The sequence below is a fragment of the Pogona vitticeps genome, chromosome 1 (genome assembly GCF_051106095.1).
Source record: "Pogona vitticeps strain Pit_001003342236 chromosome 1, PviZW2.1, whole genome shotgun sequence".
In the NCBI taxonomy this organism is placed as follows: Eukaryota; Metazoa; Chordata; class Lepidosauria; order Squamata; family Agamidae; genus Pogona; species Pogona vitticeps.
The window spans coordinates 59,934,634-60,006,722 of record NC_135783.1 but is presented as its reverse complement, the minus strand read 5'-3'; the positions used below and the strand labels follow the sequence as shown (position 1 = coordinate 60,006,722).

Sequence of the window (72,089 nt, the reverse complement as noted above, 5' to 3'; positions counted from 1 at the left end):
TAGGAATTTAATATGAAGATAACAGTACAGTTAGGAGTTCAGGCATTACTTTCTTTTGAAACTTCTTTTAAGCCCGGGCTTAAGGTTGCTGCAGGTGCAGAGGGTCTTTCTCGGCCAGGGTGGCGCGGCGGTGCCTCAGTCTCCCTGTCAAGGCTGTCAGTCTCCCTGCCAAGGCTGTCAGTCTCCCTGCCAAGGCTGGAGCTGCGAGGGGTGGAGAGAGAGACGAAGCACAGCTGATCGGCAGTGCTTTGGGATGATGGCGGGGAAGCGATCATCGCAAAGCCCCGCTGATCAGTTGTGCGAAAATGGGAGTTTTGCGATGATCGCTTCCCCGCAATCATTGCAAAGCCCCCATTTTCGCACAGCTGATCGGCAGTTACAAAATGGCGGCCGCTGTTTTGCCTCACTTTAGAGGCACCCAAAATGGCCACCGCTATGGAGGAATTTCGCTTAAGATTAGTTTCTAAGCAAATAGGAACATATTAAACGCGTTTTAATACGTTCCTATGGGCTTTTTAAAATCGCTTAGCGATTAAATCACTTAGCGACGTTTTTCCTGGAACGGATTAACGTTGCTAAGTGAGGCACCACTCTATTTCTTTGCAGCATCAAACTTTCATTTCATTTCCAGGCACGTCCTCAGCTGGGCGTCCTTCTGGCTTTGGCCCAACCACTTCATTAGCTCTGGAGCTACTTGTACTTGTCCTCTGCTCTTTCTCAGTAGCATGTTGGACGCCTTCCGACTTGAGGGGCTCATCTTCCAGCATCATATCTTTTAGCCTTTTGTTTCTGTCCATGGAGTTTTCTTGGCAAAGATACTGGAGTGGCTTGCCAGTTCCTGCTCCAGGTGGTTCATGTTTATAGTCAGAACTCTCCGCTATGACCTGTCCATCCTGGGTGTCCCTGCATGGCATAGCCCATAGCTTCTCTGAATTATTCAAGCCCCTTTGACACGACAAGGCAGCAAGTCATTAAGGGGACATCTAATTTAGTAGGATGTACATCTGAGTAAACAATTCAGAGAGCCATACCATATTCCCAGGACAAATACATGCCTAATTGGTTCTTCCAAAGGACAAGACACTTTATTGTTTGAAATCTCTATTAAATTTCTGGAAACCTCTTTCCAGAAATTTAATATTCACAACAACCATAAGTTGTTGGATACTAGGTCTGCTTTAGGGGTTGGGTAGCATACCTAAAATCCTGGCAAAACCCTGCTTGCTGGGTAATATGACAAGTCTATGATAATACTTCATTTTTATTGAAGTATTATTTGATCTTAATTTTAGTTGTGAGATAGGCAGAAGATGTTGTAAGTCTGTTTTTTCATGGCCTCTTACTATGTAACCTTGATTTAATCTAAATCCAGGATAACAAATTGCTCTAACTTTACTATACTACACAAGCACTTCATGTTTGCTAAAGCAAAATCTGATTACCACAATTCGTTCATCAACATTTTTATGGAGCACAGTACAGAAATGTATCCTAGTAAAAACACTTTTAAAAAAACCCAAAAACCTCTGGGTAAAAATTATTTTTTTATTTACTGCCTGTCTCCGTACCTGTCTGCATTATGGGAAATAATGGATAATACTGATATGGGCAGACCATTTTTTAAAGAGTCTCCCTGCTGAGGCTGTCAGTCTCCCTGCCGAGGCTGGAACTGCTAGGGGTGGAGAGAGAGAGACGAAGCACAGCTGATCGGCGGGGGGAAGCGATCATCCCAAAGCCCCGCCGATCAGCTGTGCTTCGTCTCTCTCTCCACCCCTCACAGCTCCAGCCTCAGCAGGGAGACTGAGGCACTGCCGCCGCCAACCTGGCCGAGAAAGACCCTCTGCACCTGCAGCAACCTTAAGCCTGGGCTTAAGGTTGCTTCAGGCGCAGAGGGTCTTTCTCGGCCAGGGTGGCACGGCGGTGCCTCAGTCTCCCTGCCGAGGCTGTCAGTCTCCCTGCCAAGGCTGGAGCTGCGAGGGGTGGAGAGAGAGAGAGAGAGAGAGAGAGAGAGAGAGAGACGAAGCACAGCTGATCAGCGGGGCTTTGAGATAATCGCGGGGAAGCGCTTCTCTGCGATCATCCCAAAGACCACATTTTCGCACAGCTGATTGGTGGGGGCTTTGGGATGATCGCGGGGAAGCGCTTCCCCGTGATCATCCCAAAAATCGGGGCTTTGCGATGATCGCTTCCCCGCGATCATCGCAAAGCGAATTTTCCCCATAGGGGCCATCACAAAGCGATCGCTCTTGCGATGGCAAAAAGTCCATTGCAAAGTGATTTCATCGTAAAACAGAGTGATCGCTATGAATGGCACCACTGTATACTGCATAGGAACCTGGAATATAAGATTTATGAATCTTGGTAAGCTGGATGTGGTCAAACAAGAGATGACAAGAATCAAAATTGACATCCTGGACGTCAGTGAATTAAAATGGATGGGAATGGGCAAATTCAATTCAGAAGATTATCATATCTACTATTGTGGGCAAGAATCCCACAGAAGAAATGGAATAGCCCTCATAGTCAACAAATGAGTGGGAAAAGCAGTACTGGGATATAATCTCAAAAATGACAGAATGATGTCAATACGAATCCAAGGCAGACCTTTCAACATGACAATAATCCAAGTTTATGCACCAACCACCAATGCTGAGGAGACTGAAATTGACCAATTCTATGAAGACTTACAACAACTTCTAGAACTGACACCAAAGAAAGATGTTCTTCTTGTTATAGGGGATTGGAATGCTAAAGTAGAGAGTCAAGAGATAAAAGGAACAAAAGGGAAGTTTGGCCTTGGAGTTCAAAACGAAGCAGGGTAAAGGCTAATAGTGTTTTGTCAAGAGAACAAGCTAGTCACCACAAACACTCTTTTCCAACAACACAGAGGCGACTCTACACATGGACATCACCAGATGGGCAATACCGAAATCAGATTGATTATATTCTCTGCAGCCAACGATGGAGAAGTTCTATACAGTCAGCAAAAACAAGACCTGGAGCTGATTGTGGCTCTGATCATCAACTTATAGCAAAACTCAAGCTTAAACTGAAGAGAGTAGGAAAAACCACTGGACTAGTCAGGTATAATCTAAACCAAATCCCTTATGAATACATAGTGGAAGTGAAGAACAGATTTAAGGAACTCGGTTTGGTGGACAGAGTGCCTGAAGAACTATGGATAGAGGCTCATAACATTGTACAGGAGGCAGCAACAAAAACCATCCCAAAGAAAAGGAAATACAAGAAAGCAAAGTGGCTATCCAACAAGGCCTTACAAATAGGAGAGAAGAGAAAGGAAACAAAATGCAAGGGAGATAGGGAAAGTTACAGAAAATTGAATGCAAACTTCCAAAGAATAGCAAGGAAAGACAAGAGGGCCTTCTTAAATGAACAATGCAAGGAAATAGAGAAAAATAACAGAAAAGGAAAAACCAGAGATCTGTTCAAGAAAATTGGAAATATTAAAGGAACATTTTGTGCAAAGATGGACATGATAAAGGACAAAAATAGCAGTGACCTCACAGAAGCAGAAGACATCAAGAAGAGTTGGCAAGAATATACAGAGGAATTATACCAGAAAGATCTGGATGTCCCGGACAACCCAGATAGTGTGGTTGCTGACCATGAGCCAGACATCTTGGAGAGAAAGCATGGCTAATAACAAGGCCAGTGGAGGTGATGGCATTCCAGTTGAACTATTTAAAATCTTAAAAGATGACGCTTTTAAGGTGCTACAACACTTAACGCTGTTAAGGTGCTACACTCAATATGCCAGCAAGTTTGGAAAACTCAGCGGGCTCCCTAGAAAAGACCCTGATGTTGGGAAAGTGTGAAGACAAGAGGAGAAGGGGACGACAGAGGACAAGATGGTTGAACAGTGTCACTGAAGCTACGAACATGAATTTGACCAAACTCCGGGAGGCAGTGGAAGAGAGGAGGGCCTCATGTGCTCTGGTCCATGGGGTCACAAAGAGTAAGACACGACTTAATGATTAAACAACAACAAAATTAGACGTATGGTGTAGTGATAAGTTCAAATCCCTGCTTAGCCAGAAAAACTCACTCGAGGTACCAATGGTAAAAATATTCCTTAAATATTTAACATACAGTGGTGCCTCGCAAGACTACATTAATCCGTTTCACAGTTAATGCCATTCAGCGAAAATGTCGTCTTGCACCGTTTTCCATAGGAATGCATTGAAATTTAATTAATGCATTCCTATGGGGGGAAAAGCAAGATCCAGTGTGACTTGCTGTTGCAGAGATGAACTTCAAAACCAGTAAAAGAGTTCTGAGTGGGTACAAAAGATGGGGTCTGCTAGACCAGTGGTTCTTAACCTTTGTTACTTGGATGCTTTTGAACTGCAACTCCCAGAAACCCTAGTCAAGACAGCTGGTGGTGAAGGCTTCTGGGAGTTGCAGTCCAAAACTCCTGAGTAACCCAAGGTTAAGAACCAGTGTGCTAGACCAGAAGGATCTTTTAAAACTATCATCAGAAAAATGAAAAAAAAAAGGGCTATCAATATTCATTCTATTTCTGGTGGGAAGAGAATGGCTACTGCAGAAAGCAAAAATAAATGGTGGTTTTTTTGGAAAATATTGAAGAGACCATTTTCTATTTATCCTCCCACAGATTTTGTGGGGCATTCATTTCCATTTACTCATAACGGCTGACTTATGAGATATACATATTTGACTTAATGTAAATTACAAGCAAGTTTTTAGGATCCAAAACAGTTGCACCTACTTGACAGCTAAAATTTCCCTAAACTTCCAGAATGAGTTTAGCTAGCAACAGAGTCTCAACACAATGAGTTGATCTATATAAAACAACCTTTCCTTCCGTTCATACAGCAAGCATCCTGTAAATAAACAATTTTCTATTCTTTTGACAATTGTTTTTGTTTACAGACAGGAAACACAACTGCAGACACTTTACTTCCTATCACATTGACATGTACATGCAAGCAGGCACTGCAGTGTTTGATGTTTTGTTTCAGAAGAAGCATGCTGCAAAGCACACCAGAAAAGCAAAGTAGTTAGCAGGAAAACAGAATTAGAAAGGTGTATGTTAGACCAATGATTAAAAATTCAACTTATTCAGTTTGAAAGGGGAACAAATAAAAAGGTTAAAAGATTGCACTATTATCCTGAAACTATATGCATGTAGCAAGCTGTAGTAATCATAAACTAAAGAAATTTATTTTTAAAATTATAATCTCATACAATTCTTTTCTACTTCTCATGCCATCTGCTTTTATCTATATTATTTAAGAAGTTTTGATACATTTTACTCCAGCCCTTATCCCAATAGTCCACATCCGTAAGTTTATGATCCACAGTACTGTACATCACAGGTATACATGCACTGGATGAGGAAAGAAAAGCAAAAAGCTGTGCAGCCATTTCTTAGAATTGCACAGGAGTTTTCATAATCAAACAGATCAGCCAAAGAAGGAGATCTGCCTGCTAGGCAGGAAGGAGTGTCCCAATTTCTCTTTCAAGCAGCTTATGAATACCATATAAATGGCAATCAAAATACAGAACCATTTGCTGACTCAAATAATCACCTACACCTGTCATAATCTTTACAAAGGAAAAATAATCTTACATAGGACAAACACAGAGAAAAACAAAAAAAGTGTAACTATTTTGGATCTATGGTTGATATGTATTTTTGATAGTCTGGAGTGTGCCCTTTTTGCATATGTAGCAGCCAAATCATGTGGGATTCAAATGTGCATGGTCAAGGTGTATGTGATTCTTTATGTAGCTGAAATGAGCCAAAACTGAGCTACTAATGCACAAGCAAGATGTACTGTGAGGCATTAGAGAAACCCAATGTTCTGAAAAATATAAAAAATATACATAAACAGGAAAACAAACAGTCCAGTAAGGATCAAATATTGAGAAAACTTTTTGCAATATTCTGGTGTAGCTGCCATTACATGTAGCCAAAATGGCAACATATAAGAGTAAAGTACAGTAAGACCCCTGTATCTGCAGGATCATTATACTGTACACCAGTTTCACTTAACTGTGGCTTGTTGCAGCTTTATATACAACACACAAGAGCAGTTCCTTGTGACCTCTGTCTTGTCCCCTTGTGTGTTACATATACTTGCGAATTTAATTGGTTCTGGAACTCCGGTCGTAACTCGAAATGGTTGTAAGTCAAAGCACCATTTCCCATAGAAATGTTCTGGCCGAAGGAAAAAATCACCAGAAAAACACCCCACTGCAAGACCCATTGGAAATGCGATTAATCCGTTCCAGCTGAAGGGGGGGGAAAGGAAAAACAAACAAACCATGCAAGACCCTTCGGAAATACAAAAAAAGCAAAGCAGAAAGCAAACAAACTGTGCAAGACCCATCGGAAACATGATTAATCCATTCCGGCCGAAGGGGGGGGAAAGAAAAAAAACGTACAAGACCCTTCGGAAATGCAAGAAAAGCAAAACGCAAACAAACCATGCAAGACCCTTCGGAAATGCAAAAAAAGCAAAGCAAAAAGCAAACAATCCATGCAAAACCCATCATAAACATGATTAATCCATTCCTGCCCGGGGTGGGAGAAAAAAAAGCAAGCAAAGTGTGCAAGACCTTTCAGAAATGTAAGAAAAGCAAAGCAAAACGCAAATAAATCGTGCAAGACGCTTTGGAAACGCAAAAAAACCCAAAGCAAAACGCAAACTGTGCAAGACCCTTCAGAAATGCAAAAAAAAGCAAGCAAAAAAGCAAACAAACCATGCAAGAGCCATCGGAAATTTGGGGGGGGGGGGGACCAAAAAGCAAACAAACCCTGCAAGACCCATTGGAAATGAGAAAAAAAACCCAAAAACAAAGACTGCAAGACCCATCACAGCACAGAAACATAACCCCCCCAGCCCAAAACCACACTGCAAAACCCACCCCTAACAGTTTTTAAAAAGCAGAAAACAGCACCTTACCTTACCAGGCAGTCCGAAGCCTCCTCCAATCGCACACTCTCTAACTGAAGGGGCGAAAGAGCAGTGGGGTCTTGACTTACAAACGACCCTACTTGCGAACAATTCAACTTGAGAACCCGCCTTATAGGGGAAATAAGGACTCGACATACGAACTTCCCTTGAGTTACGTACAGGAAAAAAAGTACCCCCTCCCTCCCCTTAGAGGCTTCTGGAGGGGAAAAAAGGGTCAGAAACTTAAAAATAAATTTAAAAAAGTCACTTACCAGGCCTTGGTAGCCCCCAAACAGCAGGAAAAAGATCAGGAAACAGCTAAAAGCCGACACCCAGAAGGGAGCCTGGTAGCCATTTTGTGATCCCCCCCCCGCTCCTGCACCCTCCTCTCCCTGCCTATCAGCTGATGGGCTGGCTCTGAAGAGGCTTGGGGAGGCTTGCTCAGCACCTAAAAAGCCTGCCTGTGTGTCTTTGTGCTGAAAAAAATCAGCACAACATGCTTTAAAACATGATTTAAAATTGGCTTCGTTGAAAAAAAAAGATTTCTAAAGTGCTTTGCAAACTGTTCCCTGCCTTCCTCCTCGTTTCCTGAACCTAAGGGGGAAAAAAAGAAAAAATATCCCCCTCTAGAGGCAGAAGGCGGAATAGCAGCTTCCCATTAGTTTCTATGGACGGAAAAGAGCAGATACAGATTAAATGGTTTTCAATGCATTCCTATGGGAAATGCAGATTCGACCTAAGAACTTTTCGACCTAAGAACCACCTTCCAATACGGATTAAATTCGTAAGTCGAGACCCCACTGTACAAAGAAGCAGCCTCTTCGCCACCAACAGTGAGCAATTTGAATTCCCCAGCTTTTTCCCCTGCCTTTTTCTGTCGAAGCTCCAGTCGCAAGCAGAAGCAAAATTTTGCGGACGGAGATGGTCATAACTCAAAATGGTCATATGTCAGGACATTTGTAAGTCGAGGCACCACTGTATGATTCTCTCATATCTGCGATTTTAAGCACCCATGGTAGATTTTGGAACTGATTACCCACTGATATGTGGGTCCTACTTTATTAAGAGGGCTGAGAAACCTCAAGTGTTTGGGGGGAAAAGAGAATAAAAGAAAACAGTCAAATATGGACTTTAACCAGAGTCCTATGGCAGTTACTGCTAAACAGAAAGCTCATAAATGGAATTATGTAAGAGCACGTGTTTTGAGAAGAAAGAAGGTTAGAATCTCTACACTGTCATAAAATTAGCAGCAGAGAGCCAGTCCAGAGCAAGCAGATCTGCATTGGACAACAAATCAAACTTGACAATACACAGTCAGCTTTGAGCAGCTGCTGAAAAAGAAATTTAAAATAGTTACAACTACAAAATTAAAGACTATATAAAATGTAATTAGGGAACTGCTATCTACCATGATTTTTGTCTGAATAAAGGAACATAGATTGCTGCTTAGCCCACCCTTTGCCCTTTTGGAAACTCTGAGATCTGATCATACACATTTGTATTTGTAGTTGTGTGTTTCTGCACCTCAAATTACTGATCCTCCCCCCCACAATGAAGGAGGAAAAGTGCTACTGTGAATTTGGCCAAGGACACTACTGCACTAAGCATAACAAAGAAATCAAAGAGGACAGGAAAAACAGACCCTACCACCTGAAAGTGAACCACACAAAATCCATATGGAAATACATGCATTAATCTACACATCTGAGTCTTAGTAGTGTAAGTAATGACATTTTTTACAAAAGAAAAGATGGGGGGAATTAAGAATACAAACGCGAGGAAGTAAAATATACTCACCAAGGTCTCTCACTTTTCGCCAAAGAAAGACAAAAAGAAAAGAAAAAAGCAAGTAGAGGTGGTGTCTATGAGCTAGTGATCTTATTCAGAGAGCCTTAGTAAAGGGATTCCAAGACATGAGATGGAAGGGTGATTCAACAAGCAGAGCCCTTCTGACAACTAAAAACACATCCTCATCCAAAACTATTCATTTAAAATGTCCTTTCATCATGAATACTGTTATTTTCTTCAGTTATGTGAACATTTACAATTTTTAAAAGTTCAATGTTTTTGAACTTTAAGTCTTCAGGAAAACTGATTCCTGACTCTGAACACAGCTGAGGAATAAAGTTGAGCAAGACCCAGGGAGCTCATGACCAGAGGGTGCAAACAACAAATGTTTTGCCAGGGGAGAGACAGGAAAAAAAGGTCTACTGTAGGAAGGGGAGACCTTAGACAAAGGCAGAGATGAGTATTTTTATATATATATACGTATATAGTAACACCAGGAAGGGACCTAGGAATTGCCCAAATAGAAGCACCATGTGCTCAGCTTAAGAGCCATGAGCTTAACTGGAAGGGGTGTGTCCTTAACAGGAAGAGCTGTGATTGGCCTAACAGAAGTGTCTTGATTACTGCTGAGAGGTATAAGTAGCAGCTGTGATTTGTGGCAGGGTCTTTTGATTCCTGACTCCAAATGGAGCACAGCTGATGAATAAAGCTGAGGAAGACACAGAGCGTCTGTGACCAGGGTGAACAAACAGGAGTTTCCCAGGAGAGGCCTCTGACAGTTTGTTTTTCTTTTGGATATACAGTACTTATATATTTGTAGACAATCCTAGTTACATTCAAGGTAACAAAATAAAAGGGACAGGCATCCATAAACAATCAGTTGAAAGCAAAAAGTTAGCAGGGATTATGGAGGGTGGAGACAATTCAGTTGTAGTAACCTGCAAAGTTTGTGCTATGCTTGTTTTTGTCCCTGAGTATAACACAGTGTACATGTGACAAGTGCAAACTAGTGGCACTGTTAGAAGAAGCAGTGAGAGAACTGGAGCTATGAGTAGCAATGCTTAAGGCAATAACAGAAGATGAAGCATACATTGACAGGACATTTGAGCAGAAGCAGCTATCACAGGGAGCACTGAAGATGGAAGTAAACCAAAACAAAGCAGTGGAGGAGAGTCCTGAGAAGAGTACAAACATAGTGGAGAAACCACAATGGAAAAGAGGCACACATAGGAGCAAAAGGAGACGAAACTCCTCACCAGCAGAACTGCAAAACCACTTTCAGATTCTTGAAGAGGAGTCTGCCGGACAGCATGCAGAGGAGACTCCACAGAAGGATGTGAGAAGGGCTGAAGCACAGCAAAATATAGTCACTGAACCTGTACCTGTACCCTACAAAAAGGTGCGTCCGAGAGTGCGAGCATGAGGGGCTGCTCCGCCTCCCTCAGAGGCTCAGCTGGTCCACAGTAAGAAAAATGACCTCTGAGATAACAGATGTGACAGAAGGACTGCCATAACTCATAAAACCCACAGACACATATCCAAGGCTTGAAAAATTTTAGAATGTCTCACCAGTCAGTCAAAAATTTCACCAGTCAGCATGACCAGACTATAGCCTTGCAATTTATGTTTAAACTTAAATTTAAATTTAAACTAGGCACTTTTCTAAGCACAATGCATACAAACCTAAAATAAAAATACCCTCAGACTTGGGTTGCTTTATTACCTGCATGCCTGTGGGGGCATGAAGCTTGTATTTTGAATGCTTTTCTTTTGAATGTCTCCAGCAAAAATTAAACTGAAAGCACAAAAGCACCCAGCCTCTTAAGGAGCCAGGTTTTTCAGTTGAAATTGGGAAGAGGGAATTTCCATATTCTCCAGCATGGGACTACTCTACATTCTCCTGCAGAGCTAGTATATATCTATGTGCCACTCAAACTCTCTTCTCACGAGAAGAGGGCTGTTTTTCCTTTTGCAATGGGGAGAGGGAGACTACAGGATCAGAGAGAGAGAGAGAGAGAGAGAGAGAGGGACTGAGGGTAAGGAGGCAAGGAGTGAGAGAGGGAGCTGTGGCTCATCAAGCAGCATTTTTTCACTCGTCACAGACGAGTGGATTTTTCAAGCCCTGCACATATCCCTTTCTTCTTGTCCATGTGGGAACAAGTAATACAGCCAAGAGCAGCTTTGAAGAAATTATGTCAGACTTTGAAGCTCTGGGAAGGAAACTCAAGGACTTTGGGGCCCAGATAGTTTTTTCATCCATCCTAGCAGTATAGTGGTGCCTCGACTTATGTCCATAATCCATTCCAGAAGATGGACGTGACTCAAAATGGTCTTAAGTTGAAGCACCATCTCCCATAGGAATGCACTGAAATGCAATTAATCTGTTCTGGCCAAAGGAAAAAAACACAAAGAAGCAGCCTCATCGCCACCTATAGTTAGAAATTTGAATTTCCCACCTGTTTTCCCTGCCTTTTTCTGTTCGTAAGTGGAATCTCCTGTCACAAGTAGAAGCAAAATTTTGCGGCCAGAGCTGGTCGTAACTCGAAATGGTTGTAAGTAGGGATGTTCGTAAGTTGAGGCACCATTTACTAAGAAGAGGAATAGAAAGGGAAAGGGAAATACTCCTGGTAAATGACTGGCTACGAAGCTAGTGTCGATGTGAGGGATTTGTTTTTTGGGATCATGAGCTAAGTTTCCTGGAAGAAGGACTGCTAGCAAGAGATGGCTTGCACCTAACAAGGACTGGGAAGAATATGTTTGGGCACAGCATGAAGAACTTCATCAGGAGGGCTTTACGCTGAATTTGATGGGGGAGGGAGACACAAGCATAGAGTTAAAAAAAAGATAAACCTTATTCACAATAAGAGGAGCAGACCAAACTGTTCAAATAGGGGTCAATAACAGTAATATTCATAAAAATGTACAAAGACAAATAGGCCATTAATCACACAATCTCTGATGCCTACATACGAATGCCAGGAGTATGAGAAACAAACAAGAAGAACAAGAAATTTTAGTTCAGGAGGGCAAATATGATGTGATAGGAATAACTGAAACTTTGTGGGATGACTCCCACAATTGGAATATGGCAACTGTAGGATATAAATTATTCAACAAGAACAGAGAGAACAGAAAGGGAAGTAGAGTTGCACTATATGTCAAAAATATGCATTCCTGCATAGAAATATATTAGGAACAGAATCAATATCCCATTGAGAGCATCTGGATCAATCTGGTTGGGGCAAAAAACAAATGGAACATGGTAGTAGGAGTCTCCTACCGGCCACCCAATCAAGAAGAGAAAGTGGATGAAACTTTTTGAAAAAGAAATTGCAAGGATTTCAAAGAGACACAATGTAGTAGGGATGGAAGATTTCAATTATCTTGATATAGTATGTTGAGAGGCGAATTCTACATAGTATGATCCTTCCAAGTAATTCCTGGTTTGTGTGGTTGATAATTTTCTCCTACAAAAAGTAGAGAAAGAAACTAGAGGACTAGTTATCCTTGACTTGATTCTAACCAATAGAAATGAGTAGGTGAAGTAAGTGGCAGTAAGGGGAACTCTGGGTGAGAGTGACCATGTTCTACTGGAATTCTTGATTTCAAAGGAAACCAAAGCAGAGTGTATGCTGGACAGGCAGGAGATCCTAAGAAGAAAAGGAGTCCAAGGGTGGGAATTTCTTTAAAAAGAAGTTCTAAAAGCACAACTACAAACAATTACAACAAGAAAAAAACACGAGAGGCAGCAAAAAAGGCCTGCATGGCTTCACAAAAAGCTTAGAGTCAACCTGAAAACAAAACAAAAAGGACATATATAGGAAATGGAAAGAAGGCCAGGTTACAAATAGCAAGAAAATTGAGAGATGGCATCTCTGCATTTCCTTGCTACTCATCTGTACTCTTCATTGCCATACTTAGAGTGTAAAAGTCAATTCATCTCTCCAGACAAAGTACTCTAAATTACTTTATCTTACCAAATATATTTTTTCTACTAGCTTTCCCTAACATGTTGATTTTAAAAAGTTTAAATGGTGTCTCTATTTTAGTTCACAGCGCAAATATTAATATTCAAGTTAGAGCTTTCACATGGAAAACGTTCTGGCATTAGCAGACACTTCTCCGCAACTCATGCATTCTGTATGTCTGAAGAGTCTCCTGTCTTGAGTTTAGCTTCCTTTAGAATCCTACTTTCAAGACAATGGATTCTACATCCTACCAACATGATTTTCACACAATTCCTTGCATAGTACAATGCTTTTGCAATTTTCAGTAGCCACCTCTTGAAAAGCTGAATGAATACACTTTAGTTTAAACAACCATTTATTTATATGTTATTTTTGTCCCCCTGAGGGGACCCAAGGAAGCTCACAAAAGATAAAACTATAAAACAATAAACAATTTTAAATATTTTTAAATAAAATTATGCAAATCATTACCATCACAACTCCCCCCTCTTTTTCTGAACACATATCAACATAAATTATTTCTAACAGAGTAGGGTTTGCTGCACAGATGGGGAACTTATCTCTCTCCAAATGCTGCTGAATGACAACTTTCATCATGTCTCCCCCAGTAATTACACTGGCTGTGACTTACAGGAATTGGAGCTACAGCATGACCATGGTATCTGCATGAGATCAATTCCAAGGCCTCCCCCCATGGATGCCAGAAATACAGTGGTGCCTCGCTTAGCGATGAAATCGCTTAGCGATGACTTTTTCGGAGCGATCTTGCGCTCCGTTTAACGATGGTTGCTATGGGCGATTTTAGCATAGCGATGTTTGGGACCATGCTTCGCATAGCGATGACAGTTTGGGTCCCCCTGTTTCGCTTAACGATGGTTTTGACAGCCTCATGTTGGCTGTTTTTTAAATGTTTACAAATGTTTAAAAAATGTTTAGAATGCTTGAAATCATAAGTGCACTTAATAAACCCTTAGTTAAACTAATTTGACTTTGTTCTGACTCTTTTTAAATTTGTTGTAATTTTTTCCCCCATTGAGATGCATTGAATAGGTTTCAATGCATTTCAATTGGGGAACCGTGTTTCGCTTAGCGATGTTTCCTATGGCGATTTTCGCTTAAGGTCGGCAATCCGTTCCCGTTAGAATGGATTATCCGGTTTTCAATGCATTTCTATGGGAAACCATGTTTCGCTTAGCGATGAAATCGCTTAACAGCAATTTTTTGGGAAGAGTGGAAAAGAGCACAAAATGGCTGCCGGCTTCCTGCTGGGTCCAGGCTCTCAGCTGTTTGACGCTCTTTTTCTGGCTTTTGGGGGCTACCAAGGCACTGTGAGGAGCCGGGCTCAGTCTACAGTACCTGGTAAGTGACTTTATGTACACATTAATTCAATTTCAATGCATTCCTATGGGAAACCGTGCTTCGCAAGCTGAAATTTTTGATGGACGGCATTAACTGTGGAACGAATTAATTTCGTCTTCCGAGGCATAGCCTGGGTCACCACTTTCTCAGCATTGCTTAGGAACACAAGCAGGATGCCATCAAAACATCTCAAAGGCCAAGCTGATACATTACAGCAGATGTACTTCAACAAGGTGGTGTTGGATCCCAATTAATAAACGTCTTCTTGCATTAGTACTAACCACTGATGATTCACTAAAGTAAGAAAACTAAACCTTTTACTTGCATGTAAACCACAACTGATTTCTTTTGTGGTGCTACAGTAATATTACAGTAGTACTTTTATCGAAGTGCTTTTCACCCACTTTTCTGAAAAGTTATCCACACAGAAATACAGTACATCAATGCTAAGACCAACCATCTGGTAGTAAAATCAGTCCACAAATGGGAAGTTGAAACCAATGATTCAGCATTTTTATAACTATTTCTAGGAATGTGCTTGGAACTTAAAATCATCTGATAAATAAGAACTTGCATGTTCCTTTTCCTCACCCCTGTGTTTCTTGATTATGACAAGTAATAATCAAGTCAGCGGCAATTTAATGTGGCAAGTTACACCATCTCCCTTCTGTCCATGGAATCATGTAACACAATTTTGGCTAATAGTTATCTTTTGGTTTTTTGTTGTTGTTGTTTTGCAGTACACGCAGTTGTCACAGAAAATATCATCCTCCAGCTGCAAGTATTATAAACAAAGGGTTTGCATCACAAAAATAATATTTCTGTGCCCCCTCCAAGATTATGTCAAAGCCCCAACTTACATTTAAAAAAATAAAGAGTCAAAAAGCCTTATTACTTTAGGACAATTCAGGACCAATGTTCCCTCTAAGGCTTGTGTGAGTGCGGAGAGCTACATCCGTGCCACGCCGTGACAGGAGTCAATGCTTGTTTACATCTGGGTTTTAGATGAAACTCCGCCCCCATGCACAGATGTGCAAAGTTCCCATGCAGTGGGAATGACAATTAGAGGCAACATTGTTTGGGATCCTTCTGCAAGTGGCAATTTTTGCAACAGGGACTCTACATTTCATCCAGAAGAACCTGCCCATCCAGACAATTTCTGTTTTCATTTTTTACTGGTTTCCAAGCTTAGCAAGATGAAAGTACTTAAATGCCATCTGTTGCCCTGTCATGATACCTATCAGCTGATCCCAACCCTGAGTACCCCAGGAGTTCTTGGACTGCAGTTCCCAGAACTCCTGGCTAGTAGCTGGTGGTGAAGGCTTATAGGAATTATAGTCCAAGAATCCCTGGGTAACCTAAAGTTGGGAACCACTCCATTTTGGAGGGATATAAGTATATATTCTGTGTTCCAAGCATTACATTTGTTGCAACTTTTAAAAATCAGGTATTTATTTATTTAGTGACATCTATCAACTGTGCAGGTTACAAAACGTTTCTGCTTGAGGAACTTACAATATTAAAAATCAAAGCAGGGAATCATTTCAAGGCTTTGACTCAACAAATCTATTTATATATTTTGTGAAGCTGAGGACTAAATTCAATGAAACATTTTAGCCAATAAGAATTCAGCAGGCATAAGTTTCCAATTCTGACATTATTAAAGTATCAAAAGAATATAAGTACTATGTTCCAGAGATTTATTTTAGAATCATGTAAAATTAAGAGGCAGAAATTAACAGACTCAAATATTCTGAGTGCCTCTTATAACTTGGTTACTGGCAGAGCACTTGCCAAATAACTGCCATGAAGTCTAAATAATATCATATATATATACTCAAAAGAAGACCCCATCAAATTCAGCAGCACTTAATCTCAGAAAAGGATTGCAGGATGAAAAGTTTTATGGATAGAATGTAAGCAACTCAGGTTGTTGTGATAATGTTATCTTCCAAATGAGTAGACAGCACTGTACATTCCTGTCAGATAGCAAGACAGATGCAATATATAGAAGTACATTTTAAACAGAGAACAAGTCACTCAGAGAGAGTAACAGTAATGAAGGCAATTTCATCTTAAGCTGTCAACATTTCTATCAATCCAAAGAGTAATGGACTAATTTGAAAAGAACAAGCAAAAAGCATCAGCAACCATTTACACATTGCACAATTTATTTTTAAAATCATTTCAAGGCAAACAACTTGTTTTTAAACACTGTTTGACCATGTATAAGAAGAATCAAGCTACAAGGAAATAATTTTAGTAGGGAAAAGACAATTTATCACAAACTCCTCACAAATAAACCAATAAATTGATATCTACCCAAATCAACTATTGAAAGTCATGAAATCCAGTACTACAAATATTTATGCAGAAGTTACTCACTTTAATACAGTAGTGGAACTTGCTCTCTAGTAAGTGTCCCCTGCAGCCTCCAGAACCTATCCAAAAGAAACTTACTGGAAATCCTATTGAAATCATGGTAATGAATATTTTACGGTAAAAATACAGTGGCACCTCAACTTATGAACTTGCGAAATTTTCAAGATACGAAAAGCTCCAGCCACAAAATATTGCTTCGACTTGCAGCCGGAGCTTCGAGTTACAAAAGAAAAAAATATGGGGGAGGCGGGGAAAGTGAGAAATTTTAATTCTCTGTTAACCGTTGGCCAGCGAAGAGGCTGCTTGTCTGCTACCTCGCTCATCTCAGTGGATAGAGAGTGGATAAGGAGAGAGTCTTCAGACTGCCTGGTATTGCCTGGTAGTGTACAGCACTGCCTGGTACTATACTGTACAGACTGTATTTTTTTGGCTTTTTTAAAATTTTGAATTTAAAAAAAAGCAGACAGACTGCCTGTTCTGGCTGAGTACATACACTGTACAGTATTCACTGTACTGTACAGAGTTTTTTTGCAGCTTGGTGGGGAGGTAGGGCTAGGTGGGGGTTATGTTTCTGAGCTCTGATGGGTCTTGCAGTGTGGATTAAAAATGTGAAAAGTAGACTAATATTAAATTAAAATTAAATGTGAAAATTAGACTGCAAATTTAAAATGTAAAATTTATTTATTTATTTTTGCATTCTGTGGCTCCTAGGGTTTGTGTACTGTGACCTCTCTTTTGTTTTAAAATGTGGTTCCAAGGTCTGTCTCTTTTAAAATTAGAAAATATTCCGTGAGGGGCTGTGGTGCTTGTTGATGTAGACAGGCAGGCTTTAAAATGGAGTTTTAAAATGGAGTCTACTGTAGACTCAAGGCTCTCCCCCCCACCCCCCATTGTCTTCTCTCTCTCTCTCTCTCTCCCTCTATGCTCTTTTTGTGATGAGGAGTTCTGTGCTGGAATAATGCATGCTGGATTCTGTGGCTTTTAAGGTTTGTGTACTGTGACCTGTCTTTTTTTTAAAAATGTGTGTTTAGAATGTGGCTCCAAAGTCTGTCTCTTTTAAAATCAGAAAATATTGTGTGAGGGGCTGTGGTGCTTGTTGATGCAGCCAGGCTTTAAAATGGAATTTACTGTAGACTCAAAGGTGCTTGGTTCTGTTTAAAAGGAACTTGGGTTAGAAGGTGTTCTGTTTAGGTGTTCCCTCCCTCCTTTCCTGCCCTTTTTTTAACCTAAAAGGTCCTTGGTTTTGTTTAAAAGATACTTGGTTTTGTTTAAAAGGTGTTTGGGTTAAAAGACGTTCTGTTTAACTTTAGAATGTGTTCCCTCCCTCCTTTCTTGCCCTTTTTTTTTACCTAAATTCATCTTAGGTCAAAACAAGAACAATAACCCCCTAGTGGTAGAATACAGATTAACCGGCTTTGCATTAGTTCCTATGGGAATTAATGTTTCGACTTAAGAACGCTGCCTCTATATAAGAATGAAAAACAGCCAGAACAGATTAAATGGTTTTCAGTATATTCCTATGGGAAATGGTGATTCGACTTACAAAAATTTCGAGGTGCAGTCACCGTTCCAATACGGATTAATTTGTAAGTCGAGGCACCACTGTATCAGAAGGAATGGATGACCAAAGTGTTTAGTATTTTCTCATGAGAAAGATCATCTCTACCTTAGAGTACCTGTAAAACGATACCAAAATAGTTACCATACATACAGTAATCTCATTCCAGCTTCCTTTTCATGTTCAAAGCAACGTGAGTCAACACAAGAGAGTGAACAGAAGTCAATTAATTAAGATGTTATTCTTACTGTATATATAGATGCACAAGACAGCTATGTTGAAGCTGAAATGAGATTTAAATGTTTAAATTTAAATCTATGATTTATCTGCACAGACAATAAAACAAACCTAAGCTGGGATTCATCCTATGTATTCCAACAGCAACAGTTCACAAAGGAGTACAGATAATATACTGCATTCCAAAGAATCCTGTAGCACTGGTAAAACACACTAAGCTATGTTTAGATCTAAGTCCAAATGTAATTGCTAAACATTTTAAACCTGCTTACTGTAATATCACTTCTGGGGTACTAATGTTCAGAGAGCAATATTTTTCATTTTCCAGACCACAAGCTTAGTAAAAGTAAAATTACAACCACAACATATCTTGATGAAGTCTAATTCAGATGGTGCTCACATAAATGGAGATTAGGTGTTCCTACCTCACTGGCACATTCAACTAGTCCAAGAATAAGAAAATAATTTAAAAAAACTTCTGCTTCTCTCCTCACTACACACATTTCCTAAACAACTGTCCTATCCTCATTTTCTGTACTAGTAAAATCACCATCTCAAGCAGCAAAAGCAAAACTGCAACAAATAACTTGCAACCAACCTTTTTTTTACATTAAGCAGTTAAATTAGTTCAAACAGTATGTGTCACTACCCTAGTGCACTCATCCTAGTGTAGATACAGGCTTTTCAATATATTGATCCAATTTAAAATTATCTTTTTTTAAAAAAAAGTTAAAACTTTTTTCATGAATATGATACTTTTGTAAACAGAATATTAAGACAAAATTACCAAGCAGGAAATAGCTTAGCTCCATTTAATATTTAACAAATTAAGGTAGCAGCATTTCAAAATACAGTAATGAAATGTAGAAATCAAAATTCCAGATAGCTCAAGTGAATGATACAAGAAAGCCATCTAGTGTTAACATTTAGAAGTGAAACTGCACTTAAGAATTGGTAAAAGAATTTATAGGACCATTCTTGACCATTAATACGTTTATCACAATACTGTAATTCAAATGTTTTCAAATAATATTTCTCACGCAAACAACCATTCTAAACAGGATAACAATCTGGAAGTAATCTACTAATATCTACATAGCTTATGAATTCTTTCTGCATAAAATAGGTAACATGCTGAAAATTGTCAACTTCAGAATCTTATTGTCAAAGCCAAGATGTGAACTCATTATCAGTAGCAAGTGGAAAATACCTAAACAATTATTCATAAAGGAACAACAAATTCTTTTGTAGAATTAGAAATCTAAACATATGCCAAGAAAAAGCCTGCCAAAACAGTAAGAAGGGAAAGTTTTAAAAATCTAACTGTGGAAGAGATCATAAAGTGGTAGCATCGGGGCATATCAGGCAGAAATTGCGAAAGCATACCGAAGAAAATGTTTACCGTCTTCTAAACATGACAATTACACTGTCGAGAAATCAATTTTAACGCTTACAACGGATACATCAGTATCTTCTCAGATTCAAGGGGAGAAAGAGTCTATCCTTCCCTCCTTTCTTGAAAACAAATTCAAACAAGCATTTAAAGAACTATCAGCGATGCCAGCAACCAACATTCTTTTAAAAGTCTTCTAAAAACAGATATGTAATAAAATCGTACCACCAATCCAACAGATACCACCGCCATGCCCTACTCACCCCCTCTCACTCCAAAAAGACAACACAGCCTTGACACAGCAATTCGTTCAGGAATTTGTTTAAGAGAGAGAGAGAGAGAGATGTAGAGTAACAATTTAGGAAGGATTCAGCTGGAAGCAAGAGCGATGAAATCTATGCTGTAAGGCGGCGAATGTCCTGCCTCCTGTCCCCTTCTCCTCTCTCCCGCAACCACCGCTATCCTTCCCAGCCACCGAGGACACCTCTACAGGCACCCCTCCCGCCCGCTTCCCCCCCCACCCGCTCCCCCCCCCCCCACCGGCATCCTAAAACAGTCCCCTCCTCGACTCGGAAGAAGAGGGGGAAACGAACGTGAGGAAGCGCCTCAGGTCCCTCGCGAAGGCACCGTGAAGGGGGCCGAGTGCGTTTCTGCATTCCTCTCCCCATTTCATCTACACGAAAACCCGCTCCAAGTTAAGGCAGACTCAAAAAGAGGGCGCCCCGTCGTGGTTCCCCCCCCCCACATTCCCCCCAGATGCCCGCTCTCTCTCTCTCTCTCTCACACACACACACACACACACACACACAAAGGGGTTGCGTGTGGTTATTCTTAAAAGGCTTACGAAATCCTCTTCGCCCAAACTGTGGTGCCTCCACTACAGCCCACAAAACCGCCCTTCTGAGGGAACCGCCTCAGAACCGCCGCTTTCCCCTCGGCGGGACTCCCTCCTGCCCGGCTCCCACACACCCTTGCCGGGCAGCCTCCTCGCACCACACATTCCAGCCGCCCGCCTTCACAGGAGAAGAAGAAGAAGCAAGAAGCCCAGCAGCAGGAGAAGGAGACCTGAGGCAGAGGCGGCGGTGGGGACGGCGACCCGTCTCCTACCTTCTTTCACAGACCAGCCGCGAAGCCAGGCTGCTGGCCGGCCAACGGACCCATTGGCCCTTCGTCCGAGACCTCTCGTCCTGCCGCCTGGCCTTCCAAGCAGACGGACGGGGAGTGAGGCTGCTGATGGGCGGGAAGGAGCGCCCAGAGACTGGAAAGAGCCGGGAGGCGGCGAAGGGAGCGCCACCCGCCTGCCCGCCCGCCCGCCCGCTTCCCTCAGCGAGCGCACTTGCCAGCGCGAGGCGACTGCGCCTCGGTCCGCCTCAGCAGCCGGATAGGAGGGGGCGGGGCTGGGGAGAGAAAGAAAAGCCGCGAGAGACTCTCCCCGGCACACAACGACGCTCTCCTAGCTGCTTATTGGCTGCCTCCACCTCGGAGCGCCCCTCTGTGGTCACCCCCCACACGCCATTGGACGGTGCTTTTCGGAGAGGAACGCCCCGCCTACCATCCGAGGCGGCAGAACCCTTCTCTTTTTAGTAATTCTCTCCCTTGCCTTATAGAGCCTGGAGGGAGCTGCTGTTGTTACCGCTTTCTTTCTGTTCTGCTTTTCCCGGGCAGCGTTGGGGGAAGGGGGGAGAGAAGGGTTCCCAAAGTGGTGCCTTGAGGTGGAGCGTCGTTGCAGAGGAAACTTTAGCCCTAAAAGGAACCCGTCAGGAAGTCCAGAGTGAAAGAATCGGGCGGGGTGCGTGTGTACAGTATGTGTGTATCAGTCCATTACAGCAAAGCAACAAAGACGGATCAATTTTTATTTCGGATAAGCTTTCCTGGATATCACAGACCACTTCCGCAAAAGTCTATTAATGTCTAAGGTGCCAAAAGATTTCTCCCCACTAATGCTTCTCTTCCGCATGATGGACACCAATCAGACACTGATACAGTATACGGAGATAGGGCACGGAAGAGAGGGGGGGGAATCAAGGGATTGTGGAAATGACTGTCTGTAAATCAGGAAAAAGGACCTGCCTCTGGAAAGCCTGAGAAGGGTGATATATTAAAAACAGTAACAACATCCACCTTTTAGAACAAGGCTGAGAATCCTATATTCAGTGTGAATGGCAGCCTGGTTTCAAAACCTTGGACAAGTCCTACAGAAAACATTGTATATTATAGTTTTAGAATGAGGGAGGGGTTGATTTGCGGCTATCCAGATGTTGCTGGGCTGCAAGTCCCATGGTCACACAATATTGCCTGTGCCTGTTAGGATCAATGATAACATGTACAAGGCCAGAATTTAGGCACCCTTACAATGCTCTCTTGGAGCAGGTGGTGTCCCGCAAATACACAAATCTATCACCAAAAGCGTCTAAAGTAATAGAAACATTTGGGATAAGCACTGGAGACAACCATTAATGATCATGTGTGATGGCAACTCACCAATCATAGGTGCAGTGATGTCATGTTGTTGTTTAGTCGTTAAGTCATGTCCGACTCTTCGTGACCCCATGGACCAAAGCTCACCAGGCCCTCCTGTCTTCCACTGCCTCCTGGAGTTTCGTCAAATTCATGTTGGTAGCTTCAATGACACTGTCCATCCATCTCATCCTCTGTCATCCCCTTCTCCTCTTGCCTTCACACTTTCCCAACATCAGAGTCTTTTCCAGGGAATCTTCTCTTCTCATGAGATGGCCAAAGTATTGGAGCCTCAGCTTCAGGATCTGTCCTTCCAGTGAGCACTCAGGGTTGATTTCCTTCAAAATGGATAGGTTTGTTCTCCTTGCAGTCCAGGGGACTCTCAAGAGCCTCCTCCAGTGATAGTCATAGTTTGGTTGTTGTGGGTTTTTCGGGCTCTTTGACCGTGTTCTGAAGGTTGTTCTTCCTAACGTTTCGCCAGTCTCTGTGGCCAGCATCTTCAGAGGACAGCACTCTGTGCTCTGGTCTAGTTTGCTTGGGAGTTGAGTATTTATGGCTGTGAGATAGGCTTTTGTCCTTTTCAGGAGATGGGTGATTAGTGTGTCTTGTTGCGGGTGTATTGTTGTGATAAGGAGGGAAGATTATCTGTCACTGTGATTGATGGGTGTCATTAGCTGGCCTTTTGTGTGTAGGACAAAAGCCTATCTCACAGCCATAAATGCTCAATTCCCAAGCAAACTACACCAGAGCACAGAGTGCTGTCCTCTGAAGATGCCAGCCACAGAGACTGGTGAAATGTTAGGAAGAAAAACCAAAGAATAACGAAGAACATGGCCAAAGAGCCTGAAAACCCCCCAACAACTATTAGATCCCCGCCGTGAAAGCCTTCGCGAATACATAGTCATAGTTTATTTATATGTTGCATTTTCCAGAAATACATTGGAATGGTAGGGCCTTGCAGCTGGGGCAATGACTTCCCAGAGAATAGCAAGTAATGAGTAGCTTCTGTCAGACAGGCCAGTTGTCAGCAGTTACTGCCTAGACAAAAGAATTCTGGCTTTTTCATATTTTCCAAAATAATTACAGTCAGGAGTCAGCTGTCCAGGCATGTACATTGACAGAAATGCTCACATTTGTTCTTTTAAAAATACATTGCCCCTTCCTACAACAAAGCACTATTTATGAGTAAATGCATTTAGTAACTCAATTTTATTCCTCTAGTCATGGTGGTGCTATGGTTTAAATGAGTTTAAAACGTGAAATGGCATGTGCAGTGCATATTTCTTCATTTTCTTTTCCTCTTCATTAATACATTCCCAGCATAGAGTACATTTTAAAAATAAGGGGGGGGGGATTGATGGAAGTCAGAGTATATCCTTTTTTAAATTGGAGTTAATACATGGCTTATGTTCTCTTTTGCTAGAACAAATGAGCCATATTGAACCAGTAGTGAATCACGGTATAGCAAGCGGGGTAGTTGAGAAGGAAAAAGCTGTATCTTTCATGATTGAGATGATACACCGGGCCATTAAAAGATGAGGGGTTAAGAACAGGATCTAAAATTACTGAAAGGAAAACCTTGGGATGAAGGCTGGGGGGACAGAAAGGAGGTAATCCAACCCTTTTTTTCCTGCTGTTCCCCTCATCTGGGGCTCTGCTGGGGCTGTGCTGTCTTATGACGGCAGTGCCCATAGAGTCAATGTAGCTCCACGAATGGGTGTCCACAGGAGGAGCAAGGAGAAATACTTTTGTCCCCTTTCTAGAATTCTAAATGTGTTATTTTAATAGACACAGACAGATGCAGTATCTTGTAGTGATACAAAATGGGCAAATTACAGTATTTTGGCATATCACAATGCAGTTCTCCCCACAGGAAAAAAAATTCTGCAGACACTCTTGACTGTTCATAACATCAGTGTTGCACCACACGCTACATTTTTATTTTACACTATTTTCTCAATGTCATTCCTTGTACATATAAGCCAATACCTACTGGGTATAATTATGTCAAGACTTGCATTATTTCTTATTCAAACATCCAACTCATTAAATCTGTCACATGACCAAGTTTCCTTACTGATAATGGAATGTAGAACAATTGTCAAAAGAGAACAAATGGGATGTATAAACTATGGAAAATTATTCTGAGCAGTTACGTTAAGTACCTTGCACCCTGATACAGGCATTGCTGCATCTGAAGAAGTGGGCTACAGTCCATGAATATGTATCTCAAATTTATTTTGTTATTTTAATCTTCAGGATGCCAGAAAACTCGTTATAGTTCTCCTTGAAATGAAAGAAGTTAACACAGATCAGCTGTGACAGTGTCACCTTATGCATGCTAATTCAGAAGCCAGTTCTGCTGAATTTACTGAGGTCTACTCACAAGTTAGCAAACACAAGACTGTATATAAAATCACAGCTGTTGTTCCATACCAGAGAATAAACTTGGACTGTTCAGCAAGTTGAACATGTACTTTGGTCCTGTTATTTCCTTTAAAATTTAATAGTATATTATGGCTTGGGAAAGAATGGCTTGACAGAGCAATTACAGAATAATGCAATATCCAGAAGACGTGTACGTCCATCTTTCTTTTCTTTCTCTTAAAGTATTGCAGAGAAATATAAGCAGCCTAAAACCAAGCAGATATACTTCAGAGGAAGGAAATTATGACTCAGTTATACATTATTTAGAAGAAAATATAATTGATTCTGCCAAGGTGTCTACCTTTGTACCAGCCCTTCAATTTCCAATCTCAAATGAATAAAAGTACAGTAAAGCAGTGATGGTATAAGGGACCTTTTATTTAGCTTCATTTATTTAGCCTCTGTGAACAAAAAGACTGGGAGAGAATTGTTAGCAGAACAGCCACTTGAAATTCACCTACTTGGTGAAATAACTGTTCTCAAAAAAGGGGGGAAAGTTGCAAGAACTCAGACAGTACTATAAACAATATATCATTCTTTCCAACACAACAGCAGGATTTATTTACAGTCAACCCTCGACTTACAAACGGCCCTAGTTACAAACATTTCGACTTACAAGCCGCTCTGATAGAAAAATATTGACTCGACTTGCAAACTTAGATTCAAGTTACGAACTGAAAAAAATGTGTGGGAGGTGGGGAAAGTCCAAAATTTGAACTTTCAGTTAACCGTTGGCCAGTGAAGAGGGTGCCTGTCTGCTTCCTCGCTCTTCCCAGCGTTTTGAGAGTGGATTTGGAGACAGTCTTCAGACCGCCTGGTATTGTCTGGTACAGTGCTGTATGGACTGTATTTTTATTTTTTGGCTTTTTTTAAATTTTGGATTTTTGGATTTTTAAAAGGTGTTCCCTTCCTCCTTTGCTGCCCCCTTTCCCTCCAAAAGGTGCTTGTCTTAATTGAAAAGGTGCTTTTCAAAGTGATCTGTTGTCTGAAAGGTGCTTGGTTTTTCCAGAAGGTGCTTGTCTTGGCTGACAAGGTGCTTTTCAAGGTGTTCTGTTGAAAAGGTGTCTGTTCCCTCCTTCCCTCCCTCTTTTCTTTCCTTTTTTTAAACCTAAGTCATCTTAGGTTAAAAGGGAAAAAAGAAAACAAATTCTGCCCCTAGTGGTAGGAACGGATTAACCGGCTTTGCAATAGTTCCTATGGGAACTAATGATTCCAGTTAAAAACTGCCCCTCGACCTAAGAACCAAAAACAGCCAGAATGGATTAATTGGTTTTCCATGCATTCCTATGGGAAATGCTGATTTGACTTACAAACTTTTCGACTTACAAAATTCCTTCTGGAACGGATTAAGTTTGTAAGTCAAGGGCTGACTGTATTTTTTCTAACACAGATCCAGATTCAGGGGCTGCAATCTAGTGATGGAGAAGCAAAAGCGTGACATGAAAAATGCTGGTATATTTTAGCTGAAAACTCTTATTGTCAGTAACTAAGGACCTGTCCAGACAAGGGAATTTGGAGTGGTCTAGTGAGCACTTAAAAGGTTCTCATCTTCAGTGGAATCTATTTTATCTCTCACTTGAGCAATCCTTCTGTTCACACTTGAGATATTTTTAAGGAAAAAAGCAGGATATAATGTAAGAAAGAAAGAAAGAAAGAAAGAAAGAAAGAAAGAAAGAAAGAAAGAAAGAAAGAAAGAAAGAAAGACAGACAGACAGACAGACAGACAGACCACGCAAGTCTTTCGATTGCTGATTTACTCAGAAATAAAGAGGCAGCAGCGATAGCACTGGTAGGAAAACATTGTGGGGAAGGTTAGGGAGACAGGAGGGAGGTAACTTGACCCCCTTCCCTGCTGTTCTCCTCAGCCAGGGCTCTGCTGGGGCTGTACTGCCTTGTGTGGGGAGCACCTATGGAGTCAACATATCTCCCATCCTGACATTTTCTTGCAAGCATCATTCAGCTGGCTAAAGTGGCTTTTATTTTTTATTTTTGTTAAATATAGTTAGTGGCATATGAATGGCAGGATAGCTCATTGGCTTAGGCATCTGGCTGCAGAACCCAAATGTTAAGAGTTCAATTCCCCACTGTTCCTTCCTGACAAGGGCTGGCCTCACTGATCCATAGGGTCCTATCCAGCTCTGGGGTTCTAAGATTGTTGTTGTTGAAAGAGCAATACATCCACCTAGAATGGAATTAGAATTGTGCTGTGTCAGTTAGGGAAATACAAATAAAGAGAAGATGGAAATAGAGGAGGTTTCTCTGCCCTTCCTTTTAAAGTCACAACTTATTATGTCACATGGTTGTCATATCTAATAACACCACCCACAGCTCCATTTGGGTGTAAACTAACCATCTGCACAAGATAATTAGCATTGCACTTAATTGTACCAAAAAGAATATATGCCCTAATGCTGTGCCAAAAAGGTGCCAACAGCTCTATCATTCATATATTGATCTATATGCCAGTCTCGACAGGCCCAAATCCTCAGGAGATGTGCTTTTAGATTAGAAAAAGCCACTGAATGAACATATGATAGGGAAAGGAGCATGGCTAACTTGAGAAGCCCAGAAGGTCAGACTGAGACCCCATACAAGGAGTTTGGAATACCTGAGGTTGTCCTACTTTGGGCACATCATGAGAAGACAGGGCTCTCTGAAAAAAGATAATAATACTAGGAAAGATGGAAGGCAGCAGCAAATGAGGAAGACCAAATATGAGATGGACTGACTGCCTAAAAGAAGCCATGATCCATAGAATGAGTCTACAAGAGGTGAGTAGGGCTATTGGTGACAGGACATTTTGGAGATAGCTCATTCATAGGGTTGCCATAAGTCAGAAATGACTTGATAGTACATAACAACAACAAAACATATATAAAGGTGTGTTTGAAATCTGAGACGATGGGGTGGAAAGGGAAAAACCAAGCAAGGAAAACAATTGCTTGTTGCTTTTCTCTCAGAGATGCGCTCTTTCAAAGCTATTTCTGTTATTAAATTTATTAGAGATCCTTGACTTGCTTGTGCAGAATGTGTGTTACTTTTTACCCCTCAAAGTTTCAATTCCTCAGTGATGGGCATGGAGAAGTAGCTTCAGTTACCATAGTTTTCATTAAAATTTGAAACAAGCAATATAGTGACATTTACAAGAAAGCAGCTGTCTTATAAATTTCGTTGTACTGCTAATCTTATTGAAACAGAGCAGGCAGACAGGGTGAAAAATGTCACATGTTTCTGATTGTTCCAAAACATGCAGCCAATAAAGTTTTCAGTTTCATCTTAATTCATCACACGCAAGCTGACTCCATTTCTGATCCATTATATCTCCTCCGTGTTTTGTTTTAAATGGTACACAGGATTATGGTGAACAGTAATATAAAAAAACTACATTTTTGTTGTTATAAATAAATGAATAAATTAATTGATTTAAGACATCTCTCTCTTCGATCAATAGATAATTCAGCCAAAGGTAGACTTTCTGAGAAATGTAGGCTTCAGTTGCTTATTTACCAGCTATGGAAAATATTTGTGGGCAGTTTTATATGTGCGGCATATATTTTAAAAATATATCTGCTGCATGCACAAGTATGCTATTTACTATGACATGGACCAGCAGCCATGATTTAGTCAGAAAAATTATCAGCTCACATACATTCACTGTTTGTATGATGAGGCTGTATGTAATAGTGTTCTGAAGGAATGTGAATTGTAAAAATATTATGTGAGCTGAATTGCATATACAGTATAACTCCATTAGAAAGATGGGATACATGCTTTCAAAATGATTTTTTTAAAAAAAACACCCTGTTTGGATGGTGGATGGATATATGGTTTTTCTATATGCTACTTTTAAAGATTGTCTGGGAAAATCATTGGAATACATTCATATATCCTTCTCTTGTGCTATATTCAGCACCCACTGCCTGAAGTTGTGCCTATTAAGCATTCTGGTGGTGCTTTGAAGCTGTTCTCTATAGCCTGTTACTGTTGTTCCTAGAAATAACTTACAAGTGTATTATGGCAACGAGTGCAAAATCCCATCTCCAGCTAATCCCCTTGCTTACTGTAAGTTGCAAAAGAATACAGTCCATACAATGGAAAGCACAAAGATTTTCTTTCTCAGTAAAAAAAAAACAAAACCCTATTCTTATAGTTCCCTGATACTTTTGTTAGCATAGTTTCTGTGAATCATCCTAGCCAAAGTTTATATAAAATTCCTCAAAGACAATTTAATCATGCAGTTTCCATAACTCACATCGTCTTCTAGAACAATGTGTTATGGCTGTTCACCACTAGGTGTCCTCTATTAATACCTACTTACTGCTATGGCTTGAAATACTGATTTCTGGATTTGAAATCTTTGCTCCTTTTAAAATAGGAAGTACTGTATTACAGATAATAGTTCTTCCTAACCATTTCTTTTTTTACATATTGTCTATATCTCAGTCTTGTCTGTATCTCAGTTTAGCTGAAATATTTCTGGTGAAGTGTTTGCTTTTACATGTGAATTCATTTGGATCATATCCACTGTTATGCTGAATGCTTAACCGTTTCCTCTATTACAAGGAATGTGGTTGTTGTCATTATGTGCTGTCAAGTTGGAAATGACTTACAGCGACCCTAATAGGGCTTTCAGGGTACTGTACGTGAGATATTTAAGGAGTGGTTTTACCAGTTCCATTCCTCTCCATGGCAGAGGAGATTCAAACCCTGGTCTCCTAGTCCATCACTCTATCCACTGCACCACACTGTGTATCCTTATTTTATATTTATTTTTATGTATACAACAGCTTGTTCAGCAAGAGGCATTTATTTATTTATTTATTTATTTATTTATTTATTTATTTATTTATTTATTTATTTATTTATTTATTTATTTATTTATTTATTTATTCATTCCATTTATACTCTGCCTATCTGGTCATATTGACCACTCTAGGCGGCTTACAACACACATTTGCCAGCATCTTCCATTTTGGCTATCTCCATCGGCCAAGACGGAGGCTTCTGTGGCCTGGGAGGTTTTAGGAGAAACTGGTGTTTAATCCAACTTGACGAAGCCCATGTCCTTGGCGTACTGGTGGAAGTACTGGCGGCACATGTTGAGGCCATGCTTGCGTATCAGGCCGTGGCGGTTGGAGCAGACCCGGCAGGAGCGGGACCCCTGTCCGAATTTCCTTGGGTGGCTCCAGTAGAGCTGCTGGTGGCCCATAGCGGGAGAGAGACATGCCTGCGTCCGTCGCGGGCCCGACCGGAAAGGGGGAAAGGCACTGTGTATTCCTATTACATGGAATATTTGGCCTAAAACCACACTGTTGAGTTGTATCCAGAGGCTGAAATCTTGTGGTAGTTTTCAGTTAATTCCTAACGTGCTAATGAAGTGCCTGCTGCGATTCTCAGGGAGGGGAGCACATATATAAAGGCAGCATGTATGTGAACCCCCAAGAATCATGGCAGGGACTCTTTCCAAAACTGCTTTCCAAAGGCTGGTGGGAATATTTATTCGTTTGTTTGTTTCTTCTATTTATAGGCCGCCTTTCTCCCAATCAGGGGGCCAAAGGCGACTGACAATATTAAAATAATAGAATTAAAACTATAAGTTAAAAATTTACAAAACCAATTAAACTATACTCTTAAAAACAACTGAATAATTAAGAGCAGGTAAACTTTTAAAACTATCTTAAGTTAAAGTTGGATCGTCAGCGTGGTTTAGTCGTGTCTGACTCTTCGTGACCCCATGGACCAGAGCACGCCAGGCCCTCCTATCTTCCACTGCCTCCCGGAGTTGGGTCAAATTCATATTGGTCACTTCGATAACACTGTCCAGCCATCTCATCCTCGGTCGTCCCCTTCTCCTCTTGCCGTCACACTTTCCTAACATCAAGGTCTTTTCCAAGGAGTCTTCTCTTCTCATAAGATGGCCAAAGTACAGGAGCCTCAGCTTTAGGATCTGTCCTTCCAGTGAGCACTCAGGGTTGATTTCCTTTAGAATGGATAGGTTTGTTCTTCTTGCAGTCCAGGGGACTCTCAAGATCCTCCTCCAACACCACAATTCAAAGGCATCAATTCTTCGGCGGTCTGCTTTCTTTATGGTCCAGCTCTCCCTTCCATACATCATGACAGGAAAAACCATAGCCTTGACTATTCGGACTTTTGTTGGCAAGGTGATGTCTCTGCTTTTTAAGATGCTGTCAAGGTTTGTCATCGCTTTCCTCCCAAGAAGCAGGCATCTTTTAATTTCATGGCTGCTGTCTCCATCTGCAGTGATCATGGAGCCCAAGAAAGTAAAATCTGACACTGCCTCCATATCTTCCCCTTCTATTTGCCAGGAGGTGATGGGGCCAGTGGCCATGATCTTAGTTTTTTTTTGATGTTGAGTTTCAGGCCGTTTTTTGCACTCTCCTCTTTCACCCTCATTACAAGGTTCTTTAATTCCTCCTCTCTTTCTGGATATCTCTATTAATTCAGAATAACTCTTTTCGCATCCTTTACAGATATGGTAACACAAAAATGTACTCAAGGATATTTATAGTGAAACTGAAACACTGGGTTATAACTATTTTTGCACCTCTAAAAAGGATGGTATCCTCCTAGTTCTAATGCTAGATTGGGGTTTTTTGACCATAGAATTGGGAGCTCTTGGGTTTGACATTCCATTTGCACGTCTCTAGACCCAAATTGGTTGTTCCTCCCATGGATTATAAACATTTCTTCTTCTTTCCCCATTCTTGATATGTAGATCTGGCTTTTATTTTTGTTGTAGACTTCGGAATTTTTGTTAAATTCCCCTAGCTGCACAGCAGAAGTACAGGGATTCACAGAGCACAATAACGTCAAGCTCCCTAGATTAGCCCACCCCTTTTCTCACTAACTGGCACTCATATTCTCAATAACTCACTCTGAGACATTAGTAAGATAAATAATAAAAGTGTTTAATTTATTTACATTGGACAAATAACAGCAAACTAAAAACATGACTGCTTCCAACAACAGACATGAGCAAACTTTTGAGAGGGAAAACCATTGAGTAGAGAGGCAGGACCCTCTTTGAATTCAGAGACAGAGAAGGAACAATTGGTCAGTGCTGGATAGACTGACAGTCACCTTCTCCAGGAAACATGCAAGATTGTTAAAATACCTCCAGCAATTTTGACCTCTCATGATGCAATTCTGTATGTATCTATATTCAATCAGTCTATACATATATAAATAAGCATATATGTAAATATTGAAATAGCTTTGAGGTTCCAGATTCTGGCAAACCTTCATGTCTGAGGAATCAAACTGGCAATCAAAGTCTGCATTACTGTCCGGTGTTTAATAACAAAATCAAGCAAGCTAATTTTGCCAGCTGCAAGAAGTCTGGGAGGAAAAACGATGGTCTGACAACTAGGTGGCTTCAAGCACAGACTTTTCCCTCTTCTAATGATGTGCTATTTTTAATGCATAGTTTGACCTGAAGAAACAATTTCATAGGGAGAAATCTTATACTTCACAAATAACAATAAAAAGGCTGTGTTTGGCCCCTGAGATTACAAAAATGCAAGAGTGGGTGATACCTTTTATTGGACCACTTAAACAAAACTATCAAATAGCAAGGTTTCATAGATGAAATCCACCTCCTTCATGGATACTGCAGAAAAATTGTAGAGAAAAGTCCAAAAATATATGTCTGTGAGAGATAATCCACAGATAGATACATGTCTCTCACAGACATGTATCATCAATTTTTGCACTTTTGTCTACAGTATTACTGTATTATATATGAAGGAGGTGTGCTCAGCCTGAGGAAGTGAATTTTAATCCATGAAAGCTTGCTATTTGATAGATTTTTGTAGTATTGCCCACTCTTGCATTTTCAAAATCTTATACTTAGCTACTTGACAGTAAGTCTTACTTAAATCAGTAGTTATTTCTCAGAAAACAGGCATAAGATCAGGCTATAAGAACTTCCAGGTCTTCACTTAATCCAGGGGTGATTAACTAGTGGACTTCTGCAAGCATCAGGTCAGAACTCTGGCAAGACAGATACATCGCTCACCTGCCAGCACACTAAGCAAAGAGGAAGAGGGGGAGACACACATACACAGAGAGACAGCATGAGGGTGTCAGAAAGAGAGAGAGAGAGAAGTGAACAAAAAGAAAAGAGAAAGGACGTTAGAAAGGAATTTATCAGAAAAGGACTGGCTGCTGGCTTTCAGCTCAGATGCAATTTGCCAATTGTTTTGGCCCCACTGTCACCATATGCAGTCCTTGTAATGCTGTGTCAGGTTGATTCCTTGATCAGGACCAGGTTTATTAAAATGTTCCGGATGAATGATAGATAATCCACCCTAGGTTTTTTAATTGGATACGGAAAGGCAAGAAACAATTTGCTGCTAATTTGGTTCCAGGCCAAGTTCAAGGTGCTTATGTTGGCATTCAAAGCCCTAGATGGTTTAGGACAGTGGTGTCCAACCTTCGCCCTCCAGAGGTTCTTGGACTTCAACTCCCAGAAATCCTGCCCAGCAGAGGTGGTGGTGAAGGCTTCTGGGAGCTGTAGTCTAAGAACATCTGGAGGGCCAAGGTTGGACACCACTGGTTTAGGACCTTGCTACCACTCTGTACACCTTTCCCTCAAAACAACCTGCCACCCCACCCACACCTCACAATCTGGGATGTTAGTGTGGCCACTCTGATGGAGATCCAGAGGTAAATAACAAAACCAGGCCTTCTTATGTAGCAGCCACCTCATTGTGGAACTCTCTCCCAATAGATGTGCCACAGGCCCCTTCCCTCCTTGGCTTTAGAAAACAAGTGAAGACATGTCTGTTCACATAGGCCTTCCACAGTCTTGCACCAGATTAATGTTGTCATTTGGATTACTGACATCTTGTTCTTTTTTTTTAAATAATTTTCTCTGTTTTGCCATCATTTTTGTATCAGTTATTTTTACAGAGAATATATAGTAATAGGGTATAGTATACAGCAGGGGTCGTCAACCCTCGGTCCGCAGCTCGGTGCCAGTCTGTGAGCTTGCCAGAACTGGGCTGCGGATACGGATCTCCATTCCCCCCCGCTCGTGCGATGGGCGTGTCATGCTCACATAGAGGGCGTGTCACACTTGCGCAGGGGGCGTGTCAGGCTTGTGTGGCAGGTGTGTCGTGCCCGTGGTGGGCATGTCATGCCCGTGGTGGGCATGTCATGCTCGTGTGGGGAGGTGCGACACTTGACACGCCCCCTCGCAAGCATGACACGCCCACAGCGCTCGTACGGGGTTACTCCTGCCTCCCCACGCATGGAGCTCACTCCCCGCAGCCGGTCCATGGCTCCAAAAGAGTTGGGGACTGCTGGTATAGAGTACATAGTATGAAGTTGTGTTTCTTTCTTTTTCTGTTTGTTGTTTTAATTATTATGGAGTTTAATGTTGCGATATTGTAAGCTGCCCAGAGCAGTGGCCTGGCCACTAGATGGTTGAAACAAAAATGTAAATATATAAATTAAATAAATAAAAATCATTTGGCCTACTCTCCTTAGATAGGAAAGGAATTACAGAACAACAAAGCCCCGTTTTCTAACTCTGGTGTGAATCTGAGTTCCTACTTTTAAGAATTACAGGCTTTTAAATACAATAGACCCCAATATATTGTTCATGTTTAGAATGTTCACCTTAAGAGAAAGAAATCTCCTCCAATCCTTCCGACCATTTTTTGCCTCCTCAATCTGATTGGTTCATGGCCTTCACCTAGTTTATTCCCCAATTCCCAACAAGATCTATATTTCATTGATATGTGTGCCTCTCCTCCAAAACAAGCATTTATTGCTTAGTCATTAAGTCATATCTGACTCTTCAAATGATCCCATGCACCAGAGCACACCAGGCCCTCCTGTCTTCCACTGCCTCCCAGAGTTGGGCCAAATTCATAGGTAGCTTCAGTGACAATGTCCAACCATCTTGTCCCCTTCTCCTCTTGCCTTCACACTTTCCCAACATCAGGGTCTTTTCCAGGGAGTCTTCTCTTCTCATGAGATGGCCAAAGTATTGGAGCCTCAGCTTCAGGATATGACCTTCCAGTGAGCACTCAGGGTTGATTTCCTTCAGAATTGATAGGTTTGTTCTCCTTGCAGTCCAGGGGATTTTCAAGAGTCTCCTCCAGCACCACAATTCAAAAGCATCAATTCTTCAGTGGTCAGCCTTCTTTATGGTCCAGCTCTCACTTCCATACATCGCTACTGGAAAAACCGTAGCTTTGACTACTTGGATTACTGTGATGTTGAAAAGGTCTGCCTTGGATTCATATTGAAATCATTCTATCATTTTTGAGATTGTATCCCAGTACAGCTTTTCCCAGTCATTTGTTGACTATGAGGGCTACTCCATTTCTTCTACGGGATTCTTGCCCACAATAGTAGATATGATAATCGTCTGAACTGAATTCACCCATTCCCATCCATTTTAGTTCACTGACACAGAGGATGTCAATGTTGATTCTTGCCATCTCCTGTTTGACCACATCCAGCTTACCAAGATTCATAGATCTTCCATTCCAGGTTCCTATGCAGTATTTTTCTTTGCAGCATCGGACTTTCCTTTCACTTCCAGGCACGTCCACAGCTGAGCGTCCTTTTGGCTTTGGCCCAACCGCTTCATTAGCTCTCGAGCTACTTGTAGTTGTCCTCTGCTCTTCCTCAGTAGCATGTTGGACATCTTCCGACCTGAGGGGCTCATCTTCCAGCATCATATCTTTTAGCCTTTTGTTTCTGTCCATGAAGTGTTCTTGGCAAAGATCCCGGAGTGGCTTGCCAGTTCCTGCTCCAGGTTGATAGCATTTAGTTGGAATTTTCCACTATGACTTGTCCGTCTTTGGTGTCCCTGCATGACATAGCCCATAGCTTCTCTGAATTACTCAAGCACCTTCTCCACAACAAGGCAGCAATCCGTGAAGGGGAAAACAAGCATATCCTTCAACAAAGCAGATGCTATTTGCACCATAGATCATAAGTCCCAAGCCATGATAGCAATATGCCTTTGAACCAGTAAGACAAATGTTCTGACCCTAAACTCTGAAGTGAGTTTAATAGAACCTGCTTCCTGATAAGTATGCTGAGAACTGAGCTCTTGAAAGTAATAGTACATCTTTCTTCGTGCTCTTAAAAGACAGGGTCAAGCAAAGTAATAGATGTCATGGAAAAGAACATGGTCAGAATGAATAGAACGAATGCTGTGACTGTGCCACACTACCTACAGAGAGCGGTTGTAAGAGACAAGAGCTGCATCCCAGGAAGAAGTTCATAAATTGCACATTTCTTGAGATTTGCTGAGTTTCAGCTGTTTGTAGTTACCAGAAGAGAGATAATGCAATGCCAGAACAATCTGGATCTTTAAAGGCCCCTGGCCAGTGATCTTTCAGTGTCATCTTTGCTTCCCCCTCTTGAAACTAAATCCTACATAATTACCAGATCTGTGCCTGCCAAACAGGTTAGGAGATTTTACTGGTTAGAAAAGGGCTTAGTTCAATTAGAGATCAGTTCAGTCGGGAACCACTTTACTAATATATCTGTTCAGAGTTTGAGATGGTTTGTGGAATGGGGCAGGCAAAGCGTGTCTGTAAAATTTAAAGGGTGGTACCCCCCCCCCCAGGTCAACTGTGAGATTAAATACATAATGGAATAGCTGAAGATTCATAGCTCTCTAGTTACAATTATTCAGCGACAGTACCCATCATGCCTCACCAGTGGCCAGATTGTTTGAGGCTGAGGGGAGTTGAAGTCCCCTAATATCTGAAGGGCCACAGACTCTCCAGCTTACCAGTAAAGATGCCTATTTAGTCACTCAGTTTTTCTGCTAGGCGTCCTTCTAAGACTTTCTAGCTTTCTTATCCTGGTTCCTACTGTGGCAGCTTTTTCTAGCCTCTGAAATCCTTTTAAAAATAAAGAAGGCAGAGCAATACACCAGGGATGAACAAACCTCAGTGTTTGATGATCTTTTGTTTTTGTTTTTAACTAGTGTCCTGAAGCCACAGACTCAAGACAAAAAAAATGAAATAACAGCATTACAGAATTCCGAGTCCAAGAATGTGCTTATAACTGAAAGGCTTAACTTCTTGTTTAACCCATTCAATAGTAACATGCCTATTCAAGCATTTTAAAGCCACTTCTAAGCAATAGGACCTTTCAGAGCAAGAGGAAAAGCAAGAAAGAAATATTAAAATTGCCACCTTCTGAAGGGGCAAGTCAGTAGGAAAGGCCCACTACTGCACTGGTGGGCCACATTATGCACATGAATCTGACCAGTCCTGATGCTGAGTACCCAATAAAGGGCTTGTGAGGAATATCTTAAAATACAGGAAAGACTGTATGGTTGAGGAAAAGGCAGGGTATTCTCGAAGGCTTTCACGGCTGGGATCTGATGGTTGTTGTGGGTTTTTCTGAACAATCCAACAAACAGCAACAGAGCATGGACAGAGTTCCTACTCCAGTCCTCTGAAGATGCCGGCCACAGAGACTGGCTAAACGTCAGGAAGAACAACCTTCAGAACACGGCCAAAGAGCCCGAAAATCCCACAACAACCATTGAAAAGGCAGGGTCTTCAAATAACCTTGTTCTAACTCCATGTATGTTCCAAACAGGGTTTCAGCAAAGCCTTACTAATAGCATTTTAATATTTCCATTTTGTCTTCAGTTTCTTCCCATAATTCCCACCATTTTTCATTGCTGCATCAGAATAAGTTACTATTTTCAGGTGAGCAATTATTATATTCACCTGTGTGAACTTGTGTGTCTAACTTCCATTGAGAAGGCAGATGTAGTTTGCCACAGAGTTAGTTTACATACCACAGTGGTTTGCCTCAATCAGTGGTTAACTGCACGTAGCAGATTTTACTCTACATTCCTTGAAACCCATTTCCAGAGAGCCCACACAATTTTTTAAAAAAGAGAGACCGCTTGTTTTAATTAGCAATATCCTTCCAATGAGGATGCCATTATATTAACTACAAAAGCAATGTTTCCTTTCCTTTTCCCCAAAGCTTGCTAGCCGTGGCCTCCCTTTTCTGTGGTTTACCACCAGCCAACCACTAATGGGGACATACCCAGATTAGATTAGACAACATATAATTATCATCTGTACATTTGCCATGTACTATGATACTGTACTATATGCAAACCAGTCTTGATGGTTTTTCAACCAGTAAGGGACTCTTTTCTTCTTCTTCTTTCTGCACTTAGCCTTGAATTTATTTTATATTGAATTATCAGCTGCAGCTATCTGTAATTTATATCAGGGGAAAACAAAAGAAAAATTTAAAAAATTAAAAAGACAAAAGCATTGTGGCACCTTAAAGATTAACTGGTAATGTAAGCTTTCATGGAACTGTAATTTAGTTTCTGCTTATGTGACATAAGCGTTCATCATTATATGCTTTATGATTTTGTGGTATTTATTCATTTATCTTAGTACCTCTTCCTGGTCATTCTCTTGATCCAAAATTTCTTAGTGTTCTACAATACAGTATATCAACATTTCAAACACCTTTTTTTTTATATGCCAACCTATATTAAAGCCTACAATTCTGTGTCATCATCATCATAGGCATCCTTCAGTCTTGAGAGACTATGGTAACATGCTCTGAGTCGAGGAGTGTCCTCTCCAGAGCATGAAGCCTGGGTAAGGTAATATGGAGGATAGGCTGTTACCCAAGCAGCAGATTCCCCCCTCTCCACATTGCTGAAATGGTCCAATGGAAAGGCAAGAGCCAATACAACTGGTTCCAGCAATGTCGCAGGAGTTGGCAAAATGACACATGCTGCCTTCGGGATTCCAGCTCCGGATTTTGCCTCGAGGTTAACTCCTGAAGCTTTTTCCATGAGTGGATATAGCCACAAGGCAGTGGAGGTTGAAATTGGACTTTTCCTTCTCCTAGATGGGCTGCCTTTCATGGCTGACAAGCCCCACCTACCCAGCCTGCTTTTTAATAGTGCAAAAGTATGATCTGATCCTTAAAACTTTCCTGACACCCCGGCTTATGCAAATCTAATTGGGTTTCCTATTTACCATATTAAGGCCAGATACAAAATTTGAGAATTTTGCGCGCCGTTAGGCGCGCAGTCCTGGGACACGCTCTTTTAAAGCAGGAAGTCCCACCCCTAGGCCCCACCCCCAGGCCATGTGGTCAGGAGACAAGAAGAAAGCCCAGGAAAAAAAACTCAGCAAGGCATCCATGCAAACAGACCTGGCCTTCGCCCTCAGCCCAGCTTCCTAGGGAAAAGGGTCCAGGGTCCTGGGACATGCTCTTTTAAAGCAGGAAGTTCCACCCCTAGGCCCCACCCCCAGGCCATGTGGTCAGGAGACAAGAAGAAAGCCCAGGGGAAAAAAAAACTCAGCAAGGCATCCATGCAAACAGACCTGGCCTTCGCCCTCAGCCCAGCTTCCTAGGGAAAAGGGTCCAGGGTCCTGGGACATGCTCTTTTAAAGCAGCAAGTCCCACCCCTAGGCCCCACCCCCAGGCCATGTGGTCAGGAGACAAGAAGAAAGCCCAAGGAAAAAAACTCAGCAAGGCATCCATGCAAACAGACCTGGCCTTCACCCTCAGCCCAGCTTCCTAGGGAAATGGGTCCAGTGTCATATGGTAGAATCAATCACTATATCAGGGCCACGGAGCAGTACATTCTCGAAAGCTTTGTTTGACCAGGCATCCACTTACAGCTTACAGTGTGGCATGCACTGCTGTCATTCTTCTCTCCACACCAATCGTGGAAGTAGCATGGCTGGGGCTTTCATGCCTCCCTGTGCTGCTGGCCAATCAGCAGCTGTGTGGAGAGGCTTGTCATCCTGCCCCCTTGACAGATTGGCTAGCAGCACAGGGAGGCACGTAAGCCCAGCCAGGCTACTTCTGTGATTGGAGAAGAACGACAGCAGTGTGCACCTCACTGTAGATTGTAAGTGGACACCTGGTTGCAGGCAATAAGGTTTAATCAGGTTGGCCAGCTGTGATAGCAGGCTTCATATTCGTCTCCCCCAGCGCACAAATATGAATCCCCCATCCCTAGGAAACCATTGCCCTAAAACCTGCACTGATCACAATTCTCAAACTCTAAAGACTCTAATAACTAAGTATGTCTTGACTTGGTCCCAAAATGTTGCCAGCGTCACCACCAATCGAATCTCCAAGGGGTAGCATTCCACAATTGGGGTGCTAGGACAAAAAAAGAGCCTTCCTCTGTATTTCCACATAATCAACTGTTATCAACACAGAAGATCTTAGTGATCAGGCACGTTTATATAGGAAGAGGCTCCTTCCAACATCCAGGTTCCAAGCCATTACACTCTTCACCTTTAGAAAGATGCTTTAGTCCAAATCTCTTTTGATTTATATTGCATAATTATGTTCCCATGTTTCATTCAATCCAATTCCAATGTACTTGTATTTGTCAACACACTACACTTTTACTTTGGATCTATAACTGCATTTTGTGGGCTGCTTCCTATTTAAATCAGAATAATTATTTCCAGATGTGTATCTATTCATGTATAGAAGCACATGCACATTTTATGCAAATCACCAATCTCTTTTGTTCCCCTTGCTTGGCAATGCATTTACTCTGTGAGGATGATTAAGAACAGCAGAATGGGAGGCAGACAGATCTGGCTCATGGTGGCACACGATCTACATAAAAGACTTCCTGCACAAACCTCATGGAAACATATCGGAGCAAGAGCTGTGTTGTATATCACTTTATTGGTCATACATGAAAATTTAAATACATAAATGTTTTGACATTAAACCATAAGGATAGAAAGTGGAAGGCCTTGCAACGAGATAAATAGAGGTTCCCTCCATTCTAAACAGACACTGGTTGACTAAATTCCTGAATTTCATTTTTCTAAAATATCACTTAATGAAAGCAACCCTCCTTTGCACTGCAGCTTTGTTTGAGGAAAGATGTAGCAGTTTTTTTTATTCCTTCCTGAGCAAATGTCCTTGGTGCAGCAGCAATGACCATTTTTAAGTTCACAATCAATGTTGGACAGTACCAAAAAAGAATCAGATATACACAGCAATCCTCCATACCATCAGGCCAGAAACAGAAATTAAAGATAGTATGTAATGAGAACTGAAAGCACTTTCATGTTGCAGAAAGTAGATTCAGGCAGTCCTTCCCTGTTTGTGAAATCAGTTTTAAAAAGAATCCCATGTTTAAAGAGCAGCCACAGCATTGTGCAAAACATGGTAAGTACAGTGACAGGTTGTTTTGTGTCCTAAAAGGCAAACAGGCCTGTAAGTATTTGGCCAAAAGGAACAATAGTCAGAGTTGGACGTCTCACTTTTGCTGCCAGAGTGTATATCTTGGTGTTAGCTAGCGACACCAGTATCTCTATGCTGAAATGTGATGCTATAATGCAGTAGTTTCAAGCTATGGGTAACCCAAAGTATTCTTGGACTGCAATTCCCAGAAATCCTGTCCAGAACAGCTGATGGTTAAGGCTTCTGGGAACTCCAGTACAAGAACACCTAGATTGCCCAAGGTTGGGAACCACTGCTCTTATGGCTGTACCACCACAATGTCCACAAACTTGATGTTTTTAACAGCATCACAAGAAGATTTGGATCTCATGCACCAAGATTTTCATTAATACATCATCTATAGCACATATAGCACATGCTACATTTTACTGGCATTACTAGTAACACCTTCATCAGAAAAACATTTTGCAATGTGTAATGGATATTTAGTGAGAAGAATGCCTACATAAATACTGAGCATGAGATCAATAGTTATATTTATTTATTTATTTACAAGATTTTTTTAGCCACACCATTACCAATGGTCCCTGAGCAGCATACAACAATATTGAAACTTTACAAACATTTAAACCATTAAAAATAGGTAATATTATAATGATACTCTATATTAAAACAGTCAATTTATCATTAATAAATCCTGCAGCTCATATGGCCAGCTAAAGAATACTATTTAATTAAAATGCTGCCTAAACTGAAAGGTCTTTGCCTGGAACCGAAAAGCCAAAAATGTTGGAGCCAGGCGGATCTCTATAGGGAGGGCGTTCCAAAGTTTTTTTTGGGGGGGGGAGGACAGCCGAGATGGCCGATGCCATCCCTCACACCTCTCACCTCTTTCAGGGATGGCACCTCCAGAAAGGCCTCCTTGCTTGATCTTAGAGGACGGGCAGGATCGTATGGAAGAAGGAGATCCTTTAGGTAACCAGGTCCTAAGCCGTTTAGAGTTTTTTATGTCAAAGCACTTTGAATTGGGCCTGAGCAGCAACCGGCAGCCAGTGTAAATTTTTCAGAACTGGCATGATTTGAGTCCGTGCAGCAGCACCACTTACAAGCTGCACAGCCCGGTTCTGTGCCAGTTGCAGTCGCCGGACCGTCTTCAAAGGCTGCCCAACGTATAGTGCATTGTAGTAGTCCAGTCTGGTTGTTACCAGTTCATGTGTGACTGTTGCCAGGCTCTGCTCATCCAGGTAAGGGCGAAGTTGATATATTCTCTGCAGCTGTAAGAAGGCACCCCTGGACACCGAGTCCACCTGGGCTTGCAAGGTCAGACCCAGTTCAAGGAGTACTCCCAAGCCACGGACCCTGTTCTTTAGGGCAGCAGTCCCCAACCTTTTTGGGACCGCGAACTGGCTGAGCCTCTGAGGAAGGCAGGGCACACACACACACCCGCACTCACGCAGGTGCAGCACTCTCTTGGGCACATGTGTGTGCACTCTAGGGCGCATGTGCAAAGCGGTGGAGGAGTGCCCACCCATCAGCACTGGTGTGAGCACTCCCCCACCCCTTCGCACATGCATAGGAGCACCTGCCCGCCTGCCCGAGCGCCTGCCCATCCCTTCACGAGGGCGCTCAGGTCCATGTGTTAAGGGGTGAGGGATTGCTCATGTCAGTGCTGGCAGCTGTGGGGAGGGGAGTGTGTGCGGGGGGGGGCAGGAGGTCTGTCTCCATGGCCCGGTCCAGCTCAGGCCACGGACTGGCACCAGGCCACAGACTGGGGGTTGACGACCTCTGCTTTAGGGGGAGTGTAACCCCGTCTAGGGCAGGGAAATGTCCCTTTAACCTATCTGGCGGAACACCTACCAGCAGCACTTCCAACTTGTCTGGATTGAGTCTCAGTTTATTGACCCTCATCCAGTCCATTATCGAGTCCAAGCATGAGTTCAGAACGGCGACTGCCATACCTGGATTGGTAGAGAATGAGAAGTAGAGCTGGCTATCATTAGCATATTGCTGACTCTTCAGCCCAAACCTCTTAGCAACCTCCCCCAGCAATTTCATGTAGATATTGAATAGCATGGGGGACAGTATAGAGCCCTGAGGAACCCCAGGACACAACTGCCAGGGATCAGAGCTACTGTTCCCCAGTACCACCCTCTGGACTCGATCAACCAGGTAGGAGCAGAACCACCATAAAATGGTGCCTCCCATTCCCATCCCAGCCAATCTGTCCAGAAGGACACCATGGTCAATGGTGTTGAAAGCCGCTGAGAGGTCCAGGAGAATCAACAGGATGCATATGACCATACTCATGTTATATCCCATACTTAGTTTCTGACAAGGGCATTAATCTTTGTCTCAAGTTGGAAAAATCTATGTGTAAAATGGGAGAAAGTCCTCTGATCACAGATTTATTTACCATTACAACTCAGCACTTGGCCAATCTCAGTATTTTATGATATTTTACATCTTTTCTTTACTGTTTCTTCAGAGCTTGGAAAATGACTATTAAAAAGGAGGAATATAATTACATGAAGAATCTTTAACAAGGCAAAACGATGCACTGAATCCCAGAGCATCATCCTGCCACTGTTCAAATATGCATAGTTGCAGTGTGTAATTATATTCGTTCCTAAATGTTGGTGCACACATTGAAATGTTTCACACATGAGTTTATTTTTTCTTTCTAGATATTTGGTGCACATCATTTGTTTGTTTGTTTGTTTGTTTGTTTGTTTGTTTGTTTGTTTAATTTATATATTACCCATCTGGCTACTGAGGCCACTCTGGGTAGTTTACAAAAAATGAAACACGGATAGCAACTCTGCGTCCCTTTGATGTAATATCTGGGAATGCCTGTTTAAATAGCCAAGGACCTCAGAGAAGGGGCCAAGCGAATTTCGGGCGGGAGCATCCCTGGTCTCCAACGACACATGGAGGGCCTCCAGATCTGGGATCACCAAGAGGGAGAGCCTGACAGCCTCCAAGGTGTTTTTAGAAACAATGGCAACTCCTCCATTCCCTATAGTCTACCTTTATGTTGGATGGAATGCCCAGGTAGACAAATGAGAGGGAGGCCCCCACTGTCCTCTGTGGCCACCCAGTAATGCAGGCCAGAAAACTACAACCATTTCCTGGTTTTGGTTTTGTTGTCCAGAATATTGGATGTACATGCATTACATCCTCAATGTACAGTATTGGTATTTCTTAAAACCATTACTCATGCTCTGGTTTTCTCAAACCCACCCCAATCTTACTGATCTTTCATTTAGGCTTTCCTTTAAAATTTTAATAGATAAAGAACCCCACTGGGCCATTTCTCCTAACCAGAGATACACAAGATACAGAGAACTGTACCTCCCTAGTCCACATGAATCTTTGAAAAGTCTCTTGTTTCCCAGACAGAAAGTTCTGCCTCTAGGCACAGATGTGGATACCTTTTGACTTGATCATATCATCTCATTCCCTGTCACCCAGACCCAATGAAAGCTGTCTCATTTCAGATCAAAGAACAGCAATGGAGCTCATACTCTGGTATCTGTTTCTCAAACCACTCCAGGCTGATTGTATCAGTCCCTCATCCATTCCAATAATGCCCACAGACTCATGTGCTGGAAATTAACATTATAGTTCTCATATCTGAAAAGAGACTCACATGTGATTATCCCTTCTGCAGTTTACTCTATTCTATTATTTTGTTTTACTTTCAAAAATATATTGTATATGTGATGACAAGGTACTCATGATGATATTAACAACTGTGTGGAAAGGGCAATTGAACCACCCTTCATAAATATGAGCTTTTGACAACAAGGACATTGAAAAAAATTATTATAATGTGTGCAAACTGGAACAAAGCCTTTTCCTTCTCACACTGCTTTTCTCTCCAGAAACCAAAAGAATACAAATCTATGTTTGGCCTGCTTGTCAGTATTAATGTCAGAATGTTTATTTCTCTAACGGGTGCCAACACCAATTCATCCTACATTCTGCTGAGTTGAAAGACTTTATAGAGATGAAAAGTCAAGCAATCTAGATATCTCTAAAGCCTTTGGGGAGGGAAAGCCTCCAACAAGTCAACTTTTTACCTATTTGTTTTGCTCACAGGCATAGCTGTCTTTCCACACTCAAGTGCCATTTGTGGATGTCATTTCACTACCATCTCCTCTGTGTTTTGACCCATCCCAGGGTTTTGCCTTTTGCACGTCATGCTGACCAAAGGCTCCCTGACTCATCCATCACATGAGACAACTAACAGGAGAGCTGGCTTTATCTTTTGTCTCATACTGTTTACCCACTGTTCTAACAAGTGGGATGACACAGACTTTTATGTAATTTTTCACCCTCCAGGCAAAACAGGGAACAAAGGTGATTTAGTTGAGTGCTCCATATCAGAAATCAGCAGGTCACAAAATACACTCTGCCTGTTTTACATTTACAGAAGAAAAGCCTATAAGTAATCCTTAAGTCACTGATTCTATAGAAGACCCAGCACATTTGCTTTAAAAGTGGACAAGGCATTTTCCTAGGTATGAATTATGCTTTGAAGTAACATATTGTAAATAATGATGTTATTTGTAATGTGTTTGTTTGCTCTGCTAATGAGGATATAATAATGTTCCTTTACTAAATCATATTACTTTCTGGTCTAATGGGTAATATATTGTGTTTATTCCTAAAACGTTGATGAAGGTTTCATTTGAGGTGATTATTTTGGATTTTGTGTTTTCAAGTATATTTTTGTACCTAAAACTTTTTAAAGTAACATCTTATCTACATGCGACTCTTTAAATAGTGAGCTGTGGATTATTATTTTTTTTAAATGTAATGTGCCCAGATCTGAGACTGTGAATATAGCGAATAAAGGCTAAAAACTAAATGGGGTTTTGACTTTGGCCATATGAAGAAGCAGGCTGGATCAAGCAAAGATCCATCTAGTCCAGTGTTATGTTAATATAATAGTCAGTTTCTTGCACATTTATTTCATTTCATTTCTATTCTGTCTTTCTCCCAATATGGGGGCGCAATCCTTTTTAAATGATTAAAAACAGGTACAACAAAAAGCAAAGTTAAAAACACAGTTATAGCACAAAATGCTATAGCATTAGAAAACAATTAAACATATAAATTTATTTATTTATTTATTTATTTATTTATTTATTTATTTATTTATTTATTTATTTATTTATTTATTTATTTATTTATTTATTCCATTTATACCCCACCTTTCTGGTCATTGTGACCACTGTATATGAAAAGATAAGAATTTCGAAATGATTTTAAAATACACATAAAAAAGCAATAAAAGTGTACAGCATCCTGCAATACAAATGCAATTGTGCAGTTCTGTTGTTAAGAGCCTGCCTTTTCCTGCCACCTGAAGAACAGCAGGGAAGAAGCCAAAGTGGCCGCCTGAAAGAGGGCATTCTACGAGGGCTGGGAGGAGCCTGAAGAAAGGCCCCCTCTTGCACTTTCACCAAACAGAGAATGCTTTCTTCTGCAGATTTTAAAAGCCAGGAAGGCTCATATAGGAAGAGATGGTCCTTCAGATAGCCTGGTCCCAAATCTTCTTGGGCTCAATGGCCAATAACTAGTATTTTGAATTGGCTCCAGAAATGGACCAGCAGCCATTGAAGATACTGTAGCACGTAACTCTGTGTAACCAGTGCTGATCAGCAGTTTGGCTAAAGTGTTTTGAACACTCTTCAACAGCAGCCCCCTGAAACATGAATCATAATAATCCAAGCTGGATGTATCAAAGGAATGCATCTCTGTGGCCAAATCAGGCATCTCCGGGAAAGGGCACAGCTGGCACACTGGCTTTAACTGTTCAAATGCATTCCTGGCCACTGCCGAAACCCCGAGCATCAGGGCTGCAGCCAGGAAAACACACAAGCTGAAGGCATAGTTTTTCATACGGAGTACTGCCCCATTACATACAGGCTGAATTCCTTTTCTGTGAACTGACTTTCACATGATGAGAAGCATCTCTGTCTTGTGATTAATTTTCAATCTGTCCATTATTGAGTCCATTACTGATATCAGATACTGGTCTAGAACCAAAACACTAAACTTGGAGTTAGAAGAAAGCATACTGTTGGCACCAAACCCCCAAATTATGGACAGCCTCTTCCAGCAGTTGCGTATATGTTGAAGAGAATACAGGATAGAACTGAACCCCGAGAGTTCAAGCTGATGGCCAGGATGTTGAAAAGGATTAATTCAATACCAGATTCTGAGCTCATCCTTCCAGGAAGGACCATTTGTTGTTGTTTAGTCATTTGGCCATGTCCAACTCTTCATGACCCCATGGACCAGAACCTCCCGGAGTTGGGTAAAATTGATGTTGGTAGCTTCAATGACACTGTCCAACCATCTCATCCTCTGACATCCCCTTCTCCTCTTGCCTTCACACTTTCCCAACATCAGGGTCTTTTCCAGGGAGTCTTCTCTTCTCATGAGATGGCCAAAGTATTGGAGCCTCAGCTTCAGGATCTGTCCTTCCAGTGAGCACTCAGAGTTGATTTCCTTCAAAATGGATAGGTTTGTTCTCCTTGCAGTCCAGGGGAACCCCAAGAGCCTCCTCCAGCACCACAATTCAAAGGTGTCAATTCTTCGGTGGTCAGCTTTCTTTATGTTCCAGCTCTCACTTCCATACATCACTACTTTGACTATGCAGACTTTTTTTGGCAAGGTGATGTCTCTGCTTTTTAAGATGCTGTCGAGGTTTGTCATCGCTTTCCTTCCAAGAAGCAGGCATCTTTTAATTTTGTGGCTGCTGTCACCATCTGCAGTGATCATGGAGGCAAGAAAGTAAAATCTGTCACTGCCTCCATATCTTCCCCTTCTGTTTGCTGGGAGGTGATGGGACCAGTGGCCATGATCTTAATTTTTTCTTGATGTTGAGCTTCAGACTATTTTTTGCGCTCTCCTCTTTCACCCTCATTAAAAGGTTCTTTAATTCCTCCTCACTTTCTGCCATCAGAGTGGTATCATCTGCATATCTGAGGTTGTTGATATTTCTTCTGGCAATCTTAATTCTGGCTTGGGATTCATCCAGTCCAGCCTTTCGCATGATGTATTCTGCATATAAGTTAAATAAGCCGGGGGACAATATACAACTTTCTTGTACTCCTTTCCCAGTTTTGAATCAATCAATTGTTCCATATCCAGTTCTAACTGTTGCTTCCTGTTCTATATATAGATTTCTCAGGAGACAGATAAGGTGGTCAGGCACCCCCCTTTCTTTAAGAACCTAGGAAGGACCACAGCCACTGTAAAAGAGTGCCTCTGAGATTCTTCACAAATAGATGGCCCAGAAGAATACCATGGTAGATGGTATCAAAAGCCACTAACAGGCTCCCAGAACCAGCAGGGGAACACCCCCAATGTCCAGTCTCCATCGTAAGCTGTCCACCCAGGCAAGCAAACCTGTTTCCATTAATACATAATCAGACCTGAAGTAAGGCTGAGGTAGTCTAGATAATCCATTTATAGGACCTCTTAGATCTGAAAAGCCACCACACACTCCAATCCCTTGATAAAAAATGCAATACAGTATTGGAAACTGGCTGGTAGATTCAGTAGAACAGTAGATACAAGGAGGCCTTTCACAATAGCAGTCATACTAATGTTCCTGGAGCCACTAACCTTTCTCACTTGGCCAGACCCCCTTAGCGACTTTTATGAGCCAGGAAAAGCAACAGTCCAGTGCATACATGGTGGCTGTCACCTTTCTAAAGATCTTGTCCACATCCTTAGGTTGCACAAATGGAAATATGCCCATTACTATGGAACAAAAAGAACCAAAATTGCATCCATGGGCCCTGCATCAACTGCAGCATCTTTTAGTTAGTGAAGATTCAGGTGACTCTGTCTGCAAAGTGCTGTGCAAATTCTTCGCAACAGGCTGCTGAGTGCTGATAAGCCCTTGGCCACTCAAAGCAGCTCCACTACACAGTGCTGTGCAGGTGCAGTGGAAGAGAAGAGTAACTCTCTGTCTCAGGTTTGGTGATCATGAAACATATGAAATCTTGAGCCTCTCCTGAAAAGTGAGCTGGACATGGAACCTTAAGCCCCACAGCAGAACAAGCCAAAGTGTTGGCTTCCTATCCTAGCACTATCCCCCAAGACCAACTCAGTTGATTCAAGAAGGAGATTGTTGGTGTGTGCGCGCGCGCACTGCACACTAGCAAAATCCCTATTTTATCCCAGGCAACTGCTCTCAGACTTGGCAGACTGGGACAGGGCACCTTGTGGGATCAATGACGCAGTCATGACAGACTACCACAGCCCCACCTTTCCACTCCCAGGTTGCATCCAGTACTGCTCAGAAAATTAGTTGGCCAAAACTGAGAGTGACTGCTCCCCTCCCTCCCCCCAGCCAGCTGGGTCTCTCTAATGCAAGCCAGGTGTGTACATTCACCTAAGATCAATGAACGTCCTGAATGTTTGTTGCCTCACCTTTCATCAGCTTCATATTTAGCAATAGCATTTTCAATCCCAAGGGCTGTTTGAGTTATTAGAACTGGGAGGCAATTTTGGGGTAATCAACAACTTATTTCTCTCCCCTGACTGCAGTGGCGTCTCCCTAATCCTCATCTGCCTCATCCTTTATGGTTGAAAAGGCAGTTCCATGCTTGACTTCCTCACTGAAAAATACCTCCCTTCCCTACCAGACAGCAGCCTCAACATTTTAGCAATGCACAGAGACAGGCAGGCAATGGACTAGTAAGACAAACCCCCAAGCAGGAAATGTGTACAACAGCACCCTCCTGTTCATGTGTCCCAGCAGCTGATACACAAACCCATACTGTCTTTGGTACTCAAAGACATAGATCGATTATAGCTGTTGTGACTGGAAACTGGCAACAGCCTTGCCTTCCATGAATTTATTCAATCCCCTTTTAGGGCTGTCTAAATTGGTGATGATCACTTCCTCTTGTGATAAAAATGCCCATATTTTTACTATACACATGATGTGAAAAACTTTTCCCTTTTATCTGTGCTGAATTTCCTCTTATGAAAATTTAGTGGATGAGAGGGGAGAAAGACATTCTGCTATTCCAGTTTCTGCACACAAGACATAACTATATACACTTCTGGGACCTTGTGGGGACGTGATGGCACTGCAGGTTAAACCGCAGAAACCTCTGTGCTGCAGGGTCAGAAGACCTGCAGTTGTAAGATCAAATCCACGTGATGGAGTGAGCTCCCATCGCTTGTCCCAGCTCCTGCCAACCTACTGGTTCGAAAGCATGCAAAATGCAAAAATGCGAGTAGATAAATAGGTACCATCTCAGTGGGAAGGTACAGTAAATGGCGTTCTGTGTCTAGTCATACTGGCCATGTGACCACGGAGGATTGTCTGCGGACAAACGGTAGCTCTATGGCTTGGAAACGGAGATGAGCACCACCGCCTATAGTCGGACACGACTGGACAAAATTGTCAAGGGGAACCTTTGCCTTTACCTGTCAAGGGGACCTTGTGACTGGGGATTTGGTGCTGACTTCAAGCCCCACCAGTCCTAGCCAATGCTGATGATGATCAGCTGTGACAGGAGTCGATCAACCTCTGCCCCTCCCCCTCCCATCTCTGAGTTAGGATGGTTAGTTCAGTGTTATACTGCTGAGGAAAGGCCTGGATTTCCCCTGCCCCCCACAGTTTTATAGCTTTAATTATTTTTGTATGTGTCACATGTTTTGTAAATAATGTTAGTCACTTAAAACGTAACTGAGATAGGATAAAAAATATGTCATGAAGGAAAGGTAGGAGGAATAACCACTGCCCCTTTTCTTGACACCAACCAAGAGATAAAGATTAAAATTATTCAGGAGGTGGAGCCTTACACTCATGTATGCCCTCACACTGGGCAACTTATTTGTTGTAACGCACCCACTATGGCTTCCAATATGTACATATGTTTACAGTTCACAGCTCCCTCAAAAATTATTTATTTATTTATTTATTTATTTATTTGATTTTTACCCCGCCCCTCTAGACCATGTCTACTCGGGGCGGCTTACAAAATAAGCATTGCATAAAGTGTGTCAGTATGTCAGAGTGAAGAGCCTGTATTTCAGAGGTAATCAACCTAGTACCCCTCAGATGACACAGGGCACAACTTAAATATCTGTGAACATTGCTTTTGTTGGGTAAGGCTGGTAAGATCTGTTGCAGAGTTTTGACATTCTGCTTAAATCCCTCTAGTTGTGCAGCTGAAGTGCAGGGATTCACAGAGTAGAATTGCTTCAAGTTCCCCAGAGAAGTCCACCATTTTTCTCATCAACTCACACTTTCTCAATAATCCATTCTGAAACATTAGTAGAAAGAATAAAAACCATGTTCTTTACTTACAGTTGTGAACACATCAGACAGCAAAGAGTTGAACCAAACTGACTGCTTCCACAGACTCAGGAGAGGAAGAAAAACATTTAGCAAAGAGGCGGGTCTCTCTTTGAATTCAAAGGCAGAATGGAACCATTGGTTAGTGACTAACAGTCAACTCAGCCCAGAAATGTCTCTCCCTGCTACACCTTCTCCAGGCTGCATGCAAAGTTGTAAAAACTCAAACAAGAGCTACTATCGTGAACATCTGGGATTGTTGTTTTTCTCAAAGGCTAAAAGTGAAATGGCGGAGTCATTGTCGCCTATATGGAAGGCAGCAATTTCATCTGTATTAAATGAGTTCCTTAGGGCCTCAAAACTCAGAAGAAGAAAAAACCCTGTTTGAATGAAGACAATAACCAGTTTAAAAGAAATCAGAAAAATGTATCTATAAATTTCTGGCCGGATAGCCATCTTAATTTGCTGTAGTGCAGGCTGACAGTCATCTCTTATAATAGTTACACATATTTTCTGCATTATCTAGCATTTGCTGTTCTGACACTGTGATGAAATTTAAGAGCTTATGTTTTTCCTGAGTCCCAGGTCTTGCCTAGAGTAAAATCCATTTCCCATCAACTTCTGTGGCAACAAGATGAAACCTGTGTAAAGGGGTAACACTTTTAAAATTGGACATGGCACCTGTGCCACCTTATCTTTAGACTGTCATCTTTTTATAAGGCTGCCTGCAAATTTTGCCTTGGGTAATTGCTGAAGAAATACTGTCACCAACAGACTTTTTACAAGAGCTGTCCAAATATTCCAGCTAAGCTCACGTGAATTTTTCAGGATGAGGCTCACATCTAAAAAAGCACATTTTAAAGTCCTGTACATTTGAAAATAGGAACAGCTGAACACATAAACATGTGCATGAATGCACACAACTAGCCAAGTCACTGGACTGTAGTCCAAGTCCACCATTATTGCAAATATCTTGCTGCTTGTGAGATTTGAGCAGGGCTGGGAAGCAAAGATACTTGTGTCATCATTCAGCCATTACAAGGCATGTTCTTTAAAAAAAACAGATTAAAATTTCTAATTCTACTTGAACATGGGGTTCAGAAGGAGTGTTACAAAGGAAGAGAAGGGAGCGAAAACTGCAGAATTCTATGGATCCCAGATCATGATATGAAATTGAAAAATAGCAAGCCAAACCAAACCAAACAAAAAAATTTGTAATGCAGATATAATAAGTCACAGCCACAATAGCATCCTAATAGTATGAAGGTCTCCTCATTTCAGTCTTGGTCTATTCCTAAAAACCAGTTCCCATGTTAAAACAGAAGGAAGGAAGGAAGGAGCAAGCTAGCTAGATGATAATAGAAAATAAAACTTCCCAACTATATGCCCAAATTGGAATTTGCATATAATTTGCAAGTGTATGATTATTGCTAAGGATCTAAAGGGTTACTGAACATTAACTTCATTCTGCTCTCAATATTATGTAGCCAAATCCTTCACACAAGAGGGGGAGAGGATAGTCAGCATGCTAAGATCAGAATGAAAAGAACAACAATTGAATGAAATTTGCATCCCTGAAAACCCAAATTATATTTGTCAGTAATCAGTGTATTAATTCAGAGACTTTTCTATGCTGCTAATCACTGTCATTATGTTTCTGAGCACTTCATATGCATTAATGAATTTATTCTTGAAACATGCTTGTACAAAACAGTGGTGTTGTCCTAGTTTTATAGATGTAGTTTTAAATCACAGTGGGAATATATATAACTCATGTAAAATCATTCAGATTTCTGGATTCACTGTTTCAGCCAAGAGCTCTTGTATTTTAGTCCAAGTTAGAAGCAATGCAGCAGTAACCTCAAGTGTGAAAATTAAATCAGCTGCTATAGTTTAAATGAATATTTATCACATGTGGAGCATAAAACAAGAAGACCTTATTTTTCTGTGCTCTGGCATCTTTGGTGTTCAACTTAATCAGAACAAATGACTACAAATAGCAAGGTGAGTAAGAATCAAGGTGAAAAAAACTCTATTTAGGCTCTATAAGCAATGAACCTTTGCCACCAAAGACTAGTGTGAAGGTCATCTAGTTGATTAATTCATTCAGTCCAAAACTAATTCTTATTTAATTACATTCTACATATTTTTAAAACAGGCACTTGGTAGTACATCTGTACCCTTCAGGATGCAGGTGGAAGAGCACATGCTTCAATGTTCCCCCACATAAATAGCTCTGTACCGAAGAAAGAAGAGATTTAGAAGGTCAACCAGATTTGGCGTGCAATGGACTCAGAAAGAGAGTTTTAGAGATGAAAATTCCTCCGCATCTAGTTAAGTTACTTATCACCAGAAACCTTACATAGTGGTTTGTATGCTCTGTTGTGCACTGCCATGTAAAAAGATGCATGGGATCAGAAAATGTCATGTTCCTTTGTGCTGACTCTGAGCTTCCTGGATTAATGCTGCTTCACTGAACTTGTCTGTCGTGTATGACCATACATATATGTAGCATTAAATATGGACTGTCCTGTCAGGTTTTAATGACCTCTTATAATATTACTATTCATTCCTGCTAAGAAAGGATATTGCACAAATGCTGAAGACTCAGTATGCTTGGTATCACTGTGTGCAGATCGTATATACAACCAGAGAAGGAGCACACCTAAAGAGATACATTAAAATTTTATAAATGCAATCTTACTATTTTAATGGATTCATTTTCCTTTTAATGAATCCACCGTTAATGGATTTGCCTTCATTAAGATTAATAGTTTCACTTTCACCATTCTTTTAACAAATTCAATGTGTAAACATTCTGCACCACCCAAAGATGTTAGACAGAATCCAGAAAAAGGTAGGATAAGTGGTACTGGAATCTGTTATGCAATCTAGAAATCAGTCCCACTACAAATACACCCCAGCTCATCTGATTTTGGAAGCTAAGTAGGTTCAGTCCTAGATAGTACATGGATAGGAGACCACCAGGGAAAAGAGGCATCTCCAGGTACAACTACAAATATCAACTGTTGGGGACTTTGTCAGATAAAGAATGGCAGGTTACCATGCAAATGATATTTATTTATTTATTTATTTATTTATTTATTTATTTATTTATTTATTTATTTATTTATTTATTTATTTATTTATACATACATACATACATACATACATACATACATACATACATACATACATACATACATACATACATACATACATACATACCCCGCCCATCTGGTCTTCCGACCACTCTGGGCACCTTCCAATGCATAGATAAAAACGTACACATATACACACATAAAAATTATAACATAAGCTAAAAATTAATAATTTATTCAAGATGGCAAAGAAGAAAAGGAGAGAAAAAGAAAAGTAATCAAGGGTTAACTGGAGGGAAGGCCTGCACGAACATCCATGTTTTTAGTTGGTTTTTGAAAATACCCAGCGAGGGGGCCGCGCGAATCACTGGAGGGAGATTGTTCCAGAGGCAAGGAGCCACCGCCGAGAAGGACCGGTTTCTAGTTCTTTCCTTGCGGGCCTCTCTCGGTGTCAGGCTCCTCAGCCTCACCTCCTGACTCGCGCGGGTGATATGGGTAGACCTTGGTGGGAGTAGATGTTCTGCCAAATATCGAGGTCCTAAACCGTTTAGGGCTTTATAAGTCAGCATTAACACTTTGAAGTTGATGCGGAACTGAATGGGCAGCCAATGCAGCTCGGCCAGAATAGGAGAAATGTGTTGGTGTTTTCTCGCTCCGCTAAGGAGCCTAGCCGCCGCATTCTGCACCACTTGGACTTTCCGCATCAGCTTCAAAGGCAGCCCCACGTAGAGCGCATTACAGTGATCTAATCTTGAGATTATGAGCACATGCACCAAGGTGGTGAGTGCCCCCACATCAAGATAGGGCCGCAGTTGGACTATCCGCCAAAGATGGAAGAAGGCGGTGCGGACCACCGACGCCACTTGCATTTCCTTCGTGAGCGCTGGGTCCACATGGATCCCCAGACTGCAGACCCCATTCTTTGCAGCCAGGGTCACACCCCCAAATGAGAGAGAGTCACCCAGACCACCTAAGGTGGGGGCGCCCACCCTCAGAACCTCCGTCTTGTCCGGGTTCAGCCTGAGCCCATTCTCCTGCATCCATTGCAGTACAGTCCCCAGGCAGCGCTGCAGGGGCAGGATGGCATCACCTGCAGTTGGTAAGAAGGAGATGTAGAGCTGAGTGTCATCAGCGTACTGATGACACAATGCCCCACACCCCCTGATGACCCCACCCAGCGGTCTCATATTGATGTTAAACAGTATTGGGGAGATAATCGACCCCTGCGGAACCCCACAATTGAAACTCCCCAAACTGTACTCTCTGGGGGCAGTCCTCCAAGAAGGAACGGAGCCAGGCCAATGCCAAGCCACCGATTCCCAACTCGGAGAGCCTCCCCAGGAGGATACCATGGTTCACAGTATCAAAGGCTGCCGAGATGTCAAGAAGGACCAACAGAGACGTTTTACCCCATCAGCCTCCCTCAACAGGTCATCATATAGGGCGACCAATGCCGTTTCTATACCGTGGCACTGCCTGAAGCTGACTGAAACAGATCCAGGGCATCTGTTTCATCCAAATGTGCCTGAAGCTGGTCAGCCACCACCCTCTCGATCACTTTGCTATTGAAAGAAACATTGGCGACAGGCCTACAGTTGCCAATTTTGTCTGCCGCCAAATTAAGTTTCTTTCTTATGGGCCTAATGAGTGTCTCCTTGAGGGCAGAGGGGAACCTGAACCTAAAGGAGAGACCCATTAATTATTGCTGTGGCCCATTCTGTTGTTATCAGCCTGGCTGCTTGGATTAGCCAGGCCAGGCAAGGGTCCAGGGAGGAGGTGGTGGCTCGATAGCAGTCAAGCACCTTGGCCACAGAATCAGGCGTGACAGGCTGAAAGGTGTCAAATGTTACCGGGCAAGACGGAGCACTGGACATCTCAGCTCAATTCACTGTATTCAAAAAAGGAGAGAGGTCCCAGCCGATGGCCTCCACTTTAGATTTTAAAAATGCTGCAAACTGGTCTGGTGAAAAACTAGGGAGAGGCCCGTCACTCAGACCAGTTCTGGATAGGTCACGTACTATACGGAATAATTCCGCCTGCTGGTTGGAAGCTTCGCTTATCCAGTTAGCGAAGTATGCACGACTAGCAGCCTTTACCTTAGTAAGGTAAAGGTTAGTAGCGACCCTGACAGCTATCCAATTATAATCCGTCGGGTTCTTCCTCCAGCCATCTCCTGAGCCGCTTCATCACTCGGAGGTCCTGGTTAAACCAGGGCGCAGGCTGAGCCATGCGGTGGAGAGGGCGTTTAGGCGCAATCGTGTCTATAGCCCTGGAGGCAGCGGTGAACCAGCTATCTACCAGAGCCTCGAAAGGAGCACCAGCCAGGTCAGCCGTAACACCTCTCATGGCATCGTGGAATCCAACCGGATCCAGTAGCCTTCGAGGGTGGACCATGACAATAGGTCCCTGCTCCCTGCGAGGGGGGAGAGCCACTGTGTTACATTTTACCAGATGGTGATCTGACCATGGCAAGGGGACCGACATGAGGTCAGTCACCAACAGACCACACTCACTCCAATTGGTGGAAAAAACCAGGTCCAGCATATGGCCACCCATGTGGGTGGGGCTGTTGACATATTGGGACATGTTCAAGGAAGCCATGGTTTCCAAGAACTCAAGAGCTGGCCTTGGAGTCTCTGCCTCCGCATGAATGTTGAAGTCACCCAAAACCAAAAGATTCGGGGACCCCAACACAAAGTCAGCCAGCTCAGGAAGAGAAGTGGCTGGGTCGCAGGCAACATGGTAACCCAGCAAAATCCCAATAGCATCCTGGCCCCAATTGACATGTGGAGTGCCTCTAGACCTGGCTTTACCACCGAGGAGTGCCTAGTAACCTCCAGGATGGATTCATAAACAGTGGCTACTCCCCCCGCCCCTCCAGTCTACCTTGGTGCTGGATGGCATAACCGGGCGGGCAGATGAGAGCCAGGAGGGGACCTCCCTCCCCGGTAATCCACGTGTCGGTTATGCATGCCAGGTCTGCATCCTCCTCCAGGATAAGGTTGTATATCACCTGGGCCTTATTGGACACAGACCTGGCATTCAACAGCACCAACTTTAGAGTGGAGGGGTGGCTGGGCTGGTTACCTCGGTACTGACGGTTGATCACAGTCTCAGAGCTTTCAAACATCTGTTCATTGTTCTTCTGACACGAGTAGGGACTGTGCCAACACCATATCTCCCTCTACCGGTAATCACCGAGATGTTCATAGGCCCCTCGCTGGGGGAGCAGGCCTTCCATTCCATGTTAAAGGAGAAAGAGGGAAGAAAAAAAAAACAGGTAGCCTAAATTATTACAGTAGATTACACAGCAAAACTAAATACCCAAACTAATGACAATATTATCCACTAAAAAAGAAAAATTATAGAATTGCATTATGTATAAATAAAACAACTATTAAAGACACCCAAATGTGTTTATCCCCCCTATATAGTCCTGGGCTGTCGTCCCCAGCCACGCCACCTTGTTCTCTTAAGTATTGATGGGCTTGATGATATTATTATTAATAGTATTGGCAGCAGTGAAAATGCTGGAATACAAGTCTTACCAGCAGGGCAGGACACAGAGATCTTAATAGAGTAGGCAGGAAATAACAAGAACACCACAGTCCAAACTAAAGATGACACTATTCCTGCCATTTCTCTCCCTTGGTAAGCACATAAAGGATCACTGTTGTCAGTCCAGGGGGAGCAGAAGGAGAGCACCGGTCTTGGGAAAAGTAGTATCCTTCGAGGTCCCAACATGGTGGTTCGCCGTCCCAGCCATCTGAAACCCTCTGCGGAAAGCTCTCTCCCCCTCAAAGCCATGTCAGCTGTTCCCCCACAGCCTTTCTTCGGAGCTTGAAATTAAATGCTCTGCCTTGCTGGTGACTGACGCTCCTGGGCTTAACAAACAGCCAGGTACAGCAGCACAGACCTGACAATCCCCAGACTACAAGCTCTGGCTCCGTTTTCAGGCTGTTTCAGGGGGGTTTCGGCCATCCGGCAGGGCAACCTCCAATGGGGGGGCTCTCTCTTCCCTGTTGTTCTCCGGTCTCTAGCTCTGGGTCCTCTCCTGGGTCCTCTCCCTTGGTGTCCTCTGGCTGAGCAAGGAGCCTCCGAGCTCCGCAGGGAAACCCCCACTGCGTATCAAGCTCCAGCTCCGTCCACGCTCACCCCGACACTCTTACTCCACTCCCGGCTGGAAATAGACCCCAGGATCCAAGCCGTTCTCACTCCCGGCGCGCTGAACAGGAAGAAGAGAAAGGTAGCTCAAGAACAGAGGGGGAAATAGAAAGAAAGAAAGAAAGAAAGAAAGAAAGAAAGAAAGAAAGAAAGAAAGAAAGAAAGAAAGAAAGAAAGAAAGAAAGAAAGAAAGAAAGAATAGAAGGAACAAGCGAAAATATAAAAGCAGGAAGAAAAACAAGCCAGCGCGGAAAAGAGAAACGGAGCAGCGAAAATGCTAGCCGCCTGCTGCCGGCGCCATCTTGAGGGGAAAAATAATAACAGGAATTCAGCAGATAAATGAGTGTCTCAGCCAGATGGAAGATTTGATGAAAGAGAAGTCATCAGATGTTAAACAACAGTCAAATGAAACTGTACGAACTCCGGAACTCTTTTTATTGAGTGTAATGCCAGGTAACATAGATGGGAGGAAGAGTTACCCAGTGAGCTATTTAGCTACAACAGTCAGAAAATGTGATGTCAAAAATCAGATTACTGTCCTGGATTCATCCTTCTCTTCCAAAAACTAGAAGAAAACAGAGCCAGAGAAACAAGAGAAGCATACTGAGAAAATACAGGAAGTGACAAAAATGGATACTTTTTCAGGTGTGCTGAATGTATGTCTAAGACAGAAGGAAATTGAAAGAGGGAATGTATTCTACTATTGGTCTCTGTTTCCTGATAGTGTTGGAGTAACTTAGATTTAAGCTAAAACATAAATATAAGTTGATAACTAGAGGGTAATCAAACAGTTAAAAAAGGTAGAAAATTTTTATTGAAAAATGAATAGATTGGATGCTTGTATACTTAACATGAATAGATGGATGACTGTATATTCAGTGTTCTCCTATCCTTAAATCTCTTTCCCATCTCTTCCATTTCCTTTTACCTTTTATATTCCCTACCCTATTCCTAGTAGTTTAAAAATAAAATATTTTTTTAAAAAAAGAGACTTGTGTGAAACCCTGGAGACCTGTCCAGGTCAAATATCACAAAACTGGGCTACATGGAGTGAGAGTCTAACTCAATGGCCTATTGGTGTTCACATAATGTCTGCATAAGTTACTAATTGATGAAGTAAAGGGACACAACTCAACCGCATGCCTGATCACGTGCCCAACTGAATGATCACAATGTGCCCCAGAACCTCATCAGTTAGTTGCAATTAGCTGCAGCAAATTGCACAAACCTTATACAAATACCAACAGGTTTTACAGCATCAGTATAAGACAGCTTCCTATGTTCCTAAGCCTCAGCTGTTAATTGTATTTACAGTATAACCTTAAGCATATCTACTCAGATGTGAGCCCAGTTCAAACCACAGCAATTTACCTAGTAAGTATGCCAGTCATCTCTGGATTGTATCAGCTGCACACAACTTGGTTCCCATCTGCTGTGGTAACAAACAAACAAACAAAAAGGTGGGGGGATTTGGTAACAGACTATATACAATCAATGGCAGCTTAAAAGTGATTGAACGAAAAATTCTAGAGCACTGATTTATTTTATTGCATTATGGCAGGGACAAGGAACATGTGGCTCTCCGGATAACTGCAGTCCCATCAGCCATAGGCCAGTATGGCCAGTACAAAGGGATGATGGCAGTTTGTAGTCCAACATCATCTGGAGGCTATGACATGTTTCCCATCCCTGCTGTACTCACAATGTTTCCATAATTTCGATCTAATGTGTTTTTGTCCTTCCCAGCCAAAAAAAAAAGGATCGTTAGTAATTATTATCTGATACCATGTAGAAAAATATTTCATTCAAAAGGTCCTCTTTTTTTCATTGATTTGAACTGCATAAGTAAGGGTTGTCATGGATGGGTAGGTAGATGAATGATCTACCAAGGGCAAGAACCAAGCTAAGTTAGACTTCTGAACCTTCAGCGATATGAATCACAACAACCTTTGCACCAGGATAGAAACAGTGAGTTGTCATAGAGCTTAGGTGAGACCATTTCAGATCTTTGGAGGATTAAAATCAGGTAATGGGTCACTTTTGGCTTTCAGACACCCTGGTTGGATTTTTGTTCTCCACACTTGCCAATTCTCCTTGATAGTTTCTTGTAATCACTTCTGCTCTTTTTCCCCCCCTTTGAGCAAGTGAATGGGATGGTACCTGTCATTTACTCCAATTTGCTTCAAGACTTTTTTTTTTTGGCCAACCTGGAACATGCTATAAATCACGATCTAGAATTGCAAGATACCTCTTAATCTTTTCCCTCATTCTTCTTCTTCTTTTTAAATTATTTTCCCTTCTTCCTCCTTTCCCTGAAAGAGTAAGCAGATCAATTGAGACCAAAATGATCAGCTGGTGATGTGAGTACAACTGTGGTAGTAGTGTAAATATAAATTATCTGATATTTGTTACATGATCTAATCAATTAACCTGCCAACTATTTTTTATTCTCTGCCAAAATAAATTTAAAGTGGTTAACAGGGATGAAGTATGGCATATAAAAAAACCAAAACCACGAAACTCTTTAAACAACAGTTAGAATGTATCAGCATCACAAATCAATAGAAGCAGAAATTCATAAACCTTGTCAAACCAAAGTAAAAGCGTTGCAAAAATTCTAGTTAGTTTATCTCTGGCAGGAACCAACTTTTCAGGGTACCTGTAAAATAGAGAGAGGGAGGGAGAGAGATCACGACCACACAACATGCAGGATTGTCTTTTAAAATTAAAAGGTAAGGTTTATTTGTAGGAAAACACAACAGCATTTTGAGCTGAAAGCCTTCCTAACAAGTCAGGTTTGGACCAAATGCCTCAGGCAAACTGCATTGGGGACTGGTGAATCTCAACTCAGAAGGACAATCCACGTGTATCATTATACCAAATGGCCTACCCCTTCTTGTTGCTCAGAGGGCCTTAGACCACTAAGAGATTAGATGGTGGATTCATTAAAATGTAGCCCAGAGATGGGAACAATAGTGGGGAATGACAAATTAAGTTAATCATCAATAAGCTGAAAAACACACCCCTAATTATAGTCAAGTTAAAAAGAAGTTGTTAAAATTTGCATACTATTACTATACTAAGAGTCTTAGCAGAATGAAAGTGAATAACCTCATCACCGATTTCCCTTCTCCCTTTGGCACCTATCTCTTTTGAGCTTTGGAGAGAAGCAATAAGAGACACGAATTTGTGAAAATTCCTTTCCTACTCAACCACAAACCCTTCTTCAGCTTTTCATCTCTCCATCCCATATCAACTCATCTCCTTACCCTTACCTTTTCCTTAGCTTAGGGTGTAGCCGCACAGAAGGTTGTCCTAAGCTGCTGCAAACTTTTCTTAAGTTTTCCGTGGCATGTATGTGGTTGCTGCCATTCACAAAGAAGAATTCCGTTACCCAGGGAAAGTGTATTTCAACTGTTCACACATCACACAGTATACTCTTCCCTTACACTTTTCTCTGACAGTGTCACCACTTTCTTACCCATCCCTTTTGCTGGCACTGAATTTTTTAAAAAATGTCTAGCAAGTGAAATAGCGCTGAATTGGCAAGACATTGGTAAGCATTTAAATTAGGAAGAAAACAATAATACTGAACTTGGGAGGAATATTTTTAAAAAAATATTGAGTGCTCTGAGATGGGGTTTTAGATCACATTGTGGAGTGCTGACAGTACGGTGTGGTTTGCTCTATTTGCCAGCAATGAAACAATATATTGCAGATTGCAAACCAGCCCAACCATGCTCCATCCTCTGTCTGGACTTTTTTTTTGTCCAACTACATAGCTGCTCTTTTTTCAGAGTAGGCCAATGCAATTGGGACTGGTCTCTTTAAAGGGTCCCTTTTAGGATCACACCTTGGAAGTGACCCTTTCTTGTGCAATCCAGTGAAACTTTTATATCCCCATCTGATATTAACAGTATACAGACTGCACTGCAGTTGTAATCCTTAACAGTGTGATCAGAAGGCAAGAAAAAGAGAGTAAGGTCCACTTCTGCACCACACCTCAATCTATGCATTGTCAGGGATATCATCTGGATATGCCTAACAAGTGCCCCAGAAATCCAATATAGCAATCACACAAGCCAGAAGCAAGACAAAAATAATGTAAGTTATGTTGTTCATTTATTATCCTTTCATCTGGCAGCTGTTTTCTTTCTCTGCATTCTCCCATACCCAACTAACATGCCACAGGAGAAATACTGATGCAGAACTTTTAATGTAAGTTTAAAATGAATTAAATTGTCCAATTATATTAGAAAATGTCCACCTATTTGACAAGTGGCACATTTGGTAGGGACATAAGACAGGGCCCTCTCTGGTTACTGTTCCCAGGTTGTGGAATGCCCTCCCTTGGGATGCTAAGCCCCCGCCCTCCTATCCTTCCAGCGATAGGCAAAGAAGATTCTTTTAAAGGTAGAGGTTCACCTTGATAATTAAGTCCAATCATGTCTGACTCTAGGGGCTGGTGTTCATTCCCATTTGTAAGCCAAAGAGCCAATGTTTATCTGTAGACACTTTAAATGGTCATGTCGCTGGTATGACTAGACACAGAATGCCATTACCTTCCCACTGAGGTGGTACCTTTTCATCTACTCACATTTTGCATGCTTTCGAACAGTAGGTTGGCAGGAGCTGGGAAAAGCAACGGGAGCTCATCCCATCACGTGGATTCAAACTGCTGACCTTCCAATTGATGAGCCCAGTGGCTCAGCCTGCAGCACCACCAGTGTCCCTTGGTTTCTTTTTAAACAGGCTTTTAATAACTACATTGAACATTAAAGCTAGACTCTCCCTGAATTTTTGATTATTTTATTTTTAACTGTGTTTTAAAGGTTCTTTATGTCATTTTAGAGGACTAGTCTTTATACTATCCTATGTTTAAAATTGCTTTTTCAAATGAATAATGTATTGTGCTTTTATTGTATTTTAATTATTGTGAGCCACCTTGAGCCCCTTTACAGGAGAAAGGTGACAGAAATTAAACAAGCAAGCAAACTTAACTGATAGCTATACATTAATACCAATCTCTGATTTTGCTTTGGAGAACACATAGGAAAGGACATATGGGAAAAGCCCATACATAAGGCATCCTTTTAGAATTCTAGAAGTTAAAGACAACACCTTGAACTGGGCCCATAAACAAAGTGGTTATCGATGTGAACCTAATAAAATTAGAGTACTGTGGATTGAAGTTAAAAAAAAATGAAGAGCAAATGTCATATCTGCATTATCACTGGGTTTTCCCCTATCTGTCATCAGCATTGGAAAATAAGTATCAGTAAAGCAGAATGTGTTATCTGTTATAGATCGGTCTCACTCTTGGAAGGAGTTGGGTAACGGGGAAAAAAATGAAAACCTGAATCTGTTTCTCAGCCCCAACTACAGCAGAAGCAGTGAATCGTGTGATTTACAGAAGCTTTGACTCATCAACCAGTGCAATGAGTCCACTCTACCAGAGTCTAGAACTTGGATTCAGACTAAAGCTGTAGGCTTGTAGTTTTTAACAACATGCTTGTAGTTTTTAACAACATGTTTGTGTGAGAACAGAAATTGTGACATTTTAGTAAGGAGCAACATCTATGTTGATATCATAATCGTTGTCACATGTATGGACTGCCCCTGTAGCTTTTGCACATAATGGACGATCCTTATGGAGAATGTTTAGACCCAGTACCACTTAAGATGAAGCTTCCTTTGGAGAAGAAACAATAATTATATCTGGTTGCAATATAGCAGGAGATGTTTCTTCAGTCACAAAAAGACTCCCCCTGTCCCTATCCTCCTCTCTCTCTCACACACAAATGGTTTAATTATTTTTAAAAAAACATTTGACTCAGCCATTGGCAACTGTATGCTCTCCCTCATGTCCGAGGTACCTCTTATCTGATGGCAGCAACAAGCTGGAATGTTATTGCAGGAGCTTCACAGACTCGCTTGCACTAATATTTCACAGATTAGCCAGCTATTCAAAGGGGATGGGGTAAAAATCCTGTTCCACAGGAAAGAAGTTGACACTGTAACTTGTTTTTTACAGTACCCCTTTCCTACTTAAAGATCCCTTTACAGATTAGAAAATATCCTCTTTCCAACACAGATACGATGACATGATATTCATTTGATAGGAAGGCCATGAAAACATTACATGTAAAACATTGCATGTAACTACTCATTTTGAATATAGAGAACAGAGAATTCTACACAAGATATCATTCTGAATATACTTCTTAACTGGATAATGCCACCTAGCTTTTGTTTCCCTAGCTTCTCAGTTCAGGTGACTACAAGGACTCTATTTGCCGCTTTTTGTTGTAAACTACAAAATAACCACAGAAAAATACAGACAATGTTCAGAGGAGAGAAACTGAGTCTGAAAAGTTTCTTATGATGAGGTTGGGGAGGAGTGCATAAGAATGTCATTAGACATACTAGAATCCATTAGCATGGCCATCTTGGACTAGAATTAGGGCTTAGACTTTTCTATTTTGAATACATCTATCTATCTATCTATCTATCTATCTATCTATCTATCTAGCTAGCTAGCTAGCTAGCTAGCTAGCTAGCTAGCTAGCTATCATCTTTTTACCCCACCTTTCTCCTTAAAAAGGATCCATAGTGGCTTATATAATTATAATATTTTGAAGTGAAATAACATTTTAAAAATAATTAAACAAATATTATATTAAAATGGCAAAAGAAATCAATATTAAAAAGACATTTAAAAGCAGTAAGGCACAATAGTCCATTAAAAAAAAACCTCTCAGATAGCCATTCTCTAAGGAAAGCCAGCCTATAGAGGAAAGTCTTTGCCTGCTTGCAGAAGGATAGCAAAGATGGGGTCAGCCTGACCTTCTGTGGGACAGAATTCCAGAGTCTGGGGCAGCAACAGAGAAGGCCCTCTCCCATGTCTTCACCAAACACACCTTTGAAGGTGGTGGGACTGAGAGAAAGACCCGCTCTGATTATCTTAACATCTGGGAAGGCTCATGAAAGAAGATGAATTTTCAAAAATAATTTGGACCCAAGCCATTCAGGGCTTTATAGGTTAAAACCAGAACTTTGAATTGTGCCAGAAATAGATCAGCAGTTAGTGGAGCTGCTGTAATAGAGGGTGTGACAAACCCAGACCTACTGGGATATGCCACAGTTTCACTAAGCTGCCACCAACCATTCCCTATAAGAAGTCACACAGACCAGGGATGGATTTTTAACAAATAAAAGAACAAGGTTTATTAAATAACACACAGGGAAAAATAAAAGGATCAAGTGAATAAGATACAGTAACGTGGCTTAGTCTCAATCATACATACACACAGTTTGGTTCACACAGAACACTTAACTTGAAGCACAGACCCTGAACCTATCAGTTCTGGCTAACCATACAGACACCTGAACCTATCAGGTTGGTACTGACTGACACACAGTAGTACCCTGTCTGACACACAGACTCCCACTCAAGCTTCTTCTCTCAGCTCTTCTCCCTCCAGCTTCTTCCACTCCTAACTTCTCCACACAAACTCCACATATATATATACAGTACAGCCCCTCCTCCTGATGTCCCGCCTTCCACTCCCCATAGGATGGAACTTTCCCTCCAAACCCATGACAGACAGGTAACATCAGTGCTGTATGTAACAGAGGGGTTATGTCATCCCTGTAACCATACCTTGCTAGCCATCTGGCTGCTATGTTTTGGACCCGCTGAAGTTTCAGAACACTTTCCAAAGGCAGACCCACATACAGAATGTTACAATAATCCAGTTAGGATGTAACTAAGACATGTGTCACTGTGGCCAGATCAGACTTCTTCTTAATAAAGGTTAGTTGATTCAAATTCCTGTTGTATTGTGGGATTAACAGCCCTCTGAACATATATAACAAATTTAACATCCACTTTGGTTGGGACTAATAGCTGGATTTAGCACTAAAAACTCAATCTTGAATTGCACTAACCAAAAGTCTTTTTTTTTCTGACAGGATACCAATAGAAGACTATATCCTATATTACTCCAGATAACCCCAACAAAACCCAATCATTACTAAACACTGGCAGTAAGCCCCTAGCAGAGAAATCATTGCTTAGATGACAAGGTTGCATACTTAGATTCACAAGGGGAGACTCTGTTGATGACAGAAGGTCAAACTAAACAATACATATATGTTAGTCTTTGCAGAAATGTTCCCCAAAGTTCTGTCACAGCATATACTTGTCTTTGCCTCCATATCTTGTATTTAGCATACTTTATTTTGTGATTTGCCATTGGAAGGCAAACAAAGGCTTAGTGCACAAGTCCAACTGAGGGGCAAATATCTATGAGGTAATCCTTCTGTCAGAGGAAATATGGGAAAATCATAAAATAACATCCAGTTCAACCCATGAAGAAAATGTACCTTGCACACTAAGCACAGTGTACAGCCTGAGCATACTAAACAACGCTGGCCAAACACTTATGGCCACCTTTTCTTTATGAGATCTTTGCCCATCTGCATGGAGTAGAAATTATCACTGTGATTATACACATAAAGAACCCAGGCACTTGACTCTGTATGCTACGGAAGGGCAGTATTTTGTTATTGTTGTTGTTGCTGCTGCTGCCGCTGCTACCACCATATTTTTTACTGCCAGGATGAGGAAACTGTACTTGTGAGCTATTTTTCCTCAGGTACCAGATTAACCTGATGCTTTGCACTTTTGTTTGGTTGTGTGGGGGTTTGGGAAACTATTTGCTATTATTCTTTGGTTTGTGGCCTCCTCTGAGTTTTGTAGCCAAAATTAATCTTGCATTCATAATTGTCTGTTACTCTTCATGGCTGTTACTTTTGAACATGGCGCTCATGTTTCTACATAGAGGTTAATCAGGCTAATGAAATGGGAATGGAGGGAAATTAATGATCCAGGCCTGTACTCTTCATTGATTTTTATTTTTATTTATTTATTTTTTGCTTTATCTTGTTTCATTAACTTAACATCAATAGTTTGGTTAAAGGCAGGGAGCGCAAGAAAAGCCCTCTGTTTTATAAGTGATAGATTGTTCCAGACTGAACCACCCAAAGGAATTCAATAGCCTTTGTAACAAAGGTCATGGCTTAGCCTTCACTTGTTTGTAAGCATGTCAGAGTCAATAAATACTTAGGTCCACGCTGCTGAGATGTGGCAGCACAGGTGGTTTCTATTAGACAAAAAAGAAACTTCAGATCAGGAGAGGAAGGGGGGGCTGCCAGGATATTTTTACTGATTTTCTTCTGTCAGATAACATTGTTTTTACTGCCACTGTGCAAATATCACTGTTTTTGGGGAGGTGGGAGGAATGAGGGTCACATTTATTTCAAGACAAAGGTTCAGAAGTTGTCCTTAAGTTTTGGGTCACAACTTTTCAGCCACTCTTCTTTTTTAAAAAAAAAATCTGGGAAGTTTACAAAACTAAATAATTCAGCTGTGTACTTTGGAGAGTTTCCAGCATCACTGAGATGGATCATAAGCTTCCTGTCTTTCTCTGCCAAAGCCAGGAGTGAGATAAGCCACAGACTAAATTGGAAACTCCATTTTGACAGCTTGAAGGCTCAATATAAAATGCTTCTGACATTCCTCCACATATGCTGAATTATTTGCACTTAGTCCTTGGCTTTCAAAAATGGCAGCATTCATGCTTTATTTGGGCCCGCAAGAAATATTTGAAATTGGTAGACAAAATACCTAGATTATGAGATTCTGGATATTGACAGTTAGGAGGTTCATGAAATCAAGCGGGTCGTTATAACATGGGCAACGTTCTGAGTCTCACTAGATCGTTTGAAACATATTGACGGTGGCGGTAAGCCTGCATACAGTTATTCAGCTGAAATCCACTGATTCCCGCAGGATGCAATCAAGGCAAATGAGTGCAGAATGGCTGTCAATAAGGCTACAGGGGAGCTAGATGAAAGTTTGCCTTTCCCTGCATAGTAGTTATTTGAACATTTATTTGTTTGTTTTTATTGTAATAGCTGTATACTTCCAGATATAATAAAAGCTGTAAATAGTTTACATTAAAATACATGTGTGTTTAAAATACTTTGGCTAATGTCTGCTCATGGTTCCTCCTTAGCTGTGGCTTGCAAAAGGGGGAACCCAGCAACACCTTACCTGAGCCCAAAGCCCCTTGTAATGCAAAGGCTGATCTCTGGCTTGTGTAAATGCAACCTGGGGAGCAGCAGGAGATCAGCCTGTAGAGCTATTACACTCTGTGGAAAGAAGCAGGATTTCAGCCTTTATACTTACAAAAGCCAATAAATGCTCTACACAATGGCTGCAGTCCATGAAAGGATATGCCAAGTAAAACGTTTTAATCTTTAAGGTGCCACAAGAAGCTGTCTTGATCTTGTTAAAGCAAACACAGAACAGTGACCATTGTAGGCAGGGGAAAGCCTTCCAAAACAAGTGTATTTGTGGGTGGCATGATTTAGAGCTGAACATCATTTTCTTTCTGTCAAACTATACAGGGAAGAGTGTTTCAGCAGGGAGATGCCATCACTGAGACCCAGCTTCATTATCTGACAACATTTTATTAGTTGAGGAACAGTGAATGAAGCCTCAGCTGACTATTACCTCTCCGACGTGTTATGGTGTAGTATAGTCATGTTAATTTCTTTAACAAGGACTGAAACTCAAATGACAGCAAAACTCCAATTGGTTTGAACTAAGAGTTGGATGTTTGCTGGTGTCCAAGAAGGACTCAAAGGAATGTCCCTTGCATGAACTGAACTCATTTTATTGGCTAGTCAAAGTTAAGTCCTTTTTAATCCAGCTTGAGATAGCTGAGCAATTTCCTATTAAATCCAATAGGACCTAACATTGGTTACATCTACTAACTTATTCCCATGTTTGCTTCCAAAAGATCTGTTACATCGTAAGGCTCTCATGAAATACATGTAAAATATCTCTCATAATTTGTACAGAGTAATATGTTATTATCATAATGTATCCAAGTCTTTATTTCTCACAAAGAAACAAACATTAGTATTTCTAGGTATAGCTATATGTAGGATCCAAAGCCAATGATTTTCCCTATATATTTCAGAAATACTGTGTATATATTCCAGAAATAGCAGTGATGGGTGTAATGCGGACTTCTTGCTGGAGAAGCAGTTATGTGACTAAGTAAAGAGCTTGTTAAAAGCCATTTAAATGTCTGTTTTGCTGAAAGAGGGGATAAATGTCACTTGTTCCAGGCATTAAAAACCACTCCATGGTCAATGCCAGAGGGACCGATGAAGCAGGGAAAAGGCTATAGACCCGAGCTGTGACATGGAAAGGGTTCACTGAGATTGACAGCTCAAAGGAATATACACCATCAGTCTATGCTACTGTTTGCCACAGAGATCAAAGGGATGCTTGAACTTTTGACCTTGGCCCAATGTGGGGCAAGAATTCCCAGGCCCATTGATGCTCAGCCGAGACTGAACATCCATGACAGCGTTGTGCTTTTCTCTCAAGAACTACTTTTGCTGGTAAGGCTCTCCCCCCTTCCCTTCCTTGTAACAGCTGTGGCACTAGGTTATCAGGCGGAATGACAGCAGAGCAACTAGGGAATTTACTATCTGCTGTTGGCCAAGCCAGATGGGCTGTTATTCATGCAATTAGCAATCACAAGAATGTTTTTTAAGGAAGTAAATAGCCACAATATGTTTGTGTTGGGGGGGTAGTCCTATTTGGGAATGCAGTCTGTACATCTTAAAATGCAAGCGAGGAGAATTGTGCTACAAAGAACTGCCACTGATATCCTGCTGGTGATTCAGGTCCTCCCACCCCTGCCCCCAGGAATCTGCACATAGAGCATTAAGGGCTGCAAAAGGGAAGCCTATGTGCAGGGGTCAGTATGTGTGCTGGGTTTGATTTGAATTGAATTGAAACACCGATGGTGTGTGGTTTAATTGGCAAGGACAGTGACACACATGTAACTGTGCTTGTGTTACACTAGGGATTTGCCACGTAAAACACATTTATACACCATTTTGTGGAAGACCTATCACCAGTTTAGTAAAAAACATGAGCCCAGAAATAAGCTGCCCATCACTCTCTGTGCTGACAAATGTGTTGTTCTAAGAGTAGTGTATCTTATCAAGGTAGTAATATGCTAAGCTGATCAGAGAAGGAGCTCATGCTTCTCAGCCCATACCAGTTTCCCACCCCTTGGTGTCAGAAAATGTCCTTTCAGCATGTGAGGGATGTCATCATGGGGTCCCAAATAATCCCTTATTTAGATACTACATTGGCAAAATACAGGTAACATCTCCCTCTTGCTATTGTTGTGTCCCATCAAGTTAGTTTCAGCTTAAGGAGACCCATATAGAGATTCAAGGCATATGAAACATTGAAGGAGTAGTTTACAATTGCCTCCCCAATGAGCTATGCCAAGGAGAAATTTGGACCCAGGTCTCCTGAGTCCTAGCCAGGGTGCAACTACACAGTGAGGGAAATGCAAATCCACCTGCATTCACTCGCTATGAAGTTGCACCAGGGAATTCGATTAAAGTAGCCACATTTCTTACAGCTCTCAAGGTGGTGCTGTTCAAATAATTACACTAACAGGCAATGAGACAAGCTTTCTTCTGTCTCTATTGCCAGCTTCCAACTTGGAGCTTTGCTAGTTAAGCTGTTAAAAAAACCAAACCAAACCAAACCAAACTAAACAGGAGTGTTGCCCAGGAGGAGAACCTCTTTGTAAAAATAAAGAAGAGTCTTGGGGGCTTTGGCAGGGAAGTGTGTGCTGGCACTGCCCTAGGTGCTCTCATGAGGTAAGAGGCGGGGGGGGAGGTGCCTTGTACGTGTGTTCATACACACCTTCTCCTTCCTTTCTGCATTGGTTCAAGCAATCACATTAAATGAACTAAATTGAAAGGATTCAACTTTTTAAAAATTAGAAGAGTTCTTCATGGGAAGGAAAATCTACGGACTGGGGATGTGGGACTCCAGGTTGATTCATATTTCCTGTTGCCTCTTGTGATCAGTGGAAAGAAATGCAAACCATCCTGCCCCAAACATGTAGCATTTTCTGCATTTTTCTTAATGTGGTCAACCTCATAGTCATTCTGTCTACTACATCTCTCATATGTTTCGCTGGCTATCCCCACACATCACCCTACCTGTACCTTAACAAACAGTGGTGTCTCTCATATATTTTATTGAAAAGCTAGGAAAATCTGCTTTTGGAATGTCAGCCAAGATTATCAGGTCCAAGTGGTTCTGCTGGCTGCCCCCCCCCCCAAAAAGAGAGGACTTCTCCAAGTTCTGCTTTACCAGTTTTTGGACTGAGTTTCCCTATGCTGCTCAAACCTTTTTCCATGTGATATATGTCTGCCCCATTTATTCTTTAAAGGCTGCTCAGATGATGGTCTGTTTCTGCCTCTGGTGCTCAAGGCATGCCCTGCTCTCTGGTGCCAGACATTGTCAAACCCAAACATTGCGACTAGAAAGGTGTGAAGTGGCAGGTGTGTTGCTAACAAATTCTCTTTCCTCTTGCCATTGTTGCCTCAAGATCCACTTCTTCTGGATGACCTATTCTCACAGAATCTGTTCAGTCTTCATGGGGGTTTTGTCAGTTAAATCCAGTCTTTTGAATTAATTGGCATGAAAGGAGGAAATGTAGGCATTTCCTCATCCACCAGTGAAAGACAGAAGGGGAAGGAATGAACCTTTTATGACTTCATTACAGTTTTATTCTAAGAAGACTGTGTTACTGAGGGTGGTGGAAGAATAGGAGATCACTATTTTAAGT

At 41.7% G+C, this 72,089-nt stretch overlaps 1 protein-coding gene and 1 long non-coding RNA gene across 2 annotated transcripts; one reads left to right on the top strand and one right to left on the bottom strand.

Moving 5' to 3' along the window:
• Positions 1–24,046: 24,046 nt before the first annotated feature.
• Positions 24,047–29,728, bottom strand: LOC110076398 (small ribosomal subunit protein uS14). Its single transcript, XM_020788494.3, has one exon. The coding sequence runs from the start codon at positions 29,720–29,722 to the stop codon at positions 29,552–29,554; it is 171 nt and encodes a 56-aa protein (XP_020644153.3). The 5' UTR covers positions 29,723–29,728; the 3' UTR covers positions 24,047–29,551.
• Positions 29,729–45,120: 15,392 nt separating this feature from the next.
• On the top strand, positions 45,121–52,444 carry LOC144585890 (uncharacterized). The gene is made up of 2 exons (XR_013540488.1): positions 45,121–45,257; positions 51,088–52,444. It is a non-coding gene; the product is annotated as an uncharacterized LOC144585890 (long non-coding RNA).
• Positions 52,445–72,089: the final 19,645 nt, after the last annotated feature.

Coding starts and splice junctions, on each gene's coding strand:
- LOC110076398 (XM_020788494.3), bottom strand. CDS start 29,722: ATGGGCCACCAGCAGCTCTACTGGAGCCACCCAAGGAAATTCGGACAG.